The sequence below is a fragment of the Paramormyrops kingsleyae genome, chromosome 15 (genome assembly GCF_048594095.1).
Source record: "Paramormyrops kingsleyae isolate MSU_618 chromosome 15, PKINGS_0.4, whole genome shotgun sequence".
Lineage (NCBI taxonomy): Eukaryota > Metazoa > Chordata > Actinopteri > Osteoglossiformes > Mormyridae > Paramormyrops > Paramormyrops kingsleyae.
The window spans coordinates 27,666,933-27,739,021 of NC_132811.1; the positions used below are offsets into that span (position 1 = coordinate 27,666,933).

The 72,089-nt window shown below is 43.5% G+C and overlaps 1 protein-coding gene across 1 annotated transcript; it reads right to left on the reverse strand.

Annotated features, from left to right (window-relative positions):
* Window positions 1-19,516: 19,516 nt before the first annotated feature.
* On the reverse strand, window positions 19,517-55,132 carry LOC111839796 (kinesin-like protein KIF1A). Its single transcript, XM_072700098.1, has 21 exons — window positions 54,975-55,132; window positions 54,258-54,331; window positions 53,734-53,913; window positions 53,495-53,563; window positions 53,225-53,403; window positions 48,570-48,681; window positions 48,041-48,118; window positions 47,860-47,925; window positions 47,538-47,616; window positions 47,270-47,348; window positions 46,010-46,197; window positions 43,733-43,866; window positions 43,421-43,500; window positions 42,670-42,745; window positions 23,947-24,026; window positions 23,495-23,601; window positions 23,294-23,374; window positions 23,028-23,208; window positions 22,844-22,916; window positions 21,306-21,484; window positions 19,517-19,727 (listed from the first exon to the last, which is right to left on the reverse strand). Exons 1-21 carry the CDS (start codon window positions 55,078-55,080, stop codon window positions 19,517-19,519), a joined length of 2,412 nt encoding a protein of 803 aa, XP_072556199.1. The 5' UTR covers window positions 55,081-55,132.
* Between the last annotated feature and the right edge of the window lie 16,957 nt (window positions 55,133-72,089).

Here is a 72,089-nt window from a genome sequence, read left to right on the forward strand (position 1 = left end):
ATAATTACCTTATAACTTCAGATATAAAAGTCACAGACACATGCCTGATACCTAAAATCAAAGTTGACCCCTTTACAATTGATTGTAGGAAGTTCAATAACGAAATGAATAACCTGTGTATAATTTATGGACATGCGAATATAACAAAAACAGCTGGAAAAATACAAAAACCTGTCTTTGTGTCTTGGATTTTTGTAAATATTTCAAAAACTACATGATGGAATAGGTCCAATTTTAAAAGTCTGGTTCCCAAACTTGTTTTCTACCTGTGTGCCCAATTTCATATCATTTGATGCAGCCCAACAGGTTTTACGGAGGAAAGAGCAAATGGTGCAACTGGGAGCCTTTCCTATCCAAAACCTAACCTAAACTAATCTGAAACTTATCCAAAATGGCAATAGTGTAACTAGCAGTGTTTTTTGGGGTAGCAACTTTCTTTCTAAATGCATTACCACTTATAGGTCATAAGTAACAATTTGTCACACATCATCACCACACATTTGTAGGAAAATCTATATTTTATTCACACGACTTGTGCCAAACTTATCCAAAACCTATCCAAAACCTATCCAAACTGGCCACAGTGTAACTAGCAGTGTTTTTTGGGGTAGCATCTTTCTTTCTAAATGCATTACCACTTATGGGTCATAAGTAACATTTTGTCACACAAAATCACCACACATTTGTAGGAAAATCTATATTTTATTCACACGACTTGTGCCAAACCTATCCAAAACCTATCCAAAATGGCCGCAGTGTAACTAGCAGTGTTTTGGGATAGCGTCTTTCTTTCTAAATGCATTACCACTTATGGGTCATAAGAAACATTTTGTTTCTAACCCTAACCCTGCATAACTGTGCCCAAACAAAGCCCGACAAGTGCCCCGCATAACTGTGCCCAAACAAAGCCCGACAAGTGCCCCGCATAACTTTGCCCAAACAAAGCCCGACAAGTGCCCCGCATAACTTTGATCAAAACAAAGCTGACAAGTGCCCCGCATAACTTTGCCCAAACAAAGCCGACAAGTACCGTACATAATGTTGCCCAAACAAAGCCGACAAGTACTGTACATAACTTTGCTCAAACAAGGCCGACAAGTGCCCCGCATAACTTTGCCCAAACAAAGCCCCGCGTAACTTTGCCCAAGTGAAAGCCAAAAGCGCTGCATTACTTTGCACACTTCAAAGCTTGACAAAGGCGATGCGGAACTTTTCCCAATGTACCACAATACAAGTGTTACCAAAGCAAATGTTAATTGTAATTTACTGAATCACGGAATTATAAAAATCTATAGAATAAAAGAATAAACTGTAAATAAATGTACTTATGTCGAGCGTTGCATCCTCTCCGCGCAAAAAAGCGTCCTCCTCCATCGAATAAATGGATAAAAGCGACACTTTCTTCCCCCGAACCACTCTTCAAAATCATCTTCTGTGCTTTCTCAACAGTGAAAGTCATCCGAGCCATTTTTCTTCAGTCAAAAAAGTTGTTGTCCGAAAATAACTGGGTAAACTCACGGAGACTACGTGCGCAATGCGTAATCGAGACACTCCCACAAATACTGCACCTGCAGATAATAAGTTGCGCATTCATGTCCCCAGCGCGAAAAACAATGCCCAATCAGCACATCCCATACCATTTTGCAAACCTTAGACACACCTCTATTGGATGAAGCAAATGACACTGTAATTTGATGTTCATGTAAAAAGTTTATTATGGTGAAACATAACCATGGGCAAAGGTTCAGTGCGTAAAAAATAATGTGCTAGCAGGGAAGCAGAGCATATATCTGAAAAAATACTTGACAATGAAGGATTACAGTGATTGATTTATGTACATAAGAGATCAAGCTTTCAAACGAGGGTAACTTTGTCATTTTATTCATTGGTTTTCTTCTAAAACTCCGAAGATAATAAACATTGCACGAATGTACAGAATGCCGACTGACATTTTTCCGCGATGAGTGAGCAAGCTATTTGAGAGCATTACAGTCATATTTATGGAAAAATGCGTGTTTTGTCTTAATACTGTGACGGTTTATGAATTATTGGCCGTGAAAGAAATAGTTTGAAGTGCTTAGTTTTCATTTTATTAACACTTATATTTTACTTCCTGACACTCGACCCGTTTAAAGATGGCTACCATGGTCATTTTATTTTTACTTGTTACAAAAAAACCATGGCACAAAAATTGCGCAACTTTCTACAGATATTATCTGAAAGGTTTTTTGTAGTGTAACAAGTCGTTTTTGGTTGATTTGATACATTTGTTTCTTTTATTGAACGTCATTTTTTTTTGTTATTGAAAATTTGGACGTATGCGTCCGAACCACTAGGCGGCGACAATGAAAGAGTTAATGAGCTGTTTCGTGTTACAGGCATCCCTGAGGATCTCATTTCTGATCGAGGACCGCAGTTCACATCCCGTGTGTTTCAAGCGTTCTGCTCCAAGTTAAAGGTGTCGCTTAATCTAACCACTGCTTATCACCCTCAGGCCAATGGACTAGCCGAACGCACCAACCAAGAGGTGTCTAAGGCTCTCCGCTTGCTCAGCCGGGTCAACCCAGCAAGATGGGCCTCTCACCTGATCTGGGTGGAATATTCCCTGAATTCTCGAGTGAGTCCTGTTAACTCCTTTCCAATGCGTATTAGGCTTCCAGCCGCCCCTATTCCCCTGGGATTCGCCACCTGGGTCAGTGCCTCTCGTGGAAACCTGGTATCAGGACAGTTGGCGGTCCTGGCATCAAGTCCAGAGAGCCCTCCGAAAGCAGGCTGGTCACCAGAAGGTACAAGCAGACCGTCACCGCCGGCCCGGATTCCCCTAAAGAGCGGGGCAACAAGTATGGTTATCCACAAAGAACCTTCAGATTCCGGGGTGTAAGAAACTCACGAGCAGGTATATAGGGCTATTCCGGATCCTGAACAGAGTCGGACCTGTCACGGTAAGGCTACAACTTCCACGTGTGTACAGGATCTCTCCCACCTTTCACATCTCACTCCTGAAGCCTGTCAAGTATAGCCCGCTGCAGCCGTCCGCCGACGACCCCGGGGAGAGTCTGCCGTCCGTGGCTGAGGAGGGACCCTCCTCCCGGATCCACAGCCTCCTGGATTCACAGAGGCATCGGGGACAGCTCCAGTATCTCGTGGACTGGGTAGGGGATGACCCGGACGGTCGAAGTTGGGTGTCTGCCTCCGCAGTCGTGGATCCGGCTCTGAGGGCTGCTTTCCACCAGTCCCATCCCGATAAACCGGCCCCCCATCCCAGGGGTCGCCCCCGCAAACGTCGTCGGCCTCCGGGAGGCGGCCGTCGGGGGGGGGTTCTGTCACGCCCACGGGGGCGGGACCCGACAGGTGCAACCCTTCAACCTCCAATCAACCTCCCGTATAAGCTGAACGGTCACAGACCGTCTTTGCGAAGTATTGAGCCGATGAATAGAAGCCGTACTGAGCGTTACTCCTGTCTCTCGTTTGCCCGTTTAACCCCGTCCTGCCTGTTTGCCCTGTGTACAAGCCTTACCTGCTTTCCTCCCTCCTTCAGACCCGCTCCCGTCCTTAGCCTCCCTGCCCTGCTAAGCCCGGTGTCTCCTGTCTTCCCCTCCTTTCGTGTCCCGGTCCAGTGCCTTCCTGTCGGACGGAATCACCTGTTGACGAACCCTGCTTCCGAACCTCGACCACGACTCCAGCGCGCCCCTTTTGTACCTCGACCTCGGCTGTCCTCTTCCGGGATCGGAGCTCTCTCCGCGACTCTCCACCTCTGCACCCCCTCGGGGGAGAGAGTGCTCCGGTTCTGGACAGGGACCTCACTCACCAGAGAAGGTCCTCCACTTCTGTCATTAAAGTCTCCCTATCCCTGCATCACTGGATCTCTGTTTCCCTTCTTACCCGAGCGTGACAGTATATCATTATAGACCAAGGTCTTGGCTGTTCAGCAATGTACCGGTGCAACCTCCTCATTTTGTGTTTTTTTCATAAAATAGGCGTTTTTTCCAGTTATTACTTTGTTTTTGTCAACATAAAGTCAAAGTTGAGTGTAATGATTTGGGGGGTGGGGGTATTTGGGGGGGAATGTTGTGAATGGTGGATGAGGTAAGCCAAATGAACGTGGCATAATAGTGAATTGAGAGAGAGGGGGAAGGCACACCCCCTCCCCTAGAGTTGGACGATATGGAAGAAATATAGGGGGAATTACATTGATAAAAAATACAAAAGAGGTTAATGAAGCATCACAGGTCATAGTGGTATTTATTGTGATCAACAATTGATCAACAATTGTATTCTAGCCTCCATTGAGGACCATTTGGAAAGGTGGTGACATCTGACGGTGGTGACAAAAACCTACTCTTTCACATGATATGCATGAGTTGTTCACATTAGCCATTTTGTTTCCCCTCTGTTGCTAGCTACTTCAGACCTCTTCGTAAAAAGTATACATTTATGTCATAATCTAATCTAATATTTTTTTTACAAAAGAGTGTTGACATGTTATGGTTGTGACAGTAGCAGTGTCCAAAAATATGAACAAGGGAAAATAGCAAACTTACAGGAGCTTGAGTGATCTTGAAGCATACAGTACAGCTGAAGGTTTGAAAATGGGGTCCTCAGGAATGTATATGACCTTGTAGTTGCCTGATTTTATTGCTTTTTATAAATATCTGATGGTGGTGACAAATATGTGGGACACATTTTGAGCAACCACAAAGTAATAGTAAATATTGTTCAAAACTCACCATTTGTAGTTTTTAATACATATTACAATGTACTCTTTCATGTGGTATAGATACTATTCCGTTCAATTATCCCCTATCTGAGGACAACTGATTTTGTAGGCAATGGGCCAGCATATAATCATTAAATTAATAAAAATAAAAAATAAGCCTATAAAAGAACCTTACATATGTGCAAAGGACACCCTAATTATAACCTTGGTTCTTTTTATTCATGAAAATGTTATTAATTTCCAACAGAATGAGCACTTTTCTTAGTGGGACAAGTTTCAAGAATCAGTGTTATATTTCAAGGTAAAGCCATAGCTGTCAAGTCTCCCGTTTTGGCCAGGAAACTACCGTATTTTACCCTCTTTCCCGCCGTCCTCCTGTATTAGTATTTTCCCGTAAATCTCCCATATTATAATATCATTTAAAAAAAAAATTCATCTGCCTCTCCAAACTGAACTGTCAGTAGCCTCGCGAGAACTGCCACCTGCAGTAGTCTGCAGGTCATTTACAACATAATCTCTGTGTTCACTCTTTGCAAAAAACCACAACCAATTCTGGTATGTTCACGTACTGGCAATGAAGAGTTCTGAGTTCGGAAATCTTCTCAAAACCTTCTCTTTTACTCCGCCCCAAAAACCATCCCTGGATGTCAGGTCGGGTGAACGTGTTAGCCAGTCAATGCTGCCACATCGCCTGATCCAGTACTGTGGAAAGATGTTGTCAAGGTAGCTCCATACCATCAAAACAAAATGCGGAGGGGCGCCATCTCATTCAAAAAACAGCTTGTTGTAGTCAGCCCTGGTGGCAAGCTGTGACACCACCACGTTGTGCAACATGTCTGGGTAATTTTCACCATCCACAGTTGTTCCGAAAAATAAATAAACAGCCCCATGACAACATTGCTAGACAGTCCACTTTACACAGTGATGCCTGGCTGGTTCAGCTGAGTTGTGAAAGTCAGATTTTTATCTGCTCAGTACACACAATTATACCTGTTCACATAGCCTGACAACTTGGATCTGGCTTCATCTGACCAAATCTGGTTCCTGAGATATTTGGTTAAGTATCACATGAAAGACTTGCAACCAAAGATCTGCGTTGTCCTCGAGAGGGCCATGTAAAAGTCTTGGGGGTATGGCTTCTAATTCAACTTACACATTAAGCATCACATGGACATTCTCGGTATAGATAGCTCCTGAGACACACGCCATGTGGACTTTTTCAGACTGTTCATGAATGTTAGGACTCTCATCTCATTCTCCCCTGTCACAGATATCCGAGGACGTCCAGTTTTTGGTGCATTAACGACTGAACTCGCTTCATCAAATTTAAATCTGATATGATAATTTCACTAATGTGTGGGTGGAGGAGTGCCAAATGCGTTTCTACATGCAGTGCCACTTGGTCAGCATTTTCAGTCTTCCAATACTGCTTCAGGATCCACATTGTTTGTACTTCACTTAGATTCCCTGCCATTAAGAAGAACATAAGAACTATACAAACGAGAGGAGGCCATTCAGCCCATCGAGCTCGCTTGGGGAGAACTTAACTAATAGCTCAGAGTTGTTAATATCTTATCTAGCTCTGATTTAAAGGAACCCAATGATTCAGCTTGCACTACGTTATCAGGAAAACTATTCCATACTCTGACTACACTCTGACTACACACTGTGTAAAGAAGTGCTTCCTTAAATCCAGTTTGAAATGTTCTCCCGCTAATTTCCACCTATGGCCACGAGTTCTTGTATTTGAACTAAATAAGAACATAAGAACATTGTTCTCAATAACCATAAAAAAAAATCCTCATTTTGCTTTGATGGTACGGAACTACCTTGACAGCAACTTTGCATAGTGTTGGATTGGGCGACACAACAGTATTGACTGGCCACTACATTCACCTGATCTGACACCCATGGACATTTTTTTGGGGGTGTAGTAAAGGGGAAGGTTTCTTAGAGGGAGCCCCACACAGTGGATGAATTGAAGGAGTTATCAGGGACAGGCTCCAGAAATGTGTCATTGTTGACGGAGGACATTTGAAACACCCCAGAGACTAAACATGACCCAATCAGTACTGTAAAATATAAACTGGATGCCTACGTTTAAAAATAACTTTGTAAAATAAAAACTACTTTCTAAAATAGATCCTTTCCTTTATAAAATAAAATAAAAATAAAAACTGTATACCTACTTTTGGCACACCCTATATATAGAGTTGGGATATTTTAAATAAAGAATAAAGTTCGGAAAATAAGGCTGGCAGGTGGTATTATATTTCATTTGGATTGACATATCTAGTTTTGTTTGGATTAGTTGCTTTACTAATTAGTGTGTTTATTTTGCATGGTTTACTTACCTCATGCCATTTATCAGGCAGCGGCTGGAGCTGATGCGTGAGATGTATGACCGGGCATCAGAGGTGCCCAGCTCAACAGCTGAGGAGTGTGACAGCTTGGTGACCATTGGGGACCCCTTTTATGACTGCTTTCCCTGGTTTCGTCTGGTCGGCAGGTGATGTGCATATTATGGGGGAAATGCCTGTGATTTTGTGATCTTATTACACAGTTAAGACAGAAATAAGAAGAGAGAGTAAAAACCAGGGTTTTGCTTTATATATAATAATTTTGAAACTTCTACTGTATGTGCTTACAGACATTCATACATTATTGCACACATGCCAGCACACATACAAACTGTTACGGCATGGAATGGTGCAGGCAGGGAAAAAGGTGACAGTCCACTTATGGCTCCATCACTGCAGGGGTTTATTAAACAAAACAGAATACCAAGGGGTAAACCACAAAATAAAAGGACCATGTGGGATCAAACCAAATGGGAGAAACAAAAACTAAGGAAAAGAGCAAAACCAGGGAGCAGGCCTAGAAAAACCAAACAGGGCAACACAATGTACAATGATAATGTCACTTTAATACAATGATAATGATAAATAACAAAAGGTAGGTGTGAATCATCAAAAACAACCAATCAATGAGGGCACGGGGCAACAAAATCCACCCACCGATGAAGTCTTTTCTAGCCAGCCGACCTCTTGAGGTGGTTGCGATAGACTTCACCTTGCTTGAACCAGCATCAGATGGTAGGGAGAATGTGCTAGTGATTACAGACGAGACGGGAGGTCCGGACGACGACGATGTAGGTCCGCAACCAACGAGAGATCAAGAACAAAACGGGCCGGCACCCAGGAGCGTTCCTGAGGGCCATAACCCTCCCAGTCCACCAGGTACTGGAGACCCCGTCCCCTGCGGTGGACGTCTAACAGCCGGCGGACTGTGAACACCTCGCCCCCATCCACCAATCGGGGCGGGGGTAGAGGTAGACTCGGGGAAGCCAAAGGGCTGGTCGCATGAGGTCGAAGCAGGGACACATGAAAAGCGGAAGCTGAAGGCGTACTACAGAGGGACTGACAACTTTAGAGACCGGAAACGGCCCAACAAAACGAGGGGCCAACTTATAGGACTGGACGTGTAGAGGTAAGTAACAAAAAGGAGATGGTGCGTTGGTGGAACTTGCACTTCTCGGCCTTCACAAATAAGCCATTCACCAGGAGCCTCTGGAGGACTTCGCGGACGTGCTGCACATGATCCCTCTCGTACAGATCAGTATGTCATCCAGGTACACAAACATGAAACAATTAAGCAGATCCCGAAGGACCTCGTTGACCAGGACCTGGAATTAGTAAGATCAAAAGGCAACACCAGATACTCATAGTGACCGGTAGGTGTGTTAAACGCGGTCTTTCACTCGTCACCCTCCCTGATCCTGATAACATGGTAGGCATTCCTTAGGTCTAGTTTCATGAAGAACCGTGCCCCTGTAACTGGTCCAGGACAGAAGATAACAATGGCAGGGGGTATCGGTTCTTAATTGTAATCTCATTCAAACCTCTATAATCAATACAAGGGCAGAGCTCAAAAAAAGAAACCCACCCCGAGGGTGATGAGGATGGTCATATAATGCCGGCTGCTAAAGACTGTCCTATGTATTCCTCCATGGCTGTCCTCTCTGGAGCAGAAAGGGAATATAGATGTCCCCTAGGTGGACTAGTACCTGGGAACAAGTCGATGGAGCAATCGAAAGGGCAATGAGGCGGAAGGGCCGATGCCCGGGACTTACTAAACACCTCCTGAAGGTCCTGGTATTCAGCAGGTATCTTGGAGAGGTCTGGGGTCTCCCCAGGGGCTGTAGACGCCACCGGTAACCGGGCAGAGTGTAGGCAGTGAGAATAGCATGATGGGGCCCAGGCGGTGATAAAACCTCTTCCCCAATCGATCTGAGGGTTATGCCTGAGGAGTCAAGGGTGACCTAACACTAATGGGACCTGTGGTGTGTCAATTACAAACAGAGAGATACTCTCGACATGTTTGCCAGGCAAACGGAGACTCACTGGGATAGTAGCGTGGGTCACTGTAGCCATTCTTCTTCCGGTGAGGGGTTGAGCCACCAGGGGCACTTAAATTGGCGTTGTGGGTATCTTACACTGCTGAACCAGGGCGACATCTATAAAACTGTCCTCGGCCCCGGAATCAATCAGGGCAGCCAACGACTGCTGCTGATTCCCCATGACAGCACGGCTGACAATATAGTGCATTGGGGAGAAGAGGGCTAACCCAAAGCCACACCCACCAGTACCCTCCTCCTTACTGGTGGGCGTGCCCCTTTTACAGGACACAAAGCAACAAATTTCTTCCTGCAATACAGGCATGTCTGGGAAGAAAAATGCCGCTGCCGTTCGGCAGGTGATAACCGAGCCCTGTCAACCTGCATCGGCTCCGGCATGGCCTCTAGGGGATTAACAGTGGGCTCGGCGGCCTGGGAAACACTAGCTCCTCCCCGCCGTTCCCTCTCGCGCTGGGAAAGTCGATTGTCCACACGGAGAGCCAGGACGATGAGGTCTTCTAAATTGTCAGGGAGAACGCGAGTGGCCAGCTCGTCCTTAACTCTTTCATTGTCGCCGCCTAGTGGTTCGGACGCATACGTCCAAATTTTCAATAACAAAAAAAAATGACGTTCAATAAAAGAAACAAATGTATCAAATCAACCAAAAACGGCTTGTTACACTACAAAAAACCTTTCAGATAATATCTGTAGAAAGTTGCGCAATTTTTGTGCCATGGTTTTTTTGTAACAAGTAAAAATAAAATGACCATGGTAGCCATCTTTAAACGGGTCGAGTGTCGGGAAGTAAAATATAAGTGTTAATAAAATGAAAACTAAGCACTTCAAACTATTTCTTTCACGGCCAATACTTCATAAACCGTCACAGTATTAAGACAAAACACGCATTTTTCCATAAATATGACTGTAATGCTCTCAAATAGCTTGCTCACTCATCGCGGAAAAATGTCAGTCGGCATTCTGTACATTCGTGCAATGTTTTTTATCTTCGGAGTTTTAGAAGAAAACCAATGAATAAAATGACAAAGTTACCCTCGTTTGAAAGCTTGATCTCTTATGTACATAAATCAATCACTGTAATCCTTCATTGTCAAGTATTTTTTCAGATATATGCTCTGCTTCCCTGCTAGCACATTATTTTTTACGCACTGAACCTTTGCCCATGGTTATGTTTCACCATAATAAACTTTTTACATGAACATCAAATTACAGTGTCATTTGCTTCATCCAATAGAGGTGTGTCTAAGGTTTGCAAAATGGTATGGGATGTGCTGATTGGGCATTGTTTTTCGCGCTGGGGACATGAATGCGCAACTTATTATCTGCAGGTGCAGTATTTGTGGGAGTGTCTCGATTACGCATTGCGCACGTAGTCTCCGTGAGTTTACCCAGTTATTTTCGGACAACAACTTTTTTGACTGAAGAAAAATGGCTCGGATGACTTTCACTGTTGAGAAAGCACAGAAGATGATTTTGAAGAGTGGTTCGGGGGAAGAAAGTGTCGCTTTTATCCATTGATTCGATGGAGGAGGACGCTTTTTTGCGCGGAGAGGATGCAACGCTCGACATAAGTACATTTATTTACAGTTTACTCTTTTATTCTATAGATTTTTATAATTCCGTGATTCAGTAAATTACAATTAACATTTGCTTTGGTAACACTTGTATTGTGGTACATTGGGAAAAGTTCCGCATCGCCTTTGTCAAGCTTTGAAGTGTGCAAAGTAATGCAGCGCTTTTGGCTTTCACTTGGGCAAAGTTACGCGGGGCTTTGTTTGGGCAAAGTTATGCGGGGCACTTGTCGGCCTTGTTTGAGCAAAGTTATGTACAGTACTTGTCGGCTTTGTTTGGGCAACATTATGTACGGTACTTGTCGGCTTTGTTTGGGCAAAGTTATGCGGGGCACTTGTCAGCTTTGTTTGGGCAAAGTTATGCGGGGCACTTGTCGGGCTTTGTTTGGGCAAAGTTATGCGGGGCACTTGTCGGGCTTTGTTTGGGCACAGTTATGCGGGGCACTTGTCGGGCTTTGTTTGGGCACAGTTATGCAGGGTTAGGGTTAGAAACAAAATGTTTCTTATGACCCATAAGTGGTAATGCATTTAGAAAGAAAGACGCTATCCCAAAACACTGCTAGTTACACTGCGGCCATTTTGGATAGGTTTTGGATAGGTTTGGCACAAGTCGTGTGAATAAAATATAGATTTTCCTACAAATGTGTGGTGATTTTGTGTGACAAAATGTTACTTATGACCCATAAGTGGTAATGCATTTAGAAAGAAAGACGCTACCCCAAAAAACACTGCTAGTTACACTGTGGCCAGTTTGGATAGGTTTTGGATAGGTTTTGGATAAGTTTGGCACAAGTCGTGTGAATAAAATATAGATTTTCCTACAAATGTGTGGTGATGATGTGTGACAAATTGTTACTTATGACCTATAAGTGGTAATGCATTTAGAAAGAAAGTTGCTACCCCAAAAAACACTGCTAGTTACACTATTGCCATTTTGGATAAGTTTCAGATTAGTTTAGGTTAGGTTTTGGATAGGAAAGGCTCCCAGTTGCACCATTTGCTCTTTCCTCCGTAAAACCTGTTGGGCTGCATCAAATGATATGAAATTGGGCACACATGTAGAAAACAAGTTTGGGAACCAGATTTTTAAAATTGGACCTATTCCATCATGTAGTTTTTGAAATATTTACAAAAATCCAAGACACAAAGACAGGTTTTTGTATTTTTCCAGCTGTTTTTGTTATATTCGCATGTCCATAAATTATACACAGGTTATTCATTTCGTTATTGAACTTCCTACAATCAATTGTAAAGGGGTCAACTCTGATTTTAGGTATCAGGCATGTGTCTGTGACTTTTATATCTGAAGTTATAAGGTAATTATTCCAAAGAGGGAAGAAATGCCCCCCCATGCAAGGGGCCCCTGGTGCCCTCCATAGAGTTAACTAGGACCTCGGCGAGCTCGACAGTGGAAGGTAATTTCGGGAGAGCAACCAAACGACACATCTTTGAAAAGCGGTCGACGATGGTAAGTATAGTGGTTTTACCAGAGGACTGGGGTAGGTCCGTAATAAAATCCATAGCGACATGTGACCAAGGTCGAGAGGGAACAGGTAAGGGCTGAAGGAGACCAGCGGGGCTTGAGGTAGGTGATTTACATCTAGCACAGTCAGTGCAGCTTTCCACGAAAGCCTGGACTTGTAGATGCCAACCGGGCCACCAATACCGTCGGGCAACAAGATGCTGGGTGGCAGGTATCCCGGGGTGCCCTGTTCCCGGGTGTGCATGGATCCAATGCAGCAACTCCTGGCGATGCGAAGGAGATACATAAAGCAATCCAGGAGGGCAACCAGCGGCGGGGGCTCGGTTCTCGTTTTCTAACCGGATGGTTTCCTCCAAACCCCAGGTGATGGAGGAACGAAGCAAGAGGGAGGGAGGATCGGGTACGTGTACTCTTTACTGTCGGGGGGTTCGAACTGTCGGGACAGGGCGTCGGCTTTCACATTCTTAGTTCCCGGCAGGTAACTGACATGAAACAAGAAGCGAGCAAACCACTGTGCCCAGCGAGCCTGACGGGAGATGAGTCGTTTGGCTGATCGAAGATACTCTAAGTTACGGTGGTCGGTCAACACGACGAAGGGGTGCCGAGCTCCCTCTAGCCAATGACGCCACTCCTCTAATGCTAACTTCATGGCAAGGAGTTCGTGATCACCCACAGCATAGTTTCGTTCAGCGGACGTCAGCTTTTTGGAGAAGTAGGCACAAGGATGTCTTTTCCCTGTCTCAGGATCGCGTTGTATTAGGACAGCTCCCACACCAGCCTCGGAAGCATCCACCTCCACTTCGAAAGGGAGTTCCGGCCGCGGTTGCTTCAGTACCGGGGCTGTGCAGAACACCTGCTTTAACCGGGCGAAGGCGAGTTCAGCCTCCGTGCTTCAGCTAAGCCGAGCAGGTTTACCACGCGTGAGCGAGGTGAGAGGAGCCGCGACCTTACTATAGTTACGAACGAACCTCTGGTAAAAGTTGGCAAAACCAAGAAAGCGCTGCAGCTCTTTCAGGGTTTTGGGTCGTTGCCATTCCTGTATGGCCGAGATCTTCTGGTCGTCCATAGCTACCGCTCCGGACTGAATGACATACCCTAGGAACTTCATGGAGCTCTGATGAAACTCACACTTTTCCACTTTGATGAAGAGCTGATGTTCACTAAGCCTTTGTAGTACATGACGTACGTGATCCTGTTTCGAAGGTGAGTAAATCAGAATATAATCAATGTATACCACAAAAAATTTGTATAACATGTCGTGAAACACTTTATTCATAAAGGCTTGAAAAATGGAGGGGCTATTTGCCAACCCGTACGGCATAACTAGATACTCGTACTGCCCCCTACTGGTGATAAAGGACGTTTTCCACTCGTCTCCTGCTCGGATTCTCACCAAATTATACGCGCTGCGCAGGTCCAGTTTAGTGAATATCACCGCTTCCCGAAGCTGTTCCAGGGCGGAAGGGATTAGTGGCAGTGGCTCATTTCTTTTAACGGTGATCGCATTCAGTGCTCGATAGTCCACCACCGGACGTAATACTCCATCCTTCTTCTTAATGAAGAAAAACCCGGCCGTCACGGGTGAAGTGGATGGTTGGATAATACCCTGTTTCAAGCCCTCCTGGATGTAGGACTCCAGTGACTCCTCTTCCTGCAAGGAAACAGGGTACAACCTGCCGCGAGGTAATGTAGCGTCGTTTAAGAGCTCAATGGCACAATCGCACTCCCGGTGAGGAGGCAGACTAAATGCCCTTTCTTTACTGAACACGTCCCTGTACTCCTTATACTCTATTGGAACTGCTTCTAGGTTCTCAGGTTCCGGACTCTCCACTCCGGTGGCTTTACATATAAGGGTTAAGCAGTTACGATGTCACAGGTCCGACCATGCCACTATTTCCCCAGTACGCCACTCGAGGTGCGGATTATGCTTTCTCAACCAGGGGAGTCCCAGTATCAGCAGGTCCTTTGCTTGAGGAAGAACAAACACCTCGATGTCTTCTCTATGAAGGACCCCTACTTGCATCCCAAAAGGACCAGCCTGACAGAGGATAGTCCCTCCCACCATCCGCTCTCCGGTAACCCCTTGCACGGAGATAGGGTGAGGGAGCGTCTGCATGGGTAGACCCATTTGGACAGCTAGGCTGGCATTGATAAAGTTACCCGCAGCCCCGCTATCGATAAGTGCTCTAACTGAGCAACGTTTCTCCCCATATTCCAAGAACACCGGCACAGAGAATTGAGAGACCGACACGGAGGGTAAGGAAGACACACCTACCGGAAGGAGGGCTTTGTCCTGGTCGGGTCAGATGGGACAGGTCGAGATGGTATGCCCGGCTCCCCCACAATACAGGCAGAGACCCGCTTGAAGACGTCGTCTTCGTTCTTCAGAGGTAAGTGGTGAGCGGCCGACTTGCATCGGTTCAGGCACTTCGATCGCTAAGAGGGGCGTTCCTCGAGGGGCTTCAGAGGGGGTACGACGACGACGTCTGTCCCTCACAGTGTTGTCAAGCCGAACCGCCTGCCGGACAAGGTCGTCAAAAGAAGGGGCCTCTCCCTTGTGGAACAGCTCATCCTGTAGTTCTGGAGTCAAGGCTTTTAGGAAAATGGTCTGAAGACAATCATCCGGCCATCACAGATTGGCGGCTATTGTCCGGAACTCCAGGGAAAAGTCAGCAGCCGAGTGATTCCCTTGACGACACTCTAACAGCCGAAATCCTGGTCTTCTTCCAACAGCTGGATGGTCGAAGACCTCCATTAAAGCCCGATGAAACTCCCTTCCTGACTCTAGGAGCGGGCTATCATCCGCCCACAAAGCCGTTGCCCATTCAAGCGCCCGGCCAGTTAACAAGGAAATGGTAAAACGTACCTCCGCACCCGGGTTCCTGAACCGCTCCGGATGCTCCTCCACGTATATACCGCATTGCATAAGGAATCCCCGGCACTGGTCCGGATTTCCATCGTAACGTTCGGGCAGGGCGATCGGCAAAGGGGAGGAAGGACGTGGCGGAGACTCTGGGAGGGGTACCTGGGCGGCTTGTGTAGCGACCAGCTGTTCCAGGGCGGCCAGACGATGTTCCATGTTCCCTGCTGGATCCATAGTTAGGCGAAGTATTCTGTCACGCTCGGATAAGAAGGGAAACAGAGATCCAGTGATGCAGGGATAGGGAGACTTTAATGACAGAAGTGGAGGACCTTCTCTGGTGAGTGAGGTCCCTGTCCAGAACCGGAGCACTCTCTCCCCCGAGGGGGTGCAGAGGTGGAGAGTCGCGGAGAGAGCTCCGATCCCGGAAGAGGACAGCCGAGGTCGAGGTACAAAAGGGGCGCGCTGGAGTCGTGGTCGAGGTTCGGAAGCAGGGTTCGTCAACAGGTGATTCTGTCCGACAGGAAGGCACAGGACCGGGACACGAAAGGAGGGGAAGACAGGAGATGCCGGGCTCAGCAGGGCAGGGAGGCTAAGGACGGGAGTGGGTCTGAAGGAGGGAGGAAAGCAGGTAAGGCTTGTACACAGGGCAAACAGGCAGGACGGGGTTAAACGGGCAAACAAAAGACAGGAGTAACGCTCGGTACGGCTTCTATTCATCGGCTCAATACTTCGCAAAGACGGTCTGTGACCGTTCAGCTTATACGGGAGGTTGATTGGAGGTAGAAGGGTTGGACCTGTCAGGTCTCATCCCCGTGGGCGTGACATATACCTTCAGATTTTGTAATTTAAGTAACTTTTTATTTTCAGAATTAAAACCTGTTTTATCCAAAATCCCAAGAATCAGTGATAATTATTAAAATTCTTCAGAGATCTAATTTTTTTTTGCAATGGTGTGTGACTCCAAATCTCATCTATGCTTTGAAAATATTTTTTCATAAGAAATCCATAATATTTAAGATAAAATATACATTTTAGTTGTGTCCCTAGGTTTTCACTCAGTCCTGTTACCCTAACGTATTACCCCATCTGAAAAATTTGTAACATTCCACAAGTCACATGTTCAACAGGAAGTTGCATCAGTTGGATCTTCTGAAGGCCATGGGAAGACCAAAAGTAAGTTCCCTCCTTTTTTTCTGTATACAGTGGTACCTCAGTTCTCGAACTCATTAGATCTCTAATTTCTTAAAAGTCGAACTAACCAGTTCAGAATAAAAATGACCTAGAACTCATTCTGAATCTCAGAAGTCAAACCGTGAACACCGACCTAAGATAACTTGTACGCGTGGGGAAATGAGTCACGCGGCATGTCTCTCAGTGGAAACAAAGGGTAACGCTTCAGCCTCAGCCTCGCATTCACTGTCATAGCATCGTGCATGTTTACACTAGCTGAATACATATACACTCACCTAAAGGATTATTAGGAACACCATACTAATACGGTGTTTGACCCCCTTTCGCCTTCAGAACTGCCTTAATTCTATGTGGCATTGATTCAACAAGGTGCTGAAAGCATTCTTTAGAAATGTTGGCCCATATTGATAGGATAGCATCTTGCAGTTGATGGAGATTTGTGGGATGCACATCCAGGGCACAAAGCTCCCGTTCCACCACATCCCAAAGATGCTCTATTGGGTTGACATCTGGTGACTGTGGGGGCCATTGTAGTACAGTGAACTCATTGTCATGTTCAAGAAACCAATTTGAAATGATTCGAGCTTTGTGACATGGTGCATTATCCTGCTGGAAGTAGCCATCAGAGGATGGGTACATGGTGGTCATAAAGGGATGGACATGGTCAGAAACAATGCTCAGGTAGGCCGTGGCATTTAAACGATGCCCAATTGGCACTAAGGGGCCTAAAGTGTGCCAAGAAAACGTCCCCCACACCATTACACCACCACCACCAGCCTGCACAGTGGTAACAAGGCATGATGGATCCATGTTCTCATTCTGTTTACGCCAAATTCTGACTCTACCATTTGAATGTCTCAACAGAAATCGAGACTCATCAGACCAGGCAACATTTTTCCAGTCTTCAACTGTCCAATTTTGGTGAGCTCGTGCAAATTGTAGCCTCTTTTTCCTATTCGTAGTGGAGATGAGTGGTACCCGGTGGGGTCTTCTGCTGTTGTAGCCCATCCGCCTCAAGGTTGTGCGTGTTGTGGCTTCACAAATGCTTTGCTGCATACCTCGGTTGTAACGAGTGGTTATTTCTGTCAAAGTTGCTCTTCTATCAGCTTGAATCAGTCTCTGACCTCTAGCATCAACAAGGCATTTTCGCCCACAGGACTGCCGCATACTGGATGTTTTTCCCTTTGCACACCATTCTTTGTAAACCCTAGAAATGGTTGTGCGTGAAAATCCCAGTAACTGAGCAGATTGTGAAATACTCAGACCGGCCCGTCTGGCACCAACAACCATGCCACGCTCAAAATTGCTTAAATCACCTTTCTTTCCCATTCTGACATTCAGTTTGGAGTTCAGGAGATTGTCTTGACCAGGACCACACCCCTAAATGCATTGAAGCAACTGCCATGTGATTGGTTGATTAGATAATTGCATTACTGAGAAATTGAACAGGTGTTCCTAATAATCCTTTAGGTGAGTGTATTTAGACAGTAAAAATACATTTAGAAAATGATAGACAGTAACAGTAATTTATTATACTGTATAATAAAATACATTTTAAAATAAAGATTTCTTATTAATTATTTTAATATTATTAATAAATCATTTATACATTTAATTATAATAATATTGTCATGCTGAGCGAGGACGGAAAGGAGACAAAGGCGCAGTCGTCAGGGTATCAGGGAATACGGGGTTTAATTGTTAAGGTTGTCATGTTGTGATTAGAGTTTTCCCCATAGAAATGAATGGAGAGTCCCCATAAAAATATGATTACAAACCTGTGTGCATGTGTATCTGGCAATTTTAGCTTGGTGTTCTTATGTATTTATTTAGTTATTTATTAAGGTGAGAGATGGTTTCACGGAAGAAGCTGTACAGGTGGCAAGTGAATCAGGAGGAAAATGTCTTGCTGATGGTAGTTGCTGATGAACAGATGGTTGCTTAGGTGTGTGGAGTCTGCTGCAGTCATTGCTGCTCTCCTTTTTGCTCCAGCAGTGAACAGTTCTATTAAGGTTGGAAGTCAGCAACCAATGTGTTTCTCAGCTGGGTGGATGACCCACTGCAGCCTGGACTTAGAGAGGCTGGTGGCAACAGGAAACCAGATGGTGATGGAGTTTGTCACAACACTCTCTATGAATAAAAGTTCATCATGATGCATTGTGACAGTTGAGTTTCCTGAGTTGATCAAGAAGAACTGTCTCTGCTGAGGTTTTTTTTGTGATGGAGGTGATGTGCTTGTCTCACTTCCTTTTGTTGAAGATGGTAGAAGTTGATCCTCAGTTCCACAATCTTGGCAGTATTTTGTCAGCACACCAAGCCACAAGATGGTCGACTTGTTCATTGTTGTTGGCGATGAGGCCCACTACAGTGTCATGCTTGAACTTCAGGATTTTGGTGGCGCTGTCCTTGGATGTGCAATCATTTGTGCATAGTGAAAACAGATGGGATGAGAGGATAAAACCCTGAGGGGAACCTCTGCTGATGGACATCAGATCAGAGAGGTGGGGCCCAGCCTCACATACTGCTTCTTATCTGTCAGGAAGTTGGTAATCCACTGATAGATGCTGTAGGTTACTGTAAACTGGGTTAACTTGCTGCGGAGCAGCTCTAGCACAATGGTATTGAAGACTGAACTGAAATCAATGAGCAGAATCCTGGCATAGGTTACGGGGAAGTTGAGATGATGAAGGATACGATGAAGGCATAAGTTGACTGCATCCTCCACTGATCGATGATTCCTATAGGCAAATTGTAGAGGGTCAAGGAGGGGGTCAGTGATATCCTTCAGGTCTGCCAGCATCAGATGTTCGAAGGTTTTCATGACCACTGATGTCAAAGTGAATGGTCAGTAGTCATTAAGACCAGTGTTCTCATCTTTCTTGGGAATTGGCACAATAGTAGCAACCTTGAAGCAGTTTGGGATCTTGCAAACTGCAGGGAGGTGTTGAATACCCCAGTTAAAACAGGTTCACGCAGTGTCTTTTGGTGACAGGTCATACACCATATGGGCCTCTTCTTACCTGGCTTTCTGTTTTGTATAGAGTTTGTGAACATCCTCCTGTTTCATAGTGAGTGCAGAGTGAAGGGTGGGTGGAGGAGAGACTGTATGAGTGGAGTTGTGAAGTGATTGGTTATAGGGGTGGTGACGACAATGGGACCATTCTCAGAAGTGGATGGGAGGCAGAGGGGGAAAAAGTGGGAGCTTAGTGCGGTAGACTCAGAAGAGTTGAGAATAGGCAGACGTTGATTGTCAATGTTAAACCAGCAGTAGAATGTGTTAAGCTGAGTAGCCAGGGTGTGGCAGGTAGAGGCAGAGGAGCTCTTCACTTTGAAGTAGATAAGTCTTTGCAGGGAGCTCCAGATGGCCCTGGCGGCTGTTGCTGATGGAAAAATCTTTCTCCAGCCGATCCTTGTAAGAGGCTTTCGCCACTGGCAGGGTTTTGTTGAAGCACTGCTTGGCAACCCTGTAGATCTCTCTGTTGCCGGACCTAAATACCCAATCCTTCTCAGATATGAGAACCCTCAGTAGCTTGGTGAACAAGGGCTTGTCATTACTGTATATCACTATGATCTTTTTAGAAACACACAGGTCTTCACAGAAGGTGATGTACAATATGTGTGTCAGCCTATTCATCCACACTGTTACACCAACCCTCCATGGCTTTCCAGTCTCTGCAACCTAAGCAGTCTGTCACTGTTCCTGCCACTTTAGGGGTTCACTGTCGACATATGATCTTTGTAGGCTTAGACTGTTCCGGTTTCCTTTTATAGCTAGGCACAAGCATAATCGTGGTATGGCCGGACTTGCCAAGGGAAGTATGGGGGAAGTGACAGAACGCACCTCTAAAGTTTGTGTAGAAGTGGTCCAGAGTTCTGTCCTGACCTGTAAGGCAGCTTATCAGTTAGTGGTATTTTGGCAGGTCCTGTTTCACACCGCAGTGATTAAAATTCCCATTGGTGGAAAATTGCAGTGCTGGGGAAATTGTTTTGTGGATCATGGACATGGTTGGCTATCAGTCATTGTGCAGTGTGGGCATTTGAGCTCAGTGGAATGTAAATTCCAGCCAGGATAACGGAGTGGAATTATGGTAGGCATAATATTTTGTAGCAGAGAAACAGTGCCTCTAAATCCGTGCATGAATATGAAGAGATTGTGGATGCATCCATGTATCAAATGTTGTTTGTAAACACACACACAGCGCCACCTTGTGATTTACCGCACAGACCACTGTTCTGATCTGCTCAGAGTAGCTGGTAACCAGGCATCTGAACAGCGGTGTCTGGTATAGCTGAACTAAGCCACGTTATAACAAAGCAAAAAGCTGAAATACGTCCATAATCCTCATTAGTTATCATGAGCTGCAAAAGTTCATCCATCTTGTTGGAAAGAGAGCAGACATTAGAAAGGCAGTCCACTGTGCCTGATGTGATTTCATCGTCATCCTTGCTCTTGTTTGGGGGAGACTTGTGCATTAAATCCGCTACCTCACAAATAAACACAGGAGATAATTTAGGTGGAAATGACTCCTTCTTACTCAGAAGCTTGGTGCAAGTAAAAGTAATTCTGCAAGACCCTGAAACACATGTTTTAACAAAGTTAAACGAAGTTAAAAAAAAAAAAACAGGAGTATCAAGAAACTGTGGCAGCCAGTTCAGGTGCTGAATGCGTCCGTACACCAATTGCTATTTATAAACACGCGAACACCGCCCAACGTAGTGGATGAATTGAAGGAGTTAATCTCGCAAGCATTTTTGGACATTGATGCTAGCTGGGATTTGTGTGCTAAAGTGTGTCAAAGTGTCAGGGACGGGTTCCAGGAAGATATCAACGTTGTCGGAGGACATTTCGAACACCTAAGAGACTAAACCTGACCCAATCAGTACTGTAAAATGAGAACTATATACCTACTTTTAAAAACAACTTTGTAAAATAAAAAACTGTTTAATAAAAAAGAACTTTAAAAATTATATACCTACTTTTGCTCCACCCTGTATTTTGTAACAATTAAAAAAAAAAAAATGCTCCTCTGTATTTTTTTCAACTGTATTTTCTTCGTATTTTTTACCTGAGCTTCTCCAGGGTCCAGTAGTGCGTGGCACCATTTTTCAGATCCTGAACCTCCACCGCCACGATGGTGCGGGGGAAGGGCTGCTTCTTTCGCCCTTCAGCTGCATCAGGAGGCAGCAGGTCAGGTAGCAGTGGGGAGTACAGAGTGTCTGTCAGCAGTACAAATTGGAACTGGACCTGTGGGCCGCACACATGCATCAGACACATTACAGAGTATTAATACATGCATCAGTCACATGACAGAGTACTCCCATAAGTATTAACACATGCATCATTCATATGGCAGAGTATTCCCATATTCAGATAGTAAATTTGTGTTTTATCTCTCCGATGGAAAGACTACGGTTACACACCTTTTTCTTCAGTTCCACACTTATGGCATTAGCTTCCTTCAGGAAGATTGCATTCCCCCATAGCAGATCTCTCAGGGATGTGAACTGGTAACACTTCCACTTACTTATTACTTATTTAATGTGATTTTTTATATATTTATAGGTGCTGAATTCAAAAAGGAAAACCATTTTTTTCTGTCACCATTAATTCATTATACGATTTTTTGTTGTTTTTACAATCGAATTAACTAAATATCAATATTATATTTTTATGGTAATTTGTTTTAATGTAATATTTTTTAATATTAAAATATATGTTTAAAGCAAAAAGCAGTTATTTGAAAATAAGGTGAGAATATAGCTGGAACTGAACAAGGTGATGAGTTATGGCACCAGGCAGTAGCATGTGAAGCCGTGTTAGGTCCTGTCCTTCCAATGACCAGTGCAGAACTTCTTTTTGTTGTACAGAGGTTCTCGAGGTTGTGTGAACAGTCCTGTTGTTTTTGTTAAGTTTTTGGAAAGATTTTGTGAAAGATTTTGTTAAAAAACCTTATTCTGTCTACTTTGGAATAAAACCAGGTGACCAGGTTAAATAGTGGACCCCTCACAGTGTCAGGTCTGTTTGTGTTGTGGAACTAAGACAACAGGCAAAATACAAGAAGATGGCACATGCTATTGGTATTTCAATGATACGTAGGGAACTCCAAAATCATAATGATGACTGTTATTTCTGTTCCTTTTAAATTCAAAGATTTAACAAAAAGAATAAGAAAGAAATTGTTTATTCCAGTCTCCCATCAGCAACAAGACCACATGGACCTGATACATCATGCCCTACTCCACCTGACAGTCATGACAAAAACTGGAGGAGTTATATGTCAATGAATATGTATTTTCATGTATTTTTATATGTACTTCACATATATATTTTAAAATATTGGATTTACTAAATCATGTCATGTAAAAGTTTTTCAGAACAATATAGTATACATAAATAAATTGTGTAATTAGTTAAATTTGAATTAAAATTCTTTTCAATTTTGTACTTAAATGTGATGTAATAGAAACATTTCTGTGGTGTTCATACATATTTATAAAAAATAACAATTCACAATTGAAATGATTTTTATGAGTTACATTTTTTCAGACCTGTGGTTTCAACTAAGTGATTTAATTTGAATAAAATATTCAGACTCAATCTCACCAGTCTCTGTTGTTCAAGGAGATTGTTAGCTTCTTCTCTCTCCTTGCGATACTGGTCTTCGAGTTCCTGTAGCCTACAGAGAAGGAAATAAGAGCTATCACAACAAGATTTTCTTTGTTAAAATTTACTGGCTTGTGAGTCTTAAATCATATTTCAGTTTTATTTTGGTTGGAGTCTTTCACACCTCTGCTCCATCTCCTGCTTCATGTCAATTCCCTGTGTCTCCAGCAGCTCCCTCTGTGCAAAGGCCCAGTCAACAGGTTCCACTGGGGTTTCTGAGCAGGGAGTACGCTCACGCTCCTGCCGCGTCTGCTCTGGATGGTTGAAGCGGAACACATGGCTCTTCCCCAGGATGATGCGGTTTCCTGGAAGAATTCAGCTCTGCTTGTTTGGGCTATATATATTTTTTCTACCTGGTTCACCAAGATGCAAGATGAGCTGGTGACCCACCTGATCGGAGAATAGTAGGCTCAGTCACCCTTTTGCCATTGACATAGGTCTCTGCCTCCTCACATGGCTCCAGAAAGACTGCTAATGTTCAGAAGGACATAGTCAGAGATAGCACATTCCCAAACTCATGAAAAAAGCACAAAGTGACCAAAACAAACTGGTATTAAGTACAAAGCTCCTGAAGACATCAAGGAAGCTTACTTTCTCCAAGAGGACCAGTGGTGCTGGTGAAAGTGCAGTGTTCATCCTTAATAAAGTGACCACTCAGGACAATGTCTTGGTGGCTACAGGCATCCTCACGTCCCACCCTGACGAGGCAACAACATTACATAGTGTCACTTATATGACATACAGCAGAAAGAAGTTCATCCTTCTTATGAATAATCCCAACTGCTCTTTCAATAAGTTTTGATATGTGAACATGGGCAAAATCTACTTCTAAATGCACACCCAACCTCTGCTAAGTGTTAACAAATATATTTAATTAGCAATTCTGAAGTTTTTTTGTAAATTAATTCTCTAAATTGCATGTGTGCCCAGCAATGCACTGGCACCATAAGGTATACTCCAGCATTGTGCTCTGGTTTTCCTGAGAACCACTGCAACCGTGTACTGGATATTTGGCTACAGATGGATGGGTGAATGAATCTTACCTGGTTATTCCATCTTTGATGTAGTAAAGGAGGCATTCTGACATTAGTGGATCTTCATTGAGGTTCACCAAATGAGGTGTCTGAAAATGGGAGTTCTGTTTTTATATCTATTTTTACAAAATCCTTGAAGTCTGTGTCCACTGAATTTCTATCCTATATTAATGTGAAATAGCTCCACATAAAATGTATTTGTTTTTTAATCCAACGTAACAGCATGTTTTCATTCATTCATTTTATTCTTTAACAAAATTATTAATCAGTATTAATTAGGGATGAGCGAGTACAGCATTATCTGTATCTGTATCCGTATCTGTTAACCATATGAATTATCTGTATCTGTATCTGTACTCGGAATGGGCGGGGCCTAACCCGGAAGTGGGCGGGGTTTGACCTGGAAGTGGGTCGGGTTGTCTTTAAATGGGTGGGGCTTTAATCGGTATGTTATTTTAAGCATGCAATTGATATGGGTTGATCAGAAATTGTTATATTTATTGCTGATTAGAAAACTACATGACAGCATCAGCATTGAGCTTCAGATCAGTGGTTTTGATCACGATAACAAACGAACTATATACAGAACAAGTTTTGCAACAATGAATACAACACATGCGGTTGCAATTATGAAGTAAAATGTAATGAACAAGAGTTTTCATCTCAACATAACTTTCTTTTTTTAACTTTTAATTTTTTTATGATCAGTGTGATTTCTTTTTTTTTGGTTCTTTTTTATTTTTTTTATTTCCACACCAGGTATGTGTGAGTGTGTGTGAGTGAGTGAGTGAGTAAGAGAGAGACAGAGAGAGAGAAAGAGAGAGGGGGGGGGGAGTGTGTGTGTGTGTGTGTGTTTGTGTGTGTAGCTTAATTTGTAATATTAATTATACCACAACTACCTTTATTTTTTTTTATAAAATACAGCAAGAAAGTGTCAGACACTCAGTGCGTGAAGTAAAAAAAAACTGGCTAGAGCCAGCTGACGGTTTAAAAAAGAAAAAAAAAACTCCGACAGGCAGAGACGCGAGTCGCATTCTACAAACAAACCTGAAGCTGAAGAAACCCTAAACGTTAACGGAAAAAAACCCGCGATCCTGAGTGACTGAGGGAGCGACAGAGAGAGAGAGAGCGCTGTTCTCTTCTCTTCTCAGTGTTCTGTGTGTGAGTGAGCAGAGCGGGACACAGCAACACAATAAATCTGTATGTGTGTAGGGGAGGGGCGCTATGACTAGTCTATAACAGAACGCAGACACAGCCAGCTACCCAATGAGAATTTTTATTCAATCCGAGCACAGATATTGACTTGTATTACTCGTATGATACTCGTACTCGTCAAAAGTGCTTTATCCGTACCGGATACTCGTTTCAGCCGAGTATCCGGCTCAACTCTAGTATTAATTTCACTGACTTTCATACATACCTTAATTTTCCCCACAGAAAGTAAGAGATTTCAATGTGCTTTGCAGTGTTTACTAATAGGACTGGGCAATATGACGACATTATCGGTAATGAACAATATGAGACAAGTAATCCAATGATATCTGACAGTGACTAACTGACAATTATCACCTTTATTGGGGAAGTAGGCCTAGACTGCACATACTGTAAAGCAATTAAGATAACAAAGATTCATGAATTGGCTTTCAGTTTAACTTTCTAGCCTACATTTCCCACAGTTTAAAATTAAAAAAAAAACACATTGCTATTATTTTTCTTAACTTACCATATAGTAAACATTGGTTATAATGATGATATTTGTTAGGGCTTACATATTGATTAGAGCACATCTTCTGGTTGTTAAAGGGGCAGTTCACCCCAACATTGAAAAAATGTTTTTAGAGGGGTTTTATTGTCTCTGTCCCGGACTCGAGCGGAGAGGGCACGGGGGAGAGACAGGGAGCAAGCAGGAACAGAATGTGGATGACCCACTGGCGGCTCACAGGAACATAGGGGTTTATTAAACAAAACTGAACACACCAAGAACACTACAAAATAAATGGACCATGAGGGGTCACAACTAAAAATGGGAAACACAAAGACTAATTTCAAAAGGTCGGGGCAACAAGGAGCAGGCAGGCAGACAACAAATAACAAAACACAGGGTAACCACAAAGAAATACTTCTTATAAAGATGGCAATTTCGGCACCCAGGATCGATCCGTTCCGAAGACGTCCGAAACTTCCGGTCTCGATACGGAGTTTGTGAAATGTTTCGAAACATCAGTCACATGACCGCCATGTCATTGTTCACGGCGAGAAAAAAAAACCTATAAAAAAAACCCAGAAAAAAATCGGTGTGTGTTGGGTGTTTGTGGCGTTGTTGGTTTGAGCGAGTAGTGTGGCGATTATTATTATTTGAAATCCAATTGTATTAGTGAAACAGGTTAGCAGTTAGTGTGATTTAGGCATAAGTATAGTGTGGGACATACACTCACCTAAAGGATTATTAGGAACACCTGTTCAATTTCTCATTAATGCAATTATCTAATCAACCAATCACATGGCAGTTGCTTCAATGCATTTAGGGGTGTGGTCATGGTCAAGACAATCTCCTGAACTCCAAACTGAATGTCAGAATGGGAAAGAAAGGTGATTTGAGCAATTTTGAGCGTGGCATGGTTGTTGGTGCCAGACGGGCCGGTCTGAGTATTTCACAATCTGCTCAGTTACTGGGATTTTCACGCACAACCATTTCTAGGGTTTACAAAGAATGGTGTGCAAAGGGAAAAACATCCAGTATGCGGCAGTCCTGTGGGCGAAAATGCCTTGTTGATGCTAGAGGTCAGAGGAGAATGGGCCGACTATTCAAGCTGATAGAAGAACAACTTTGACTGAAATGACCACTCGTTACAACCGAGGTATGCAGGAAAGCATTTGTGAAGCCACAACACGCACAACCTTGAGGCGGATGGGCTACAACAGCAGAAGACCCCACCAGGTACCACTCATCTCCACTACAAATAGGAAAAAGAGGCTACAATTTGCACGAGCTCACCAAAATTGGACAGTTGAAGACTGGAAAAATGTTGCCTGGTCTGATGAGTCTCGATTTCTGCATTCAAATGGTAGAGTCAGAATTTGGCGTAAACAGAATGAGAACATGGATCCATCATGCCTTGTTACTACTGTGCAGGCTGGTGGTGGTGGTATAATGCTGTGGGGGATGTTTTCTTGGCACACTTTAGGCCCCTTAGTGCCAATTGGGCATCGTTTAAATGCCACGGCCTACCTGAGCATTGTTTCTGACCATGTCCATCCCTTTATGACCACCATGTACCCATCCTCTGATGGCTACTTCCAGCAGGATAATGCACCATGTCACAAAGCTCGAATCATTTCAAATTGGTTTCTTGAACATGACAATGAGTTCACTGTACTAAAATTGCCCCCACAGTCACCAGATCTCAACCCAATAGAGCATCTTTGGGATGTGGTGGAACGGGAGCTATTAGTATTAGTATGGTGTTCCTAATAATCCTTTAGGTGAGTGTATAGTTATAGTAGGTGTAATATAAAGGTTTTGCTTAGATTCAGTTAGAAACATAAATCAAACAGCTAGAGTACGCATAGACACATAGATTACATATAATAACATTGCTAAAAGACAAAGCCCTGCAGGTACATATTGAAATAGAGGTAGGTTACATTTAGATAGTAATAGGGATCAATGGAGGGAAAAGGTGTAAAGAGACCTAGGTCTAGGGCCTGGGATTACTTTGATTTAATATCCATGGATGAGGTGAAGTGTAGAGAGTGCAGTGTAGTGTTAAAATACTACAACAACACCTCTTCTATGTTTAGACACCTGTGGTCTAAGCATTCGGTGGATCCAAGTGCACAGAGTGGTAATGTAGACAATGCTGCTGGCATTTCCACTCCAGCAAGGCCTGCTGCTGCTCCACAGCTATGTATGTCCAGCACTGACCTTTTTCTATTCAGTGGTTGTTTGGTCAACTTTGTATAGCCTAGTAATGCTATAGTGCAATGTTCTTTGGTTTATATGACAAGAAATTGCAAGCATTATATGCAGTAACAGTGTTGCATTGACAGTGAAACATTGAAAGATAGTCATGAAATTTCATATTGCTTCAGAATTGTTTTTGTGTTTATTGTACAGCCAGGAAAAAGGAGTTGGATGATGCACTGGTTGAAATGATTGTGAAGGACTGTCAGCCATTTTCTGTGGTGGAGGAAGAGGGGTTCCATGCTTTTGTTGGAAAATTGGACCCCATGTACACACTTCCAAGCAGAAATACACTGAAGCAGATGGTTGAGGAAAGGTATAAAGAAAAGCAGGAAAAGGTTAAGGAGGAATTAAGGAATGTTGGTTGTGTGAGCCTCACTTCTGATATGTGGACCTCAGTCAACATGGATGCTTTCATGGCTATCACATGCCATTTCAGTGAAAAGGGGAAGCTAGCAAGCAGATTACTGGGTGTAACTAAGTACCCCCAGGTACATACTTCAGAAAACCTTAAAGAAGCAAAGGAAAAGCTCATATCTGAGTGGAGCCTCCAAGGGAAAATAAGATGTATTATTACAGACAATGCTGCCAATATGATAAAGTGTGCCCAGCTAATGAGAATAACTCATATTCCATGTTTTGCCCACACACTGAATTTGATTACAAAAAAGACACTCCTGGCCTGGCTCTTGTCTGGGAAAAGGCAAGAAAAATTGTTGGACTGTTTAAGTCAAGCACAACTGCAAAGGAGAGGCTGGCTCATGTACAGGGACAGCTTGGAAGGCCACAGCACAAGCTGCTCCAGGAGGTAGAGACACGTTGGAACAGTACTTATTTAATGTTTCAGCGTCTCTATGACCAAAGAGAGCCTGTTGGAGCTGCTCTGACAAATCTGAGGACAGACATTACTCCTCTGTCCAGTGACGAACTTGAGGTAATCAGTCAGTCTCTCCAAGTGCTGTCTGTTTTTTTCGAGGTCACTCAAGAATTGTCAGCAGAGACAACTGTAACCTGCTCTAAGGTGTGTTTGTACATGTCTGTACATATAACTTTGTGAAATGCATAGTACAAAGTGTGACAATGATGATGATGTGTTTTTTTAAAGGTCATACTACTCTTCAGGAACCTGCAACATGCAGTGATGTTGCAGTTGGCTGACAGTTCACATCCATTAGTAGTGACTCTGGGACAGAAACTACTGGACTATTTAAGAGCCAGGCCATCAACTGAAAATGTCCACTGCCTACAGGCAGCAACATTTCTGGATCCAAGGTTCAAAACCCTTGCGTTTGACAACCAAGCAAAAGTCCAGGAGGCCCAGAGATATGTCACCGCACCGAATGTGCAAAATTGATTAAAGTACCCCCTCCACCACCAACAATGGCACAACCAGTAGCAGATGACCCAGCACCTGGACCCAGCAGACAGCCAGAACAACCAAAGGTCTATTTTTATTACCTTGTTTAATTTGTCATACTTTTTGTGCAAACAAATACAGGCATTACCTTCTTTTTTCTGCCAACTTTACGTAAGGTAAAGTTGACCAGAAAGTTCGCCAGGTAAGAAGACAACAAAACCCTACAGCAGATGCCATAGTGGAAGTTCAGCGTTTCTTAGCTGATGGATATCTAGATAGAGGTGAAGACCCAACTGCATACTGGGAGCAGAGCTCCAGGGTCTTCCCCCACCTGTACAAACTGGCACAGGTGTTCCTGGCTATTCCAGCAACATCTGTGCCATGTGAAAGAGTGTTTTCAAAATCTGGCCAGGTAATGAAATTATTAGTTTTTCCCTTGTCTGCAAAGTGTCCTTTAAACAGGTGCCACTTCATTTCAGGTAACAGAGTAGAGGAGGAACTGACTAAAGCCCCAAAACATGGAGAATAAAAACCTTTAAAACTGTTGTCTGAAACTGCGTTTTTGCACTGTTCTATTCTATACAAATTAATTACAACTAAACCATTCCTGTAACTTGCTCAACATACACAAACCTAGATGGGATGAGTATTCTAACTTCAGTAGCTAATTAATTACTATGCACACTCAATACTCGGATGGTATGTAAATACAGAAATTATGTTTTAACAATACACAACCATGGGAAAAAATAATCTCTATAAATGATATAAGACCCAATTTAGGTTTTGATTGACTGAATTGACTAGGAGAAATTCTGCTGGGTATAAACATGAAAATAATGCAGATAATGCCAAACTGACAAGGTACAAAGACTGTACACATGGTGTGAGCAAAGTAAACATACTGCAGTAGATTTAAAAAGTGGAAATTAGCGGGAGAACATTTTAAAACAAATTTGAGGAAGCACTTCTTTACACAGCGTGTAGTTAGAGTATGGAATAGTCTTTCTGCTAGTGTAGCGGAAGCTAAAACCATGGGTTCCTTTAAATCAGAGCTAGATAAGATTTTAACAACTCTGAGCTATTAGTTAAGTTCTCCCCATACGAACTTGATGGGCCGAATGGCCTCCTCTCGTTTGTAAATTTCTTATGTTCTTACATATTTAAAGATGAGAATAATAATCATCTGCAAATAAATTATGTGCAATCAGAACACAAGGCACCGGATTGTATTATAACAAGAGAGGATGCTTCCTGACGTATTATGGCTATGGATGGGGAGTGTAACGTCTGGAGAAAGTGTGATGTCGGTCACCAGTTGTCCAGGGGCGAAGCCAAAGGGGTGGCAATTGCCACCCCCAACAGAGCCCTTGCCACCCCCAGTGCCACCCCGCTGGAAATGGTAAACATTAAAATATACCAATGAGGAGATCGGGCAAAGATTTGAGCGGAAAACTGTAATTTCTGAGTGCCCCTGAAGGCATCCCGACGCAGCAGTACCCTGTGCATGCTGCTTACTGACATGTCATTAGCTAAAAGCTCTGGCAGTGGTGCGCGTTCCTACATGATCCAAAACACACCCGCTGTATTGATAACAGCAGGAGTTAAGCAGGTATTTATAAGATATTACACTGTATTACCTTCCTAATGAGAGGTGGTCGCACACTTGCAGTACATAAAAAATAGCAGCATTAAAGTTGTTGGGGATTCTACCCCCCTGATGCCGGTGTGTGATGTGATCGACCGCTGGAGGGCTCCGGTCAGAGAGCACTGAGTCGTTAGACAGAGTTAGGAACTTTACTACGTAGCAGATTATAATCCCACATACAAAATGGAGCACTCAAGGGACAGGATTCGGACATGGACTGAACTGAAGACAGAATTATCTATAATAGACATAAACAGAATAAAGACATTGAGTCTGTAGGATCACACATGCACATATCACAGGGCCTAAATTCCAGGTGGCCTGAGACAAGGCCGAGCCTGGTACGAGAGGCACCAAAGGGGGGTTACACACATAAACACACACACACAGATAACAAGGGAGGCCAGCACTCCAACTTTTATTGGCCAAAGATTTAGGAACCTACAGACAAGCAGAGTGGACCTAATGGACCGGGGTCCCTCGACTTGGCACACAACCCCCTCCCCATACATTCTGCCTTACATATCACTCACCCAACAGACGAACACCCTAAAGGAAGTTTCATTTAAGTTTGGCTTTTGTATACCCTGTATATTGATTTACTCATGACTACTAGTCTCAATATACAGATAGGTTATGTTTGTATGTGTCCTTAGACAATCTTAGTGTTTTGTCTGCCACCCTTATAACCATGTTCACGGAGTATCACCTATTTTACCCCTTTGCACTTGAACACATATAAATTTAAATAAATAGATAGGTATAGCTACCATTGTATATTTGTTCTCATGGTATACCAGAAGAATCTGGAAAGTGAGTGTAACCAATGTGTCCTAACTTTTAGAGAGTCTTAACAACCCCCCCTTCTCTTCCAACATTCCTTTGTGGTCCTTATCTGATCTTGGTGGACTGTTACCAAGTTTCTTTGTTCTACCGTGCTATATTAAAAATAACTGAATTAAGGTGTACATTATCCATTTTGGAGAAGATCAATTAGAATAAGCCACACCAAACAAAATATGTTGTTTCCAGATGTACAACTGATATTGATATTACCACAAGATTGCCACGCCTATCTATGGAAAAGATGTGCTGTTTGTAATATGAATATTTGATGTAATGTCTGCACAAAGTGTAACATCTGTTGAGGTGCAACCCGAAACACCTGTATCCTATACTGATGTGAATCAGTCACATAGATAAAATAATTAATTGTTTAATCAATTAATACAGATGGTATGAGGTATGTACCTGTGAAGCTGGTATGTCATGTTTGGTGTCAAACTGATTGTTAATCACCCCTGATTCCAAATCTGGTCAGTGATAACCATAAAAGTGGATCTATCAAAGGTTATAACAGCTTAATGAAAATCATCAGTAAAGGGAGAATCAGTCGGGCCATAAATCCCAAAAGGACTGATACAGACCCCCTTCCGAAAGCCCGCCAAATGGATGGCCAGCCATTGGGCCAGGAGTCGAATTCCTGGTCATCCCTATTCATGAACTTTAGACCATAAAAGCCTGGACCTCAGAACAAAGGTGCGCGGAGAATAACCATCAGCCCGAAGGAGAACATCAGCCGGGGCAAACAGATCATCAAGCGCAGAAAAGACCATCAGCCCAGGAGACGAGAAGCCCACAAGAAACCCTACGGTGAAGGCCCAGCTGAACAGAGAACAGCACCCAAGACAAAGCTTCACCAGGAGAGAGAATCCAAAGGGGCTCCACTCCACTGCTTCAAACGCCGCACCTTCCTGAGTGCCATCAGCTCAACAGCTCTGCCAACTGCCAAGACCCCCCCCCCCACTCTTCAACCAAGTAAACCAACTTCCTTTCATTCTAACAACTTAAGCTGTTCTGTTAACCTGCTATAAGACTTTAGTTTCCACAAACTGTGCTTGCTTTGCAAAACAGTATTTCCATATTTAAGGTTACTCATTTAAATCCGGTCATTGCATTTTCATAATTACATCGTTTGTTTTATTCCGTTGTTTCATGTTTGTTGTTTGTGTTAGGTGTAATGTCTGTCTTATGTTAGTTGTAGTGTTAGCTAGGAATAAATGCATGTCTTTTACACAACTTTAGCCTCCGTCATTGAGTGTCTCACAATAAAGTCCCTGCCTCTGTGCGATCTTGCTACACGCTCTGAACCTCAAACTCGCCTGAAACATCACGAGACTCTCTCTCATCGGCCGTGAGGGGAGCATCGCTACCAATCGTTTACATTACCTGGTGATGCAGCTCGCTGGACGAGCCTTCTAACCCAGGTTACTAAGCGATACTGGTAATTAGTGAATCCCATTTAAGTCTCACATTAACAGACTCACAGGGATACCGCAATTGAGTTTGGAGGAGCCGACCATTCAGCATAAAGATTGGTTAATAATCAGCATTAAATAATAATTAATTAAACTTTAATTAATTTCAAACATATTGGTGGAGATATTAAAAATTACCTGAGCTAATAATTCCTACAAGTCACATGACACTGTTACAACAATACATTCAGCACTAAAGCACAAATCACTATAATTATAACTATGCATCACCTACACGAACAGCCTATATCCATTAACTTACAGTATACAACATTAACAGACCCGTTCATTAGGATATCGGCGTATCTAACACTAAATGCGTCCAACCGGCGAACGCAGCCGGGTTATATTTACTTGCCAAGTGAACTCGCGGCAAGCGCTTATACAACTTTATAATCTCCGCTAACCCATATAAACATCGCATAGTCGATCGTGTAACACTCATATAATTTGAACATTAAGTGCTTACATCAGCAGTGACTTCTGCTTCAGCTCGGCGCTGTAAGGAGAAAGAAAGAAAATGGCAACCTCCACTTTACCTGACAACCTCCGGTTTACCCGGCAACCTCCCGTTTTACCCGGCAACCTCTAAACTAATATATGCTGCAATAAAAGTCCCATATGGAAACAATACAGTTATCCGAGCAAGAGTCCCAAATCGAAAGAATTCACAACAGCCGCCCCCACATTTGAGCAGCAAATGTGCAATCAGGGAATTCTTCCAGTGTCATCATCAAGGTTCTCCAAGGCTGGAAGAGGGATTAGTTGTGCAACGGGCCTGGTGTACACTTTGCCCTTCACCAGGACTTCAGCCGTTCTCACACAGCTGTCTTGACTGGCTACTGCCCGGGTGACCTTACCAATGGGCTAATGAGCCCTGGGCTGTTGCGGATCGACGATTAGGACCACAGAGTCCTCAGTCAGGTTAGCTGATGGCCTATGCCACTTCTGGCGGGTCTGAAGTGTGGGCAGGTAGTTCCATGTGAACTGAACCCAGAACTGATCTGCAAGGGTTTGACAGTGGCACCATCGCCGCCGCCCCATGACTGCCGGTGAATAAGCTACCTGAGGTAAGGTAGCGTCCCGCCGCCCCATGAAAAGGATGTTAGGTGTGATTGGGTCAGGATCGGCCACGTCAGCTGATACGTACCCTAAGGGTTTCGAGTTCATGATTCCCTCCACCTCCGTAAGGACGGTATAGAGGACATCTTCTGGGATGGCCTGATGTCCTACAGCTACCTGAAGGGCACTCTTGATAGACTGTACCTCCCTCTCCCACACACCTCCGAAGTGTGGAGCGTTAGGTGGGTTGAACTTGAACTGGATCTGATAGTCCGTCAGCTTTGTCTGCAGATGCGGTGCCATGACCGCGAAAGCTTCACGCAACTCGTGCTCCGCTCCCCGGAAATTGGTACCACAGACTGACAGTATCTCTTTCGGTCGTCCTCGCCGGGCTATGAAGCGACGAAGAGCAAGCAGGAACGCATCCGCATCCATGGAGCTAAGAAGCTCAATATGTACTGCTCGAGTTGTAAGGCATTTGAAGATTATACCCCAGCGCTTCTCCATCCTCCTGCCCATCCTGACCAGGTAAGGTCCAAAACAATCCACACCTGTCGAATAGAAGGGAGGACAGAGGAGTCTGAGACGCTCTGGGGGCAGATCCGCCATCTGTGGAATCTTTGGCTGAGCTCTCCATCGCTGACATGAAGGGCAGTTGTGCTGATGGTGTCTTGCTGCCTGACGTCCCCGGAGGATCCAGTACTGCCGTCTCATTTCTGCGTACACGCGCTCTATGCCTGGGTGCAGGAGTCGCTCATCGAAGTCTTGGATGAGTAGCTTTGTAGCTGGATGTTGTGGATCCAGAACAATGGGATGGATCTCTTCTATGTCTGAGTTCTGCATCCTCCGCAGTCTTCCCCCGACTCGAATAACATCCAGCGAGGAATCCCATTCTGGGGCCAGACTGGCTAGCCGACTATGGCTTGATAATGCTTTGTGCGCTCTGAGAACTGCGACCTCTTCTGGGAAGCTCTGAGCTTGACATCCGCTTAGTACTAAAGCTTCCACTTCACGATAATTGGTGGATTGACTACCTGCAGTCGTAGCTCCTTGATATGCCTGTTGGGTAGCTTTCACCAATTCCATCCATTAACTGAATTGGGTAGCATCAGGGATGACCCTGGTTGATTTAGTTGCAGCTAATCCACAGAATACAACGCCTTTGAGTTCGGTTGTGTTGTCGGGAGACGGACGCTTCGGCTTGCTCGGCCAGTGGTCAGCAATGCGGGCCTTTGGCTCCAACGGCTGGGTTCTGCCAGAGTAAGAAGGGATTTACCCCTCGTTATATCGTCGGCGGGGTTGTTCAGGGTATCAACATACCGCCAGGCATGCCTGTCAGTTAACTCCTGAATCTCTGACACGCGAGTACCCACGAATACCTTGAACCTGCAGGAGTCTGATTGGAGCCACTCCAAGACCGTGGTGGAGTCGGACCACAATGTTGTCTACGTGATGGTAAGGCTCAGCTCGTGCTGTATGAGTTTTGCCAGCTGAGCTCCGGCCAGCGCAGCACAAAGCTCTAGCCGTAGCATAGACTGTTGTCTCTTGGGGGCTACCCGAGACTGAGCCATCACGAATGAAGTATGGATGGTGGCAGCAGTATGCACCGTCAGATAGGTGACCGCTCCGTATGCTCGTTCCGATGCATCACAGAACACATGGAGGTTGTAGTTGTGATTGCTATCAGAAGAGTCAGGTGAGTAGCAGCCGGGTATTATTACCTTGTCGAGATTCCTCAGTTTGTTTTCCCACGTGGCCCATGCCTGTTGGAGGACTGCAGGTAAGTTAGGATCGTCCCAGTCTCGCTTCTGGGACCACAATTGCTGGATGAGCACTTTAGCCTGCGTCGTGTGGGCACAATGAACCCCAGGGGGTCGTACTGGCTGGCAAGTACCTGATAGACTGTCCGCATCATCAGCGCTGGGTGTTCAATGGGCCGGTGATGGTAACCTAGGGAGTCAGCCGCACATTTCCATCTTAAGCCTAAGGTGGGCTCCATTGGGTCTGATCGGTTCTGACAAAGCTACTGTTCTGTTGCTGGGGACCTTGCTTCAGCTGGTAGATGGGCCACCACTGTCGACTGATTACTTGCCCATTGTCTGAGGTTGAATCCAGTAGAGCACGCAGTTGGTCCACTCTCTGCTTTGCAGCGGATATGCTGGGAAAGCTCTCAAGACAATTATCCACATAAAAGCTCCGTTGTACTGACTGTAGAGTATCAGGGAAATCTTCTTGGTGTTTACGAGTATGCTGCTGCAGAGCAAAGACGGCACAGCAAGGACTGCTTGTAGTGCCAAACGGCAGTACCTGCCACTCATACACATCTGGAGGATCAAGGCAACGCATGTCCCTCCAGATAAATTGAAGTAACGGTTGGTCCTCTGGCAGAAGGCGGACCTGATGAAACATGGAGCGGATATCTCCACTCACTGCGACCGGGTATTGTCTGAACCGCAGGAGAACACCCAGCAGTGATGGGCCTAATGCTGGGCCAGATAGAGAACCGCAGGAGAACACCCAGCAGTGATGGGCCTAATGCTGGGCCAGATAGGAGTTGCTCATTGAGTGAGGTGCCCTGGTACCTGAATGAACAATTGATGACCAGTCGTGGTTTGCTATTGTGGAACACCAGGTGATGGGGAAGGTACCACGCTTTGGCTGATCGGGCCTGCTCTTTGGGTGGAATTGCAGTGATGCATCCTTCTCGAGCCAGCCTTTCAATCTCTGCTGAGTAGACCTTAGCTTTCTCCGGATCTATCCTGAGTCTTCTCTCAGTGCTCCTCAAATTTGGCATGACTGATTGTATGGAACCATCAAGCTGGGGGGCGCCCTTCCTCCAGTGGAGGGGTGTGGTGTAATGACAAACCCCTTTGACACTGATTAGCCGGGTTTTCGCCTACAGAAGGTCTAAGGCTTCCTGGTCTTCACGGGACCGATTGGCTAACTTCTCGTTCCTGAACGGCAGAACATCAAGTTGCCAGAGTTTCTCGACATTCTGAAAGAGGAGATCATCTGAGTTCATGACTGAGATGAAAAGACACTGTGGGGTGGAAACGTGCTCAATTCTGTATCCCTCAGCACCTTGTACTGCCCACCCAAGGGCAGTGTGGATTGCCACTGGGCCGCCTTTAGTTCCTCCACGCACTGGCTCAGTAGCTGTGATTAGCTGGACATGATCTGATCCAATCAGTACCAATGGCTGTACATTGGAGAAAGACTGTAGGGGGATGCCCCATAGGTGTGGGTGACGTTTCTGGAGCTTATGACCTGGGTAGGTCTGCTCAACTAAGTCCTGACCTGAGGCAGTAAAAGCTCCCTGGATCGTGTAGCGTTGGCGTGGATTACCTTTCGGGGAGATCTCGAAGTCGACCTTCAGGCCCTGGAGATGCGTGACATCCAACCGCACTGAGCGAAGGGCAAGCGTCTCACCTTCACCATCTAGCTGAAGCTGATGTACGGCCTTAGGCAGGATCATAGATCGCTGGGCTCCATCATCTAGAATACCAAAGGCCTCAATTGACCTGGTTTTGCTGTATAGCAGAACCGGAACTATTTTCAGGAGCACCTTGCCTGATCCAGTATCAAGGGTTAAGTAGATTCTACTCTCCGTAGCTCCAGATGAGGAGGACGTCGACCGATGTCCTGGAGATGTAGGCCACCGCAGTCGCTGCAAGGTTTCTTAAGATTAAATGACATGGGCGAGTGTAAACGAGCACATTTCCAGCATCGCCATCCCTCGTTAATCCACCTTGCCAGCTCCGTGGCAGACCTCCCTTTAATGCTGTTGCATTGGCTGATAAAGTGCTCGTTGCTGTCACAAAAGAGACAGTGTACTTTGGAAGGTTTCTTAATTGCGGGTGATACAGGCTACAGTTGAGCTCCATACCTCGTGGGCCCTCCAAGGAGAAGAGCATGCTGACTAGAAGGTGAACTTTCAGAGCAAAGTTCTGGAAGCTATTAGCATAGCTGGGTTTCACGTCCGGGGCTGTTAAGATGGCCGCTATTTCACTCTGAGCTAGTTGATGTGGTTGTCCGTATTGGAATTGGAGGGCTTGCATAGCTGCCGAGTATGGTAAGGGATGATGGCGGCAAGACTGCCCGATCATCTGGGCTTCAGGCAGTTTGAGATGTTCAAGAAGAATGTGATATTTATATTTCTCGGTGAGCTCTGGGTGTGGCTCTAGAAGGTTATCCAATGCTAACTTCAGATTGGCAAACTCTCTCTCACTATCTGTCATGAAGTCAGGAATTCTAGGTTTTGGTGGGCCATAGGATAGCCGATATGTGGGGTTAGCCAGGCTGGGTGGAGCAGCTAGAGGTGGTTCACCCACGGCTGGGGCTGAGAATGAATGTAGAGGCATCGCAGGAAGGCGACGCAGGGAGTGACAGCCCATGGGGGCATGATACACCGATGGTGGCAATGAGTAGCTCGGTTTAGCTGAATAATTTTCGGGCATGATGGCAGGGCAGAGAGCACTGAGAGGAGCCACTGGGTGATATGGTAAGGTACTGCTACTTCACGTGGTAGCAGGGGTTCAGATTCAGTGATCTGTCGATGAAGTGGTTCTGGGGTAGCTGGTCCAGATGAAATAGTTGAAGAGGGGGTGCTTGGACACTTTGCGTTAGCTGTTGTTGATGGTGAGTTTGTGCGACACTGATGCATTACTCCTGCTGTACATGGAGGTTCCCCAGTCTCTGTTTTCCTCGACTGCCTTGCGGGGGAGCTTGCAGTGTTCCGTCTGCTAATATGATAGGTCACATGGTCAGGTGGAGTGACTAGTGTTTCTCGGTCTGGTGCAGCTGTGGGAGCCTCTGCTCCCTGGTCCTCCCTTTCACCCTCTTCTTCCATGAGGAAGGAGATGTGCTCCAGAAGTGCCTGGCAACGGCGCTACCGTTTCTCGCATTGCGACAGCTTGCTGGTGAGATGCACAATCTCCGCTGCCTGTTCCCTTTCACTCTGGGATATAGATTCAATGAATCGACGTAGTGGGATTACGTTTAGGAATTCGTCTGAATTCAGACTGTGTGAGGTTGCGCATCCATTCTGAATGGAGGTTGCGTCTGCTTGACATACGTCTACAGCGAACGCGGCTCCCCTATGTCCCTCGGTTGTTGTCTCGGCTGGGTGACGAGGGGCTGACCATTGATGGCTGTGGTCAAGGATGTAGTTTCCCAGATGAGTGGGTGTGCGATGACGACGCCTCACTGGGCGCTCTGAAACCTCAGGATCAGGGTGAGGGGCTGCTCTGTCCATGAACGACATCGCACCCGGCTCGAAGGACCGCTGTGTTGGGGATTCTACCCCCCTGATGCCGGTGTGTGATGTGATCGACCGCTGGAGACATTGAGTCACATGATACTGTTACAACAATACATTCAGCACTAAAGCACAAATCACTATAATTATAACTATGCATCACCTACACGAACAGCCTATATCCATTAACTTATACAACATTAACAGACCCGTTCATTAGGATAGCGGCGTATCTAACACTAAATGCGTCCAACCGGCGAACGCAGCTGGGTTATATTTACTCGCCAAGCAAACTTGCGGCAAGCGCTTATACAACTTTATAATCTCCGCTAACCCATATAAACATCGCATAGGCGATCGTGTAAAACTCATATAATTCGAACATTAAGTGCTTACATCAGCAGTGACTTCTGCTTCAGCTCGGCGCTGTAAGGAGTATGATAGAAAATGGCAACCTCCACTTTACCCGACAACCTCCGGTTTACCTGGCAACCTCCCGTTTTACCCGGCAACCTCTAAACTAATATATGCTGCAATTAAAGTCCCATACGGAAACAATACAGTTATCCGAGCAAGAGTCCCAAATCGAAAGAATTCACAACAAAAGTGTTGCGCACTGTCTGCTCCATGTCTCGTTTAAATTAGCTACAAGCCCTGCTCGTGCTGATATAGATCGTCTTTTAGACAGCATCTTTGTACGTATGTATGATTTAGTGACTGAATTACAGTGTTGTTATATTATTTTAGCAAAGCTAGCCCTTACTTGACGTCTGTGTGGTAAGTGTATATGTGGAGAACCAGTCATTAGTATTCTACTGCATGTAAGCAGGCTATGCATGTCATATTAAAGCTTTGAATCAACTTCACTATACTGTAATGTGAGGGTTTAATTAGCTGCCTAGATTCATTCATTTAAATAATCTATTTTAATTTAGTAATAGCTAGCTACGTGAAATAAAAAGAAAATTTAAATAGTGCTTCTTATAGTGTCTCTGCCAAACATTTATATGGACCCCTCTGAGAAACCCATGCTCACCCTTTGGCCACCCCTTAAATAAAAGTCTAGCTCCGCCACTGCAGTTGTCTGACGGCTTTGGGCAGCGATAATCCCCAGTAGCATTTTTAGCACAGCATGGTGAAATGAGCAGGTGGCTAAATATGCTCCATTATAGAGGCCACATAAGTGGACGTGCAGACTGATATTAGTGCAAGAGAGGTTTCGTGACCATACACAAAATACATGAATAATCTAACGCTTTTATGATTCGTACTAGTTGAATTACGGTTGGCAAAAAGTTATCACACGCTAATTGTAGATAGAGGATACCTATGACAGAATATAAAAATAATCAAAAAGGGAATTATATTGTATTATGCACACTTTTGACAGTTCGAGCTTCGTGACATTCGAAACTTGCAGCAATAGATTTCTATTCTGCCGTATTTGCTATAGCTGCAGTTCCGGATTTTGCCAGCAGGCTGTGCACAACTAGTGTTTCGAAACTTTTCGAACCGTTATGAAACATTGTTTGTCTCGATTGTTTCGAAATTGTTTTGATTATTCGAAATTGCCATCTCTAACTTCTTATGAGCTACACAAGAAATACTAGGCTGACAGACATCAATGATAGACATCAATGACTCCAGGAGGAACAGAACAGGATCAGGAACTGAAATACAAAAGGTTAACAAGGATAATACAAGACAGGTGAAAACAATTAACCAATCGGGGCACAAAAGCAAAAACCAAAACCGAATACAAATCAAAACACAGGAACTAGAAAACTGATACAAATGAAATACAAGGGAACAAAATCTACAAAAATACAAAGACAGAGGAGGTTGGATTTGAACACAAGAAAGAGGGGTTTACGGGTAGTCACATGCTCAGCTCATTGAGCCATGCAGCCAATGGGGAGCAAGGGAAACACTAATGACGGGATGGCCCGCGACACCTGCTGGCCAAACGGGGACAAGACAAAAGACTCAGACAAAAAGGTGCTGACCCTGACACTATCCCAGACATGGAAATTTCAAGTTGAGAAAGTACAAATCCAGACCAAGATTTTGTTTCAACCAACCAGTTGAGTACTCTGTGACTGACTCTTTATGCTCAACTAGTTGGTTGAAAGTAAATCATGGTCTATATTTTTACTTTCTGTACCTGAAATTGCCACCTCTGCACTATCCATAGGTTGTTCCGTTGTATAGTTGTATAGTTTTGGAGTTCTTGGTCATAGAAATGTCAGGTTCTCTCAAATATAATGGGAGTGAATGGCATTCTTTCTGTGGTGATTAAAGTGCCAGAAAAATATTTTTGAAAAATTCAACAGTAATGTCTCTTACCAGAAATCATGACCTAGTTACACAGCCTGTGTAGCTGTGTAATCAAGGAGCTGTGCAATCAAGGAGCAATTTTTTCAATTGCACTTCACACAACAATCATATCACTGTGCAGAAGATATGAACACAAGCACCCCAGCAGTTTCTTCTGCACAGTGATACAATTGCTGTGTGGAGTTCGTCAGAACTACAAAGTCTATGAATTATCTTCAATAACCGGGTCATGATTTCTAGTAAGAGACACTGTCATTGGATATTTCAATTGCATTTTTCTAGCTTTGTGATTTATTATGTGACTTGTTGCTTGGGGGTGGCGTGGTGGTGCAGTGGTTAGCACTGTTGCCTCGCACCTCTGGGACCTGGGTTCAAGTCTCCGCCTGGGTCACATGCGCGTGGAGTTTGCATGTTCTCCCCGTGTCGTCATGGGGTTTCCTCCGGTTTCCCCCCACAGTCCTGTGGCTAGCTGAGGCTAATTGGCATTGCTAAATTGCCCTTAGGTGTGGGTGACTGGTGTGTGAGTGTGCCCTGCGATGGGCTGGCCCCCCATCCAGGGTTGTTCCCTGCCTCGTGCCCGTTGCTTCCGGGATAGGCTCCGGACCCCCCGCGACCCAGTAGGATAAGCGGGTTGGACAATGGATGGATGGATGGATGGATGGATGGACTTGTTGCTTGACTTAAGCAACAAAACTAGGCAGGTTTTATGAATAATTATCATGTTCATTTTCAGTAAAGAAACATCTGCGAGAAAAAGAAGCAAGTCGTTCATTTTGGAAGTTAGCTTACTTTCTTAGGTGAGAAGACCCCAACTGTGCCTCCATCTTCTCGCATGGCCACACCCATTTCTGCCAGGAGGGCCTCTCTGGGAAAACCAGCACCTCATTGTTATCACCAGCTGTTACTGCACACTACCCAGTTTCATTACATCTGTGGCAGGCACAATCCCCGATTACATTTAGCTAGCACTGCACTATAACTATAATATAGTTGCCATACTAGACATTAGTTGTCTTAATAAAACTGTAAGCATAATAGACTATACTTTTTGTCATGACCTGTTCGTTCGCTCCTCCTGTGTGCTACGCCCACCTCGTTACCTCATGTTAATTGCCGATTGTCATCACCTGTTGCCTGTTGTTTTCTGCCTATCCTGTGTATTTAGTCCGCGTCCGAGTCAGTATTCCCTAGTCCGGTCATTGACGTTGTGTGCAGTTTTGCTTGTTTCCCCTCATTTCCGTCGTAATCAACCCGGTTTGCTTGAATTCCCGGCTGGGCTCGCCTGCTTCCTCGCTCGCCCGCAAGCCGTTACAACACTTTTGCCAATGAATCATTAATTTTTTATTATTATTAATATTACAGTTGTACGTATGTTTTGTTTTCTATTTAAAATATGTTCTTTTATATTTTATTTGTTTTATATGTCATCCAAGTATATATTTCATTTCAGTGTTTTCCCTGTGCACAGGCCTTGCACATATCAAATAAGCATAATGTATGTTGTAGATACACAGGCATTTTCTGCATCATATAAACCGACCGTTCCATTCGAATGCCTTCTGTACGACGAAGCTTCTCCTCCCAAGTTTCATTGAGCTCGGCAATAATTTTCTCTGTTTCCTACAAAAAAATTACACAAATAGAAAAACAGATTAAAGCTAATTATGAATTCATTAGTTATCAATCCCTCTTTCAGTCAGGGGCCTGCATCTTTTACTTGGTAACATAGGACAGAGAAACACGTGAACATAATTCCAGTCTCTCACAGGGCAGGCACAACATTAATCACAAACAGTCAGAAACAATGGGAATCTGTGTTACCCACTGTTTCACCCAGTGCTTTACAACAGACCTTAAGCCTCTCAATGGTCTCCTCACTGCCTGGGCTGAACAGGAGGCGGTCATGAAGGCTCTTATTGGATCCAGCTTGTTTGGACAGGATGGAGAGGGATGGACAGGGGCTCCTCCCTGTCATGGCACTGGTAACTGTGGAAAGATCACTGCTTTGATTGACAGCTGGGTGATTATTGTTATCGTTCTTGTAACTGGATTAATCTGTGAGAAGAAGTGTCAGTGGGATAGAGAAAGAGAGCCAGGAGAGTAACAAAAGGTAAGAGTAACACAGAGAAGCAGAAAAAAACAACAAGAAAAAAAGAACAGGTTTAAATTAATCTGTAAAAAAAAAATAAAAATAAAAATAATGGTCCAAAGAAACAAGCCTTAAAGAAAAGATGCCAGTGCAAGATTCACTGAGAGGTGTTTGAAAGTTAATTACCAATAATGCCATTTTTCTAAAAACAGAACTTTGTTGTTGTAATTACCTCCCTGAAATGTTACAGCAGCATTTTCTATAGAATCAGGGTACAGTAAAGAAACATTGCATGTTTCCCTGAAGTCTGAAACAATCAGATAGCACTGACAAATTTTTCATGCAATTTACAGTATACTGATCCGGCACGTTTTGGTTTCCCAGGGTAAAAAATGCAGGGCAAATAAGGAACAAATCTTTACAGATTTATTTGCCAATGTATTACTAATGAGTTGAGTACATTAAAAGTACTTTATGCAAAAACCAGATTTTAGAGGCTGTCCATAGATTTACACTTATACTGCTCTGCAGAATGTGGCATGCTACATTTACCTGCTATTTGTAAATTACTATAGTCAATCCTGCTTAATGCAAACATGGTATTCACTCAAGTCACATACTGAAATACACATATCCAATGGGAAAAAGAGAGTTAGGGAAGGGCTGGCCAATTTTACCCAGAAAGTGCCATTGTGTATGTGAGTTTTCACTGCAACTAAATTACTAATTAGTGGACTGATTGGCTGAAGAGTTCTCACACCTGGGTTTGAACAGCTGACCAAAAGGTTATCCCAAAAACCTGCATACACACTGACCCTTTAAAGCCACCCCTGGGTTAGGGGAATGTGACTCCAAAACATAGTAACCTATGCCAAACAAAATGAATTAAAAAAGAAACAGTGATACCAGGGCAATAATGTAATTACATTTATTTTAAATAAGAAATAATAATAATACATTAATAAATTATTTCATGAACATCTCCTGTGGGTCTTATGAGTCTTGTGATAACTACTGTACACAGTAACCGCTTCAACCAAATGTGCCAAATTCGCTAACTTGTCGATTTCCAAGAGTTAGGACTAGTTATACTCAAAATGATGCTTCATGGACCATTTGCTGTATTTACTAACTTAACTGGACTGCATCCATCCATCCATTGTCCAACCTGCTTATCCTTCTGGGTCGTGGGGGGTCCGGAGCACGAGGCAGGGAACAACCCTGGATGGGGGGCCAGCCCATCGCAGGGCACACTTGCACACCATTCACTCACACATGCACACCTAAGGGCAATTTAACAACACCAATTAGCCGCAGCATGTCTTTGGACTGTGGGGGGAAACTGGAGTACCCGGAGGAAACCCCACGACGACATGGGGAGAACATGCAAACTCCACACACATGTGACCCAGGCGGAGACTCGAACCCAGGTCCCAGAGGCAACAGTGCTAACCACTGCACCACCATGCCACCCCCAACCAGACTGCAAATCATACTAAATGATTTTACAATTAAATAAGAACAACAGTAAATTATATAAGCTGCAAAGCGCAAAAGCAATACAGAACAAACGTTTCAAACCAGCAATCTCTGTGCCTGGACCTCAATATGCTAAGAAAAAGAGAGAATAACATAATATCAAATGTGAACTTATAATTCAAAATGTATCTTATAACCTCAAATGCTTAGAAATTTACGGTTTATCTGAAGTCTGGTATTTTTCCAGTTGCTAAATACTATACCTTAAAATTAGATAACAGCAAATTATTTCAGGGAATCAAGGCATTATAGATAATCCAAGGATCTCTGCAATAACAAAAATTTCCACAGATAGTAGCAGACAAAATACCTCACACAGCTTACTGGAACATTTTTAAAGACAACAGTAAAGAAAATACAGTGAAGTGCAAAAACAAATATGCGTGCATGGAGATCATGTTTGGACACTGTGTGTATGTTTTTGTATAGTTTTGCTCTGTCAGTATATTGCAAAAGGCTGCAAGTGAATCTCTGCTTGGATGTCTCTCTCATAAGGGTCACGTGTCATGCTTATAAGACACTGCACCACCACAACATTGTTCTTACTTTCAATAATATCTCCAAGGCCTTGGGCATAAAGAAGCTCTTTCAGTCGAGACACTTCCTCCTTGAGCTCACGCACCAAACGATTGTTGGGGTCCTCGTTTATTACTGCATTACAGCGGATCTGCTTGGCTCGGTCTGCATACCTGTAGCAGATGAAGACAAAGAAAGGGAAGTAGCTCAGAAAGTCTCACATGACCATTCAGCTTTGAGTGGAAACATCTCCAAAAGAAGTAGAGAAAATTGTGTGTGTTTTGTTTTACAGTATATATATATATATATATATATATATATATATATATATATATATATATATATACATACACACACACACACACACAGTGCCCTCCACAATTATAGGCACCTCTTGTAAAGATTTGTAAAAATGGAAAAAATGGGGGAGAAGTATGTTGATCTTCATAAGTCAGGAAGTGGGTATATAAAATAGCTCCTCTCCTGAAAATAATTTCTACTCTTATGGTAATGATAAAAAAGTGAACATCTACTAGACCTGTTACAAACCTGCCTGGAAGAGGACCCAAGTTTATTTTGCCCCCACATACAGTGTCGAGGATCGCAAGAGATGCAAAAAAAATCACTGCTGGTGAATTACAAGACAAAGTAAAATCTTGGGTTTGCCACATCTCCAAAACCACCATCTGATAGCCTTCTCAGTGCCCTGACCTGAACCCCACTGAAAACCTGTGGGTTGAGCTGAAGAGGAGAGTGCACAAGAGAGGGCCTAAGACCCTGAATGATCTGTAAAGATCCTGTAAAGCAGAATGGTCTCAAATGCCTTACTCTGTATTCACCAAGCCTATAAATGTAATAGGAGAAGCCTCAGGTGCTGTTATACTGGCAAAGGGAGGTTGTAAAGAAGTATTAAATGCTGGAGTGCCAAAAATTGTGGCACATGTGTTTTTGTTGAAAATTTGATTAAATTTATTTAAATGAAAGGATGGATTTTTCTAATTTTTTCAGTGTGACATGAACCAACTTCACCAAGAGGTGGATTTTTAATTCTTTTTACAAATCTTTACAAGGAGTGTCAATAATTTTGGAAAGCATTGTACACACACACACACACACACACACACACACACACAGCAATATATTGTACTAGTTTATGGTAATAAAAATCATTTATCAGTCTACAAGACAGCAATTATTAATATGGATTTTTTAAAATCTGTGCATTTCCCCATTTCTTAGCCCTACCGTAAGGTACTCAACGTCTCATCATAGTTGATGTCTGCAGGACTAAGTGCTGCCACCATAGCAGTACGAGAGTTTCCTCCTGAAAGGGATGAAAGCCAAAAAGACAATCAAGACTATTTTCTATTATTTTTCGATAAAATCAGAGTATTTTATGAAATATGCAAAGAATGGATTAAACATTAGATTTCAGATTTATGAATGCCTTAAAAAATTCTAGAATATATAGGAAACAATTTTAATACATCTGAAATGTAAAAATGTGTATTACCCAAATTTTCTCTCAAAAGCCAGGTGAGCACCGAATCTCTATATGGAATAAAGCTCTCCACCTTCTTTTTCTTCTTGTTCTGTGTGTGTGTATATATATTTATATATGAAACAAACATTTGATGAACATTCCATAAATTCTAGAAAATATATGATTTTCTTTGAAAATACCTTATTTGGTCCAGAATCCTGGAAACAGCAAAGATTATCATCACTGTTATTAATATTTATAATACTTATTAATAATTTGGCAAAATGTCTTGATCAAACATCCACTAGTGAAGGAAATGAAAGAATGTTAAATGCTAAGATAATATACTTACAACTTCAGTCAAAGCAGAGATAACTTTCCCCAGTGTCGTCAAAGATTTATTTATGTTTGCTCCTTCCTGAACATGAAATTAAACAGAAAGCATTCAGTCAATACAACAATATATTTTGCAGTAATGTCATGTTGTTAGGAAGTGAAACATTGGGTAGATTAATATCAGAGTACCTGCTCACCTTTAACCTGGTGCCTTTGGCTCCTGTGGAATCAGCTCTCTCACTTCCAGCCAAATCAACTAAACTGATTTTGCTAACCTACAACAGAAATTGACCATTGCTCCAGACATTAACAATGTAATTGTAATTGTAATGATAATGAACCAGTTTATAAGTGTAGTATATAAGATTGAATAACTAGCATGGTATCTTGACTGGCATCTATTGATATTTATCTTGCATTTAATGCAAGTACCTAAGTTAATCCTCATATTCCCCTTTAACATTTTTAAGCTTTTTACTTGGCATGTATAATTGTTATTTTGATATGAACTATTATCAATTTCACTATATAAAAGGTAATATTAATGTTATTAGTCTCCACACTGCTAGAATTCTAATAAACACCATATAAAATCCTTAATAATCACAGTCAGACTTAAAAGCAAGAAAATTGATCTACTGTAAAGTTTCTGAACACTGCTGCAATGAGGTTAATAAGTCTAACACAGTAATAGTGAACAAGGTTGACAGGGAACTGAAGCATTACTTTCTCAAAGGTGTTCTCAGTCTCTGCATCATGCCGCTTCTGTGTAAAGATGATATTGAATACAGCGTGAGAACGGCTGCTGATCTCATTCATGTTGGTAGCAGCCACAGTCCTGAACACAAAAGATACAGGTTGATGTTGTCAGCACAGCAAAATGATCAAATTCCAATTTAATCTCAGTTAATTTAAAATACTTAATACTGTATTAGTATTCATTCTCTGTGAGGTTGCATGTGTCTGTTTTCCTTGCTGAAAGCCAAAAAAATTATACTTTGCAAGCAATCAGAATCAGCAATCATATACAGTATATACATGCCACAAGCAAAAGATTTTAAGACAGATGAACTAAGGAAGAGTGGAAGACCATTGCATAAAGGTAACTGACTCACACACCACCACAGGTCAGTGGTCTGTAAGCTACAGCCATATGCAAAAGTTTGGGCACCCCTCAATAAATAACATATTTTGGTCATTTTTTAATTGAAAAGATGTAAACACAGTCTCTGTAGGAAATGGAAAAATGCACAATATTTTCACCAAACATTGATGCATAGTTACTTTTTATGTCATAAATTGAACAAAGACAAAAAATAAAAACATTATTGTGGCACTTGCAAAAGTGTGGGCACCATATGAGTTCTAAAGTCTCAGATTCTTTTTACAAGGTTTCAGACCTTAATCAGCTCGTTAGATCTGATGCATGGCGACAGCTGTCATTAGTAAATGTCAGCTGGTGCCAATTTCAAAGCTTTACAAATACTGTGACTCTTCAAACCTTGTGCACACACTTGTGGACACTCAACAACCATAGGTTCCTCTGAGCAGCTGTGTCAGACTCTGAAAATGAAAGTTATTGATGCCCACAATGGAAGAGAAGGCTACAAGAAGATAGCAAAGCGTTGTCAGCTTGCAGTTTCCACAGTAAGAAATGTAATTAAGAGATGGCAGTTCAGGGGAACTGTGGAGGTCAAGATGAGATCTGGAAGACCAAGACAACTCTCGGAGAGAACTGCTCGTATGTTGGTCAAATCAAAACCCCCATTTGACTGCAAAAAAACTGCAGGAACATTTATCAGACTCAGGAGTGGTGGTGCACCATTCTACAAGACCTTCATGAAAGAATCAGCAGAAGAAAACCTTACCTGCATCCCCATCATAAAATCCAACGTCAGAAGTATGCAACAGATCATCTACAGAAGCCTGATGTGTTTTGCAACCAACTGCTGTGGACTGATGAAGTTAAAATAGAACTCTTTGGCCACAATCAGCAAAGGCATGTTTGGAGAAAAAAAGGAGCAGCATTTCATGAAAAGAACACCTTGCCAACTATTAAGCATGGGGGTGGATCTATCATGCTTTGGGGTTGTGTTGCAGCCAGTTGCCCAGGAAACATTGCACGGGTGGAGAGAAGAATGGATTCCACTAAATACCAGCAAATTCTGGAAGCAAACATCACACCATCTGTAAAAAAGCTGAAGCTGAAAAGAGGATGGCTTCTATAACAAGACAATGACCCTAAACATACCTCGAAATCCACCATGGACTACCTCAAGAGACGCAAGCTGAAGGTTTTGGAATGGCCATCACAGTCCCCTGATTTAAACATCATTGAAAATTTGTGGGTAGATCTTTAAAGAGCTGTGCATGCAAGACGACCAAATAATATTACAGAGTTAGAAGCCTTTTGCAAGGAAGAATGTGGAAAAAATCCCAAGTACAAGAATTGAAATACTTTTAGCGGGCTATAGCGTTTTGCAAGCTGTGATATCTGCCAGAGGAGGTATTACTAAGTACTGATTATGTAGGGTGCCCAAACTTTTGCAGAGTGCCACAAAAATGTTTTTATTTTTTGTCTTTCTTCAATTTATGACATTTTATGAAAGTAACTATGCATCAATGTTTGGTGAAAATATTGTGCATTTTTTCCATTTCCTACAGAGACTGTTTACATCTTTTCAATTAAAAAATGACCAAAATATGTTATTTATTGAGGGGTGCCCAAACTTTTGCATATGACTGTATACAGACAACCCATTTTTAAATAGTATTTTGCCGATTGTCTTGATTAAGATATCTAGCCGCACATGCCGACAACCAATCTAGCCATAGCATTTACTCCATATGTTGAACACTGAAACATTCTACAAATTGTTTTCCTTTCATGGTAATGGAAAAAGCCAATACATAATGATGGAATTTATTGAGAATGCAAAACAATGCGCTGACATACACTCACCTAAAGGATTATTAGGAACACCATACTAATACGGTGTTTGACCCCCTTCCGCCTTCAGAACTGCCTTAATTCTACGTGGCATTGATTCAACAAGGTGCTGAAAGCATTCTTTAGAAATGTTGGCCCATATTGATAGGATAGCATCTTGCAGTTGATGGAGATTTGTGGGATGCACATCCAGGGCACGAAGCTCCCGTTCCACTACATCCCAAAGATGCTCTATTGGGTTGAGATCTGGTGACTGTGGGGGCCATTTTAGTACAGTGAATTCATTGTCATGTTCAAGAAACCAATTTGAAATGATTCGAGCTTTGTGACATGGTGCATTATCCTGCTGGAAGTAGCCATCAGAGGATGGGTACATGGTGGTCATAAAGGGATGGATATGGTCAGAAACAATGCTCAGGTAGGCCGTGGCATTTAAACGATGCCCAATTGGCACTAAGGGGCCTAAAGTGTGGCAAGAAAACATCCCCCACACCATTACACCACCACCACCAGCCTGCACAGTGGTAACAAGGCATGATGGATCCATGTTCTCATTCTGTTTACGCCAAATTCTGACTCTACCATTTGAATGTCTCAACAGAAATCGAGACTCATCAGACCAGGCAACATTTTTCCAGTCTTCAACTGTCCAATTTTGGTGAGCTCGTGCAAATTGTAGCCTCTTTTTCCTATTTGTAGTGGAGATGAGTGGTACCCGGTGGGGTCTTCTGCTGTTGTAGCCCATCCGCCTCAAGGTTGTGCGTGTTGTGGCTTCACAAATGCTTTGCTGCATACCTCGGTTGTAACGAGTGGTTATTTCAGTCAAAGTTGCTCTTCTATCAGCTTGAATCAGTCGGCCCATTCTCCTCTGACCTCTAGCATCAAAAAGGCATTTTCGCCCACAGGACTGCCGCATACTGGATGTTTTTCCCTTTGCACAACATTCTTTGTAAACCCTAGAAATGGTTGTGCGTGAAAATCCCAGTAACTGAGCAGATTGTGAAATACTCAGACCGGCCCGTCTGGAAACAACAACCATGCCACGCTCAAAATTGCTTAAATCACCTTTCTTTCCCATTCTGATATTCAGTTTGGAGTTCAGGAGATTGTCTTGACCAGGACCACACCCCTAAATGCATTGAAGCAACTGCCATGGTTGATTAGATAATTGCATTAATGAGAAATTGAACAGGTGTTCCTAATAATCCTTTAGGTGAGTGTATATAAAGGAGGCATTGGACCAATACCTACACAGGAAGCAGGGCTCCATGTACTGCAACTTTGAATTTGCCATAAAATACACTCACCTAAAGGATTATTAGGAACACCTGTTCAATTTCTCACGTAGAATTAAGGTGAAAGGGGGTCAAACACCATATTAGTATGGTGTTCCTAATAATCCTTTAGGTGAGTGTATATGTAACCAAGTTATTGTTTAATGTGTATAATTACACAAAATCTGTTTTTGAATTTGCTAATGTGCTATCAGGACATGCTGTTAGAGTATATTTAACAGAAAATTCACACAACGCAGCTAAACTGGTTACACATGCTATATGATAAATATTCAGATTACAACTGAAACTTGGAAGAAAATAAAATGCTTTATTTTTAATAATATGCTGTTGTATAATTGGTATGTTGGCTTCTCACGGTGTTAACAGTACAGTGCAAATCCATATCGTAGCCCACAATCACACAGACAATAACTATGATACCATTGTACTGCCCACCCCTAGTCAACCAACTTCAATTTTCAAGTCAAGACAAGTCTGCATACATATTTACATGTATGTTACAGTCTTATTAACTTGTAAAAAGTTTGTAGGGTTTGCAGACTACCCCAATGCCTTTGATGCAGCTAATTTTAGTTTTCTAATGGAATAATATAGTTTGGCGTAATATTTCTTGCTTAAGCATGAAAGTCAAAAAGCATGAGTGTCATGCCAGATGTTTTAGAGCTGGCAACCCTTGTTGCCTTCTTTCACGTTTTATAAAAAATATATATATATTTGCAGCTCTTAAGCACAATATCACTGTTTTGTTTTCAGGCTAGCTGCTGACCCCACAAACCGGAAACTAGACTGCGGGTATAATACCTAATGGAAATTGCGTCACAGACATTGCATGCATAGAGCCTATTTTACATAACATGTCAGTACAATAAACGTATAGTACAATACATTTTAGCTAATTTGTTCCAGTATTTTACTTGTTCAAAGCTATTGTGACATACTGCTCCTCATTAAACAGAATCACTAAAATCACTCTTTGCATGATTTGCACATTGCAAATCATCAAACACTGAAGGCCTGCTTTTCCAAGAGAACTGAGGAAGAACAATACTCAATACAAATGTACCGTTTGACATTTTTTTACTTTTTCCAAAGAATTCTGCAAATAACCATAGCCCTAATCCTAAACCTACTACCTGGCTTTATTTCCGGAGTCCATAATGTCTTGGATTTCGTTATAGGAGGTGACAGCCAGTTTGGATAGGTCCTCAACATAGGGTCCCAATAAAGGATGCTCTCTGACACGCAGATTGCCCTTTTTCTTGGGGTTCAAAAGGTCTCGTACACGCTCACAGTAAATCTCCATGTAGCTCACCTAGAAGCAGGGGCAAATTGTGTTGGTTAAGCATACAGGAATGGATCTTACTATCATTTCCAATAACACTAAAGCAAGTGGTCACTCTTACCTCAACAGAGTAAGACAAGCTGTTGTCATTATTGCTGTCATTGATCTTTGTGAAAAGGTCTTCGCACAGCTGATGGAGAAAAATTCAGTAATATCACATTTTACACTCATTTTCTATGAATGTTACATATAGCTTGGTATTTTCATTGCATTTCTTAAATGTGCAATTTCCATTCATTCTTTGAGTGTGCTTTATATGATCATGCATCATTGGGAAGTTGAGATTTCTTAGTATCGCACCAGTGGAATGATGCCTTTCTGGTCCTTTTCCTGTTTGCCCATCATGCTGTACGACTTGCCAGCCCCTGTTTGTCCATAGGCAAAGATGCAGACGTTGTAGCCCTCAAAGGCATGCAACAGCATCTCCTCTCCAATGTCCTTATACACTTGTTGCTGGGATGCATAGTTAATGTCTTCTGGCTGCAGAAAGATTCCAGGTTCAGTATCACCCCCTCCACAGTCAGTGTCTTACTCGAAGTGCTGCAACTCAAATGGGCTGATATGTTTGAATAGCTAGTACAAAAACCCTATAAACATTATCAGAACAAAGATAGCGACTAACACAGGCAATGAAGCATATGGTTACAGCCTATGTTAATCAGATAATAAGTTCAGTGTGTTTCAAGAACAAACACAGTGTTATGGCTGAAAAATAAGAAAAGAGGTGAAAGTCACCTGACATATAGCCAAGTTATATAAAAGTAATATATAAACCTTAGCATGTTGGATATTTAGAATAAGAATTATGTTTCACAGTTACTTACTGATGTGTGAGACCAGTAGGAGTAATCAAAGTTGAAGCTTTTATTCTCTTTGGGTACCTTTGGGTTGATAATTGCTGAAAAAGACCGCAAACTAGCAATGTTCTTAAGACCACAATTTTTTCTTTGCAGCCTCATCTTGTTTAAAGCAGCCTTCAAATTTATATTTGGTTCAAGAGAAGAGTTCTTCATCTCCAGGGCTTCAAACCTAAACCCTCTGGTTGCACATTTCAATCTTTGACCAGCCGTAAACATTACTATCCGACAGGGATGGGGGGAATCAATTACTTTACAAATCACAATTCTTCAAGATGGTGATTTTAAGATCAAGAATTCAAAATCAATTTAAATGTAGGTTACTGTAATTATGTTGGTCACATTTGTCACTGCTAATATATTTGTATAGTCGTACATTTTGTTAAGGGACTGACACGTGGAAGTCTGGTGCTAATGGTGGTAACATAAACAAGCAAGCGTGTAGACTTCTATCTACTATCCTAATGGGACATGAAAGGAGAAATTAAATGGATGCGAGGAGAAAAAAATTGAAGAAAAAAAATAGCAAGTCCTTTTGCCCGGTATAAATATGCAACAAATAACAGCTGACAACAAAAAAATTAACAGTACTACACCATAATGTACAGTAAAAAGTGCCACGCATGCTAAGCTTTCATACCATTCATCCACAAGGTTGACACACAGCCTGGAAGCGGTACTCACTGGTGGTGTTCCCAGTCATCTGGATGATACATTTACTCTCTTTCCCAATCTCCCGTGAGTTGAAGGGGCGCACTCGCACTGCCACCTTTACCGAAGCACCTGACATGGTGCTGCTGGTTAGCACAGCAGTGGGTGATATTAGAAAAGGCTCTGGGATGGAAGGTACTACATGGGAAAAGAGACATCATCACTTTGTGAATTGTGGGCACTTCACTCATCACAGAAAATTTTGAATCTAATTCCATTTACACTACAAAGACAAAACTTAAAAGAGTTAGATTTTAGTTAAACAATACCAGTGCTATTGTAATGTGATTTGGTTATCCTACTAAACCAGTTAACCAGACGAACTAGAGAAACAGCCAGCTAAGCCAGCCAGAGAAAATAATGTATTAGTGCTGTCCCAAATGATTATTCTTTAACCAATTAATCTGGCGATTATTTTTTTGATTATTTGACTAATCTAACAATTAATTTTTCGATTGTTCTGATAGATTTATTGATAAGCAATTATTTAAGTTAGTCATTTAATACAACAATTCACCCCTTCACCCACACACAAATCTGAAATTCTCACTAACATTTCAATTTATTAAAACATTTTTTAAACATTAGAGCATTATAAACAAAAAAGGCAAATCTTAAGAGATTCAAAAAGATTTCTATGTTAGACTGAAGTTAATAATCACTGCAATACTTTTTACTTAATTATTTCAGTACAACAATTTGACATTAATGTTGAAATAGATGCTAAAACATGGAATGTCATAACTAGAGAAACGTGTTTCTAACAAACACTAGCAAAGGTAGCTTATAGCTAAGCTTACTTCAGTAAGCAAGGAACGATTTAGGCCTCACTCTTACATGACAGAATAAGTAAACAGAAAATATAAAACGACTGAAACAGCGCCATTAACATCAGCTAGTAGAGGTGCAGGAAAGGTGACATGACTGAAGTATTCCCAAACTTTGGAACACCGCGTTCAAGCCTTTCTCCAGAGGCTCCGGAGCTCTGCTGGTAAACGCAGCCGGGGGTGCGGGATGGGCGGCAAATTTCCTTTTTGCAGGGTGGTACGCGTTGTCTCAATATTTATGAGAGAAGTGGTGCATGATTGGCCAAGTGCATGCCTTACAAAATAGTGCGGCACTGCTGGCACTGGCAACATTAGACAAAATTATATTGGAATTTTTTTTTTAGCATTTAAAAACAAAATGAACAGGATAAAACAAGAAGAGCATATACTATACTAAACACATCTAAGCACATTTATCAAAACAGTAATTTGTAAAGTAAGAAAATAAATGTGTCATGCCCCGATCATCCGCTCCTCTCGTGTGCCACGCCCCCTCATTAACCGCATGTGGATTCCCCGTGTTTACCAGCTGTTCCTGATCGTTGTCAATTAGTCCATTGTATTTAGTCCGCGTTTCCGTTTGTTTCCCCAGTCCTGTCATTGTAATGTTACCCCGTGTTTTGCCTGTCCCTATCGTTGCTGTTCATATTAAACCCCGTGTTCGCCCCAACTTCTGGCTTCCTGACAGAATGACCGGACTCCCTAAATCAAGACCGGGTACTTCGTCGGCGTACCCGCTGAGGGACGATCTTCCCGGGATTCCCAGGATGATCCCGGCGAATTTCGCGTTCTGCGACCCCAGCCTGTACTGGCCGGAGGCTGACTGGCGACCGAAGCCGGCTCGCGATGTGCCTGGTCTCACAGCAACAGGAACACGGAAGAAGAAGCGGAGAGGCAGAAGACGGGAAGACGCGCAGGAGGTCTGTTTGGGTGCCGTCTCTCTTTCTGCCGCTTACCCTGATGCGCATCAGGAGAATCCACGTCCGATTCTCCACCCGGGGGTGTTCGCGGATGACGTCACCACCGCTTCGCCTGAGCGGATGCCCGAAGCCAGTCCGCCCGCTGCTTCGCTGCTTAAGCCCGCAGCCTGTCCCTTCATCGGGACACACCTGGCCCTTAAAGGGGCCAGGTGTATTACGGACGCTATCCCGCGGGTTCCACAGTTCCTGAAGGGGTAGCGCCACCGTGCTTCCTGAGGCTGCAGCACCCCCCGTGCTTCCTGAGGCTGCAGTGCCCCCCGTGCTTCCTGAGCCACGGCCCTGCCTGGAGACGGCTAGGAGGTTTTTCACCCTCCAGGGACTCTACTGGCGAGTGGTGGGGGAGCCCGCAGTGAGCGCCTCCCCAGAGGCGGGTGCCCTCCAGGAGCAGCTCCGGAGGGAATTTGCCGCCGTTACCCCAGGCTCCCCGCTCCAGCAGCTTGCCAAGGCAGAGAAAACCCTGAGAAAGCTGCTTCCCTTGCGGTTGAAGCAGACTCCTCCCGCAGAGGAAGGGTCTCCTGCTCCTGTGGCGCCCCCAGAGGCGCCTGTGGCACCGGCAGCGCCCCCCGAGGTTCCTGTGGCGCCGGCAGTGCCCCCCCAGGTTCCTGTGCCTCCTGCTCCAGCTGCACTGCCCCCTGCTGGCCTGGAGTGGGCACACCCTGCCCAGTCCCCTGTGCAGCCCCCTCAGCTCCCTGTGACTCCAGTGCTCGAGCTCCCAGCTCAGTCCTCTGCTGCTGCTACGGCGCCCGCGGCCCCTGCAGCCCCTGCTCAGCCCCCAGTGGTCCCGGAGGTCCCCGTACTGCCCCCTGTTGGCCCGGAGTCGGTGGCGCCTGCAGCGCCCCCTGTTGGCCTGGAGCCTGGGGCGCCTGCTGCACCCCCCGAGGCTCCTCCTGTTCCTGCGGCGCCCCCAGAGGCGCCTGTGCCTCCTGCTGCGGCAGCTTAGCCCCCTGTGGTCCCGGTGCCTGTGGCTGCGCACCTAGCGGCGCCCACAGAGGTGCCTGTGCTGGCAGCGCCCCCTGTTGGTTCGGAGCCTGTGGCGCCTGCAGCGCCCCCTGAGGTCTCTGTTCTCGCCCCCGAGGTTCCTATGTCTCTAGCTCCGGCTGCACTACCTCCTGTTCCTGCGGTGCCCCTAGAGGTGCCTGTGCCTCCAGCTGCTGTTGCGGCACCCCCTGCTGGCTTGGAGGCTGCTGCTGCACCGCCCGAGGTCCTGGTCCTGGCGTCCCCTGTGCTCCCCGTGACTCCTGTGCTCCCTGTGACTCCTGTGCCTTCCGCAGCATCCCCCGAGGTCCCTGCAGTGTCCCCCGCAGCATCCCCCGAGGCCCCTGCAGTGTCCCCCACGGCGTCCCCCGCGGCTCCAGCGGCCCCTGCAGTGTCCCCCGCGGCTCCTGCTCTGCCCGCGCCCGACTTCCCGGCCCTGGCTTCGTCTGCACCACACCCGTCGGCTCCAGACTACCCGACCCCGACGGCCGGCGTGCTTACCCAGGAAGGTCCAGATGTCCTGGCCCTGGAGGCCGACGTGTCGCCCCATGCAGCCTCAGTCTCCCCGGTCCCGGCTCCCTCGGCCTCAGTCTCCCCGGTCCCGGCTCCCTCGGCCTCAGTCCCCAAGGTGGTCCCTGACAACCTAACCCCCGCTCCTTTCTCCACAATGGAGTTGGAGGAGGAGCTGGAGTGGGACCCCTCGGGGATCACCCTGACCGTGCCTGTGGACCCCCCCGGGGGGTCACCCCAACCACCTGCACCTCATCGAGGTGGTTCACGGCCGGGTTCCTGCTTCTCGGTCTCCCAGAAAGGGAGGGGACACTGACGGTGGGGTTCCCTTCTAGTTCCTTTGTGCCCTCCATGTTTGCTCCTCGTCCCTCCGTGCCATTGCTCCCCTCTGGTCCCTTTGTGCCCCCTGTGGTTCCCCCTCATCCCTCGGTGTCCTCTAGTCCCTTTGTGGCCCCCACGTTTTCTCCTCGTCCTTCTGTGCCTTTGTCCCCTATCGGTTTCTTTGTGCCTCCTGTGTGTCCTTCCTGTCCGTTTGTGCCCACGCCCCCTGTTCGTCCCTGTGTGCCCCCTGGTGTGGTCCCTCCATTGTCCCCTTTAGTGTCCCCAGGTCCCATGTTTCTGTCGTTGGTGTCTTTGTGTTTGTCTGCGTTCCCCGTGGTTTGTGGCTTATTGTTTGAGTTGTCCACCCTGTGCCAGTTCTGTATGTCCATACTGTTCCCTGTGTCCCGTTGAGGTTGTTGTTTTTTTTGTCTCTCCAGTTCCCGTGTCCCCGGTCTCGTCTTGTCCGTCGCCTCCCCTGGGGCATGCCCGGAGTGCGCGTCTTTGGGGGGGGGGTTCTGTCATGCCCCGATCGTCCGCTCCTCTCGTGTGCCACGCCCCCTCATTAACCACATGTGGATTCCCCGTGTTTACCAGCTGTTCCTGATCGTTGTCAATTAGTCCATTGTATTTAGTCCGCGTTTCCGTTTGTTTCCCCAGTCCGGTCATTGTAATGTTACCCCGTGTTTTGCCTGTCCCTATCGTTGCTGTTCATATTAAACCCCGTGTTCGCCCCGACTTCTGGCTTCCTGAGCTTCTGTCAATGCTCCGTGCGCCGTGTAGCATGACAAAATGTATCCAAACAATGTGTAAAGTTAAAAAAAAAATCTATGCGTCCTGCCCCGATTGTCTGCTCCTTCCGTGTGCCATGCCCCCTCATTAACCTCGTGTGAAATCCCTGTGTGATCAGCTGTTTCTGTTTGTAGTCAGTTCCGATCCGATTCCGATGCACAACTGCCGATACCAATACAGATTCTGATACAAGAGCTCTTTTTACTTTGTTATACTTTATATATAATTTTTTTCAGATAGTAAATACAGATGGAAAAAATGTATGACAAAAAATATTTAATTAGGCTACTACAAACATACCTAACATACTGTTCCACCTCGTTTGTACATCTTTTTTTAAGCATTTTTGAGGCATTTGCAGTTCAATATGATTATCTACAAAGCAAGTATACACAAGTGGCAAATGCTTAAAATTTTAACACAATTTTTCTCCCTTTGGCGTCAGCTCGGTTACACTTTGTTGCGATGGCAGCCCCTCTCATATCACAAGCTGCAGCGAGTTCGCAAGACAGTTCAGATTAACGACTCCCAGATCATCCTTTGCTTTTTTTGTCTCGCACAGTTATGTGCGCTTTGTTAAGTGGGATTGTCCATTAAACGCTATTCCCACCTCTCAAAACTTTATTTTACAAAGATTGCAAATCGCCGTGCTACTGGTTTCTGTTAAAAGCATAAAATACTCCCAGATCGTCACGTCTCATCTTACGCTCCTCGTGCTGCGAAGGGTATGCACATGACGTCACAGCAGGCAGAAGTCACTGTACTCACACCCACTGAGTAGCAAAAATGACTGAGGGGCAGCGTTAGCGTTCGATTCGAATGCCACAAAAAAAACACATGTAAAATGGGAAAGAGCTGTCGCGCGATTGATTCTACAAATAGATTTAACACGAAATAGGAGCTATATTTTTAGAGATTGCCAAAAACTGAAAAAGTAAGTATAGCTCTTTCCCATTTTACATGTGTTTTTTTGCGGCATTCAAATCGAACGCTAACGCTGCCCCTCAGTCATTTTTGCTACTCAACGGGTGTGAGTACAGTGACTTCCACCTGCTGTGATGTCATGCGCATACCCTTCGCAGCACATGTAAAATGGGAAAGAGCTGTCGTGCGATTGATTGTACAAATAGATTCAACACGAAATAGAAGCTATATTTTTAGAGACTGCCAAAAACTAAAAAAGTAAGTGTAGGATGTGGATCGGTCATGCATGGCCGATACCCGATCCGTGAAATAGGTCTGGATTGGTGCATCTAATTATAACAGCATGGTTACCTGGCAAACCAGATTGGATTGCAACCAAGGTAACGGACCTGCTCATGCAGAAATCTGGGAGTTCCACCTAAGCCATTAGAGGTGAAGCAGGCGTGGGGTGAGGTAACAGCAAGTGTGTACTCATTTTCTGACATCACCAGGGGCCTCATGTATAAACGGTGCTTACGCACAAAAATGTTGCGCACGCCCGTTTCCACGCTCACGTCGAGATGTATAAAAACTAAACTTGGCGTACCGCCACGCACATTCTCACGGCAACCCCAGACAAGGCGTACGCAAGTTTCTGCTCGATTTGGCAAAATGGAGGCACCTACTGGCAAAAGAGTGCTACTGCAGTTTCATTGTGTCAGACTCGCATTCATGACGCGGTCTGCATGAAATACACCGAAATTATTTGGCCATCGGTCACCTGATCGTAATCAATCTGTGACAATAAAACGGTGCAGAGAAAGACAAAAAATATTCCAACCATGGCTGCTCTTGCATTGTTAGAGGACATTGCAAATGGAAGAGTCAGAATAGAGCTCGTATTCAGGGATCATATACTGATTTCCTGGCCCATGATGATGACTGGCTTCTAAGTCGATTCAGATTTCCAAGAGCAATCCTTTTGGAGCTGTGTGCTAAACTGGGGCCAGCATTACAAAAGCAGACGATGAGGAATTGCGCTATAGGCTACCTGTTCCTTTACAAGTTCTGTCCACAGGTGCTTTTCAGCGAGAACTTGCGGACTGATCGGGTATTTCTCAGTCAACACTGAGTCACGCCATGCCGGTGTTGTATGGGACGGCAAAATCTGCTTGTCACCCAGATACATGGGCGTAATTTCCAGGGGGGTGATGACCACCTCCCCCCAATAATCATGTTTCCCCTGTCATGGGTGGAGACTTCCACCCCCCCCCCCAATGTTCCAGCCAAAGTTACGCCCTTGCCCAGATATATAAAATTTCCTTACACTGTGGTTGAACAGGCAAATATTAAAGTGCAATTTGCAGCGATGTCCAGTTTTCCCAACGTAGACGAAGCTATCGACTGCGCGCACATTGCTATTAAGTCACCTTCAGAGAACGAATTTGCTTATGTAAATAGAAAGCACTTTCCCTCTATTAATGCATTGGGGGCACCTCTTGTACTGTTGTCTGTAAGAATAAACAAACAGAATAAACGAAAGTAACACCGCATCTGCGCCCTACGTGTTATTCATAAACATGCAAGTAATTCAAAGAAGTATGGTACAAGAAAAACTCACCCGCGATGACATCAGCGTCCCCCTCACCCGATAAAAGTGTGTCCCCAATCATCGCAGCAACTAGTTGCTCAAAGGGTGTGAGACCGGGAATTCCGCTACCTCCGCTTGTGCTGTTAAGACTCTTACGGTGAGCGGCCACTCCTTTTTTCACGTCGATTTTAATGTCCGACCACTTCTTTTTAATTTCGGCCACCGTGCGAATTTTGGAACCAACACTTTTAACTGACTCCGCCACGCTGTGCCACTCTGTCAACTTTCGTTTATTGCTGATGCCACTTATACCACCAAATAATATCACTTTTCTTTTCTCGATTTCTGTTAACATGACCTCCACTTCGCACTCGCAGAAATACTTCTTTTTCCCTCGTGGTTTGTCCATTGTTGTTAAAGAAAAACATAGAACAAAGCGGGCATTTATACAGATTTACATATGCAAATATACATAAATATGGGCGGGTCGGGGGAGTGGCTGTGGGCTCGTTCACGTACGTAAAATTTCACGCTCATTGGGATTTATAAAGGGAATGTGCGTAGATCTGTGCTTACGCACAGTTTTATGCATCTGGATTTTTTCTTGCTTACGCACATTCCTAGTTTTGTCCGTACGCCATGTTTTAGTGTGAATTCTACGCACGTTGTTGTACATGAGGCCCCAGATCATCTGCTCAGTGCCAAAAGTGGTATAAAACAGAAAGTCACTATTCAGCCTGGTGTGTTTAAATATCCAAGTGTGTTGATTGGTCAAATCATGCTGGATATCTATTTCCATATGGACTGGATAAAGTGTTACGAAAGAAAGAATGCCACAAGGTTTGATGGAAATGAAAATTATCATCCTACAGAGGGCTGAATTCAAAGACACCCCAAAAATCAAAGTGAAAAAATGATGTGGTAGGCTAGTCCATTTTGCCGAAATTCCTCCCAAATATGGACCGGGGCATCACTGAGCTCCTGGACAATCTGAAGTCCAACCTGGCGGTATTGGATGGACCGAATCATAATGTCCCAGAGGTGTTATATTGGATTTAGGTCAAGCGATCATGGGGGGCCAGTCAATGGTATCAGTTCCTTCATCCTCCAGGAACTGCCTGCATGCTCTCACCACATGAGGCCGGGCTTTTCCATGCACCAGGAGGAACCCGGGACCCAATGCACCAGCACAAGGTCTGACAATGGGTCCAAGGATTTCATCCTGATACCTAATGGCAGTCAAGGTGTCGTTGTCTAGCCTGTAGAGGTCTGTGTGTCCCTACATGGATATGCCTCCCCAGACCATCACTGACGCACCACAAAACCGGTCATTCTGAACAATGTAACAGGCAGCATAATGTTCTCCACGGTTTCTCCAGACCCTTTCATGTCTGTCTCATGTGCTCAGGGTGAACCTGCAGTCATCTGTGAAAATCATAGGGTGCCAGTGGCGGACCTGCCAATTCTGGTATTCTATGGCAAATGCCAATCGAGCTCCAGGGTGCTGGGCAGTGAGCACAGGGCCCACTAGAGGACATCGGGTCCTCAGGCCACTCTCATGATTGTTTGGTCAGAGACATTCACACCAGTCACCTTCTGGAGGTCATTTTGTAGGGCTCTGGTAGTGCTCATCCTGTTCCTCCTTGCACAAAGGAGCAGATACCGGTCCTGCTGATGGGCTAAGGACCTTCTACGGCCCTATCCAGCTCTCCTAGAGTAACTGTCTGTCTCCTGGAATTTCCTCTATGCCCTTGAGATTGTGTTGGGAGACACAGCAAACCTTCTGGCAATTGCACATATTGATGCGCCGTGCTAGAGGAGTTGGACTACCTGTGCAACCTCTGTAAGGTCCAGGTATCGCTTCACACTACCTGTAGTGACATTGACTGTAGCCAAATGCAAAACTAGTGAAAAAACATTCAGAAAAGATGAGGGAAAAATGTCAGTGGCCTCCACCTGTTAAACCATTCCTGTTTTAGGGGTCGTCTCATTCTTGCCCCTCTAGCAGCTGTGCAATGGGGCAACACACTAAGGGGTTAACAGCTCTGAAACAAAATAGGACAGCCATGTCCTATGAAGTGTGCCTTGATCAGGGGAACTTAGGGGACAATGCACACCCCTTACATTTTCAGAATAACTTTCTCTCTAACAGTTATTAATTAGTACGCTGAGCAGTGCATACACGTGTGTGTGAATTAGGTTTATACTGTATTACATTTTGGGGACCAAATGTCCTCCACAATGTAATAAAAACCTGTTATTTTAACATTATGGGGACCATTTTTCAGGTCCCCACAAAGATCTGTGAATCAAAAAATTAAAAATGCCAAAAGTATCTTTATCATAGGGCTGGGTTGGGGTTAAGGTCATCATGCTGGGATTAGAGTTTTCCACATAGAAATTAATGGGGAGTAGGGTGTCCCTTATTTCAAGTTGTTCATTTTGTTGGCCTGACCCCCCAGAAATTGTCTATTTGGTGAGAAAGCACAGATTGGAAAGTTTCATTAAAATATTTTAATATTTAAGGGTAGCTCAATCAGTCCAAAGTTAAGTACAAGGAGTGCTGAACAGAGTGCACACCTACACACTTCGTACCATGACTATGACAGCCAAGCAGATGCTTGACTGTTACTTATTTACTGTGTTTAATTGAAGAACTTGATCAAGATGATACTGTTTCCTGTTTAATGTTTACATTTGGTAGCAGAAAACATAAAAGATCTTAATATGCTGTTTTTTCAACCTTTGTGAAGTTGGCCCCCCATATGTTTCAGATTTCAACCAAACTGGTCTCAATCGTATGTGCCGCGTTAGTGCCGGATTGTGCCGTTAAAATTTGTTTGTGCTGTTTTAGTTTCTGAGATATTAATGTTTGTAAGGTTGTCCCCCCTCCCATTTGCGTCTGATTTCGACCAAACCAATTGCTTGTGCCATTAAAACTGTCCTTTGTGCTGCTTCAGTGCTGATATATTGCTTATTTACTTGGTCACGTGACTCCGCCGTTAAGTTAGCCCACCATTTGCCTCCGAATCGGTCTCAATAGTTTGTGCTGTTTAAAAGTTGTCTGTACTGTTATTTTTCTGAGTTATACCTCTTAGTTTATGCCTTTACGTGATCGCTGTATAGTGCTCAGGCTCATGTTTCTCATGTTAACGGAAGGTGGAGCGTTTGATGACTTCACGACAAAGCTGCACGTAGACAGTCCCGCCAGCCAGATACCGCATTTCATTAAAAGGGTAATTCTCACGAAATCAGGTTTAGGAGGTGGCATGAAGCATTTTGATGAAAATGTAAATGCTATCAAAATGAGAAGGATACAGTTATAAACATCTAATTAAAGTGAACATCACAAATATATTTTCTGTAGTTTTTTTTTCACATTTAAGAGTCAAATTCTCATTACCGCAACGTGTCCATTACTGAGTTTGGGTTCTTTGAAATAGAAATTTTTATGTTTAAAATAAATAAAAAAGAAAAAGCTTCAGTGCAAGTAAAACTACTAACAGTTACAGTAAATAAACATGTGGTATTTGGCATTCATCGATAAAAGAAGTGAAAAGACTGAGAATTTTCTCATCCACCGCAATAATTTTCAATCATTGTTTAAGTCCACAAGGAACTTACATAATCAAGGCTGTAACACTCAAGATGGCTACCAGGGGGCTGTTCCACGAAGCGAGCAACCTCAAAAGCCAAGCTTATTTCGACAATCCCGGCTTAATTTGTCCAAATTCGGTTCCACAAACGAGGCTAACCTTAAGCTCCGCTTAGTTACTATGTCAACATATGCTCTTGGACAAGCCAGCTCCTTGGCAGGTTAGCTGTGAAGCTTAGTTTAGCTTGATGAATATGATTGGACAAGCCATGTGATGTCACATTACGACATTCTGCAGGGCTGGGATTATTCTGCTGCTGTTCTCTCCCTCTTTCACATACATCGACCCTCCAATATAAAATTATTACAGATTACATGCAGGCGATTCCAATTATTCAGAAAGTATAAAATGATAAGGAGTGCATTGAAGGCTTTTACATGAATAACCATAAATTGATTAAACACAACATATTGCTAATCTGAATAAAGTGCAATTTACTTGATTAGGCAAGAGTTTTAGAATCCCAGCTAGGAATTAGCGGTGACTAAAAATATTCTGTTAGAGACGGCTCTTTATTTCGATCGTTTTAAGCGATACACGAAAGGTTAATAGTGTATAACTTTTACAGTTTTTCTAAGGAAATTACCTGAGATGAATTTACCATTTACTGTATTAAATCTTTGTTTTGGGGGACTGTGCAGTCTTTATAACAAATTTGCCTGCTAAATATGACGTGGTTTAGGAAACTATAGTCCAAAACATTTAGTTAGTATATGAATTGTGAGTGTCTGATTGTGTGTATAGAGTTTATGCATACATCTTGTGAAGGGTGCCCCCTACCCTATGTCTTCTAGTAGGCTATAGGTTGACTGTGACCTTGTGATGGACAGGACATTATGGAAAATGGCCATTCTGTTTACATTTATTTATTTGGCCTTTAATCCCAAGGGACTACATCAGGTGTGCTAGATAAACTGCTGGTTTTGCATTAGGACCCCAAACTTCTCTCTTGCCTGTATATGTTTGCAAATGTCTCAAAGGAGAGCAGGATATGATACATAAAAAATTTATAATTCCTAGGTGAATAAAAATATCATTTCATATGTAAAAGACAGCAAAATGCTTGCTTTCAATGTCTCCTTTCTGTAAAGTTTGGTAGCAGGGAATTACTGCTTTGTGTTATTTGACAGGAGTATTAAGGCCTGGTCTCTACTAACTGTCATGTAGTATCCTTATAACTTTGCTTCTATTTGGTTTGCTGAATTTATATGAATAGAAACTTATTTTACTAGTTTTTTAGGTTTTCTTGCTGCTGTTCATTTTTATTGTGGTATTAGTAGAGAGCGATTGTTCAGCCATTTAGATAGATAACACAGAAACACAAAACAGAAATCTCAGAATTTACAGAATTGTCAAATATATAGCACCTATGTATAAACCAGTAGTTTAATAGTTTTTTTTTCCACACACACACACAGTCGTGTAATCATATCTTTTTGGGGACCGCTCATTCATTTTTATGGGAAAAATGCTAATGCTAACTATGACAACCTTAACCGCTACCCAGCCCTAACCATAACCATAAGTAACTAAACAAAATACAAGAGTTTTTGCATTTTTGGGTGATTTTCAATGGAATCCAACTTGGAATCCAACTTGAAGAATTTCAAAAGGCATTTGAAAACAAGTTTCCTTTTGAGCATTTAAGGTCTGGATTTAGTAAAAACATTATTTTCTGATTTTTTTAAAAATATTTTCTATATATTTATTGGTATTTTAGACATGGAGTCCAGAAAAAAATATCATTACCGCAACATGACACTACATCAAATATATGGTTTAAAATGTATATTTTCGGTAATTTTTAAAGTAGATTATTAACACTCTTGCCCAGAAGTATATAACTCAGAAGACATTACTTTTTATATTTATTATGTTTTATCATTTTCTTCATTTCTCTCATTACCGCAACATACTTGATGATTTACATCTTGTTTTTTTAGGATATTTTACTGAAAACTGACGTATATTTTTTCAGTAACAGAGATCAAATAAGAAGTGCTATAAATTGTGTAAATACAATTACAAACTAAATATCATTTTCTAATGATTAAATAATTTGCTAATAAACACATATTGCGGTAATGACAATGGTGTTTCGGAGATTAAATGTAGTGTTTCGGAAATGAGATTTAGTGCTGTATATCAGAATCAGAATATTGTCATTGTAATATGTACAACGAAATTAGGTGCAGTCCTTCTGGCCTCAAAGAATTATACAATAAATTACATATAAAAGACATATTGCACATAAAATACATATTGCACGAGATTGTATCTATTGCACTCAAGTTGTATGATGATGTAATTAGTTGTCATTCAGCACCCTGATAGCAAGAGGGTAGAAACTACTGTTCAGTCTGTTTACCCTTGTTTTGATGCTCCTGTTCTGTATCTTTTGCCTGATGGCAGCAGTTGGAATAAGTCATTAGCGGGGTGTGAGGAGTCTTTTAGGATGTTTTCCACTTTTCTGAGACAGCGAGAGCTGTGCAGTTCATCCAGAGATGGTAAAGGGCAGCCAGTGATCTCCGGGGCAGTCTTTACAATCCGCTGAAGTGATTTCCTCTGCGCTGTTGTGCAGCTGGAAAACCTCACACATAGACAGCAGCACAGGATGCTCTCAATGGAATAGCGATAGAAGGACACCACCAGTTTTTGGGGGATGCTATTTTTCCTGAGGACTCTCAGGAAATAAAGCCTCTGCTGAGCCTTCTTTGTCAGCTCTGCAGTGTTCACACCCCAGGACAGGTCCTCCGTGATGTGAACTCCCAGAAAGCGGAAGTCTGACACCCTCTCCACAAAGTCCCCTCTGATGTAAAGTGGTTTTATATGTCCATTTTCCTTTTTCTGAAATCCACAACGATCTCCTTGGTCTTAATTGTGTTCAGGAGCAGGTTGTTATCTGTGCACCACGCTGTCAGCCGCTCCACTTCGTCTCTGTAGGCCGACTCATCCTCCCCAGAGATAAGCCCTACTACAGTGGTGTCGTCTGCAATTTGACGATGGTGCTGCTGTGGTGGGTGGGGGCGCAGTTTTGTGTATACAGAGAGAAGAGCAGGGGGTTCAGCACACAGCCCTGAGGAGAGCCGGTACTGACGTTGTTCCTTCCAGTCATGTGCAATCTTATGTTAAAGGTACCGTATTTTTCGGACCATAAGACGCACCGGACCATAACACGCACCTAGTTTTAGAGGAGGGAAATAAAGAAAAAAAAGATTCTGAACCAAATAGTGTCCTAAAATATTTAATGTCAACCATCCTTACCTGGCCACATCTCTCCCCCCTTTTATGGCGCTGATGGGGATGTATCTGGATCGCGTTTCACTGCTGAGTTGTTCAGCAAATTACCATGTGAATGCAATTTGAATACGCGCGAATGTGGCTATTTAGAATGTGAATAGCGATCTTCGGGTGACAGCGGTACTACACGCCGCCGATGCAGGTAAAACAAAGTAAGGTGACATGGTTTGATTTTTTTTTATTTCATCTAATTTTGAAAAGACAGACTTAGCCACCGTTTTTTCATGATTCTATATTAAGATTTCAGCGAGATATAAACTGAAATAGACGCGAAAAGTACGCTGCGTTGCAGACAATGCACTCGACCCCAGAAGGTTAAAGCATGTGAGCAGAGCAATATTCGGACCATAAGACACAGTGACTTTTTCTCCCCACTTTTGGATGAGGAAACAATTTCTGTTTGCTTAGAAGTACGTGCTAGCCGTATGAACTTGAAACTATTTTGCAGCAAATAACATTTGTCTTCCTTATAAACCCATGCAGTATTTGCTGTGTACGGGTAATGATTTATCAATGTGTTGTAAATGACTAGATATTTAAAGATTTAGCACCATTAATTCCAAAGAAAGCTTCCTTAATGCCAAGAATGCCTCTGTGGCCAGGAAAGGTAATGAGTATATTTAAAAAGGACTTTAATGCAATGTAAACCTTCCTGATTTCACGGCACACTGTAGCTTTGCTTAAATGTTCAGCATCCCCCACACTGTACAGAAATGAACCACTGGCAAAGTAACGCAAAGTAGACTGTGCAACCGTAAGGGCTTTAGAGCGACGTGTGTTCTTAGAAATGTAAAGTTCCAATAACTGACACAAATATGTAATACTGCGTCTACTAAATCTATAGCGCTCGTACAAATAATCATCCGGAAAATGCAACGGATCTATTCTGGGTTGAAGTACTGTACTTGTGGAACCTGTTGCCTTAAAGCTCTATGAATGACCCGCGCTTCTTCATCAACTGGATTATGAATAAATGGGCACGCCATGGTTAAAGGCGTCGTCTATGTATAGTCTTCACACCGTCCCAAGAAGCCCACTATCTATCTGAAATGACATTAAATAACAATACAATGAGAGTATAATTTGTTGCATATATTCTTATGACGTTTTGCTTTTTCAAAAAGTGTCATTTAAATTGCACCAGTAACTCGTGTTTGTTCCAGGTTTATTAAGATACCAAACACAAGCCAAAGGTTTAGCGAAAGTAGCACTGATGGTAAATTCTCCTTTTCCGTATCTACCTGAAGCCTGATATGCTGTTTTTCTTTCCCTATCGCTTAAATGGGTCATAGCACAATATTTTATTATGGTGTTAAATATAATTTTATGTGTATCTTTTTACTTATATATTTTCTTTCAAAATATGTGACTGCAACGTACGTCGAAATAGCCTAATTAGAATTCATATTTTCGTCATGTTTGATTATTCCACAATTGGGTATTTGCACTTTCCCGTCTGATGAAATGGATGCAGTCGACTTGCATTACAAGATGGTTCGTTATTTTACAGCACAAATTATGTGGCACAATAAACAAGACGGGTGACTCAGATACTATCGGCGTTTTATACATGACGCCTGCCTGGAATCGATGCGTGGAAGAGTTTGAATTCACACGCATTCAGCGCAGACTGCTTTTAATTCATAGCGGGCTAGCGGCCGACAGTACAGAAATATTTTGCGGACATGTAATGAAATACGGCCGTTTGTGTACAAATGTTTTAAATTAATTATTTAAACTCTGTTTTTAAAGAATAATTCAATAAATCATTATAGCAGCATCATTTCAAATATTCAAATAAGTATTTCACCTTATTGCAGGCTCTTCTCTCCTTGGCTGTTTAGCTGGTTATTTAACCTCTACTTAGTTCAGCTTGTCTCATCAGTAGCCTCTCTGTAGCGCTGCTTCTGTGTAGAGTTTTGTATTACGGGTTTGCGTAGCGTCGAAGCTGTAAAATGGATTTTTACAGTCCAGAAGCCGACATAACGGTATCGGTGGATAATGCTACTAATGCTGTGCTGCACTGAGCCAGTGACATCATCACACGAGTAGGGAGTCTGAGTGCAGCAGAGGAAGGGGGATGGGCGGTGTTGAAGGAGAGGATGGATCTGAGTAACACGGAGATCAGCATCCCCCTGAAAATAGTGCACATAGGAGAAACGTGCATCACTGAGACGTTTTTTTTGCATGGAAATGCAATTATCCCAGCTATGGGACAAATGTATACTTCAAACATAGGCCTATGTCATGTACACTGTCAGAAAAAAGTACCAATTTGTAATTTCAAGGATACAGTTACTTGTCATTAGATCTGTACACTCAAGGGTCTGCCAAACGTACCCTAGCTGTAGGTACATGTACCTTTTAAGGTACATAAATGGACTCTTACACACATCTTTTTTGCCATTGGCGGTACATTAATATCGTTTGTACATTTTGTGGGACAAAACTGAACCAGAGCTGTCCCTTAGCAAAAAGTAGTATACTTGAAGTTCATGTCATGAAGTATGCTTGAGTAAGTACAGTCATTGACAAAAGTCTTGTCACATAAGGACATAGTAACATAAAAAGGCATATAACTTTATTTCTAATCAATCAATTGTTACAATGAATGGATCAATTTAATGCCAAGGGCTTTCACATTAATAACTGGGTACAAAATGAAACAGTCAAAAAGTGTCCTGATGTTCACAGCTTGTTAAAGTCCATAACACCTGTTTTTGCAAGGACAAAAGTCTTGTCATGTCTTTTAATTATTCAACCAATCACAAATTAGAGGTTCACCTGTGACAAATATTGTAATTAACATAATCCCAGGTGTGTATAAAAAGTACCCCAGCACACCAGACCTTCACTTGAAGTGCAACCTAACTTTTGACAACATGCCAAAGATTCAACCACAGACCAAGTCTGCTGCTGAGGTGGCAGACATCGTTAATGTATCCAAACATCAAGTGGAGAGGATTAAAAAAAGATATGAAGAAACTGGTGATGTTCATGACAAGCCCAGGTCAGGCAGACCCCATAAGACAGCTCTTTGAGAGGACCGTTTGTTGCTTCGAAAATCCAGGGCCAACCCTTTTTCAACTGCAGCAGAGCTACATCAGAACTGGTCACCAGAAACCGCTGTGTCTACAAGAACAGTTTCTCGAATTCTCGCACGCAGTGGTCTCCATGGCCAAATTAGTGCTCAGAAACCAGCATTAACAAGAACACAACAAAAAAAGCATGTTGAA

Coding starts and splice junctions, on each gene's coding strand:
- LOC111839796 (XM_072700098.1), bottom strand. CDS start 55,080: ATGTCAGGTGCTTCGGTAAAGGTGGCAGTGCGAGTGCGCCCCTTCAAC. Junction 48,119..48,569: donor CTGAGAACACCTTTGAGAAA/GTAATGCTTCAG, acceptor TTTCTGTTGTAG/GTTAGCAAAATCAGTTTAGT. Junction 21,485..22,843: donor TCCTTGAACAACAGAGACTG/GTGAGATTGAGT, acceptor TGCGGCCCACAG/GTCCAGTTCCAATTTGTACT.